The following is a 72089-nucleotide window of genomic DNA, read 5'->3' as shown; positions in this document are numbered from 1 at the left end:
GTTGTAACTCTGTTAAGAACAACAATTGTGCCCTGCTGGCAATAATAATTGAATCTATCTTGACAAGTCCTATCCAGGGAGTGTACTACTAAACCCTCGTCCACCAATGATACTCTTCCTAGTATTTACAATTAACTGAATATTACATATACTTATTATTACATAAAAGCTTCATAAGGTTGTAACTCTGTTAAGAACAATTCTGCCCTGCTGGCAGCAATAATTGAATCTATCTTGACAAGTCCTATCCAGTGAGTGTACTACTAAACCCTCGTCCACAAGTGATACTCTTCCTAGTATTTACAATTAACTGAATATTACATATACTTATTATTACATAAAAGCTTCATAAGGTTGTAACTCTGTTAAGAACAACAATTTGCCCTGCTGGCAGTAATAATTGAATCTATCTTGACAAGTCCTATCCAATGAGATTACAACTAAACCCTCGTCCACCAATGATACTCTTCCTAGTATTTACAATTAACTGAATATTACATATACTTATTATTACATAAAAGCTTCATAAGGTTGTAACTCTGTTAAGAAAACAATTCTGCCCTGCTGGCAGCAATAATTAAATCTATCTTGACAAGTCCTATCCAGGGAGTGTACTACTAAACCCTCGTCCACCAGTGATACTCTTCCTAGTATTTACAATTAACTGAATATTACATATACTTATTATTACATAAAAGCTTCATAAGGTTGTAACTCTGTTAAGAACAACAATTCTGCCCTGCTGGCAGCAATAATTGAATCTATCTTGACAAGTCCTATCCAGTGAGTGTACTACTAAACCCTCGTCCACCAGTGATACTCTTCCTAGTATTTACAATTAACTGAATATTACATATACTTATTATTACATAAAAGCTTCATAAGGTTGTAACTCTGTTAAGAACAACACTTTTGCCCTGCTGGCAGCAATAATTGAATCTATCTTGACAAGTCCTATCCAGTGAGTGTACTACTAAACCCTCGTCCACCAGTGATACTCTTCCTAGTATTTACAATTAACTGAATATTACATATACTTATTATTACATAAAAGCTTCATAAGGTTGTAACTCTGTTAAGAACAAATTCTGCCCTGCTGGCAGCAATAATTGAATCTATCTTGACAAGTCCTATCCAGGGAGTGTACTACTAAACCCTCGTCCACCAGTGATACTCTTCCTAGTATTTACAATTAACTGAATATTACATATACTTATTATTACATAAAAGCTTCATAAGGTTGTAACTCTGTTAAGAACAACAATTCTGCCCTGCTGGCAGCAATAATTGAATCTATCTTGACAAGTCCTATCCAGTGAGTGTACTACTAAACCCTCGTCCACAAGTGATACTCTTCCTAGTATTTACAATTAACTGAATATTACATATACTTATTATTACATAAAAGCTTCATAAGGTTGTAACTCTGTTAAGAACAACAATTTGCCCTGCTGGCAGTAATAATTGAATCTATCTTGACAAGTCCTATCCAGTGAGTGTACTACTAAACCCTCGTCCACCAATGATACTCTTCCTAGTATTTACAATTAACTGAATATTACATATACTTATTATTACATAAAAGCTTCATAAGGTTGTAACTCTGTTAAGAAAAATTCTGCCCTGCTGGCAGCAATAATTAAATCTATCTTGACAAGTCCTATCCAGGGAGTGTACTACTAAACCCTCGTCCACCAATGATACTCTTCCTAGTATTTACAATTAACTGAATATTACATATACTTATTATTACATAAAAGCTTCATAAGGTTGTAACTTCTGTTAAGAACAACAAATTGTGCCCTGCTGGCAGCAATAATTGAATCTATCTTGACAAGTCCTATCCAATGAGAGTACAACTAAACCCTCGTCCACCAATGATACTCTTCCTAGTATTTACAATTAACTGAATATTACATATACTTATTATTACATAAAAGCTTCATAAGGTTGTAACTCTGTTAAGAACAACAATTCTGCCCTGCTGGCAATAATAATTGAATCTATCTTGACAAGTCCTATCCAGGGAGTGTACTACTAAACCCTCGTCCACCAATGATACTCTTCCTAGTATTTACAATTAACTGAATATTACATATACTTATTATTACATAAAAGCTTCATAAGGTTGTAACTCTGTTAAGAACAACAATTGTGCCCTGCTGGCAGCAATAATTGAATCTATCTTGACAAGTCCTATCCAATGAGTGTACAACTAAACCCTCGTCCACCAATGATACTCTTCCTAGTATTTACAATTAACTGAATATTACATATACTTATTATTACATAAAAGCTTCATAAGGTTGTAACTCTGTTAAGAACAACAATTGTGCCCTGCTGGCAATAATAATTGAATCTATCTTGACAAGTCCTATCCAGGGAGTGTACTACTAAACCCTCGTCCACCAATGATACTCTTCCTAGTATTTACAATTAACTGAATATTACATATACTTATTATTACATAAAAGCTTCATAAGGTTGTAACTCTGTTAAGAACAATTCTGCCCTGCTGGCAGCAATAATTGAATCTATCTTGACAAGTCCTATCCAGTGAGTGTACTACTAAACCCTCGTCCACAAGTGATACTCTTCCTAGTATTTACAATTAACTGAATATTACATATACTTATTATTACATAAAAGCTTCATAAGGTTGTAACTCTGTTAAGAACAACAATTTGCCCTGCTGGCAGCAATAATTGAATCTATCTTGACAAGTCCTATCCAATGAGATTACAACTAAACCCTCGTCCACCAATGATACTCTTCCTAGTATTTACAATTAACTGAATATTACATATACTTATTATTACATAAAAGCTTCATAAGGTTGTAACTCTGTTAAGAAAAATTCTGCCCTGCTGGCAGCAATAATTAAATCTATCTTGACAAGTCCTATCCAGGGAGTGTACTACTAAACCCTCGTCCACCAGTGATACTCTTCCTAGTATTTACAATTAACTGAATATTACATATACTTATTATTACATAAAAGCTTCATAAGGTTGTAACTCTGTTAAGAACAACAATTCTGCCCTGCTGGCAGCAATAATTGAATCTATCTTGACAAGTCCTATCCAGTGAGTGTACTACTAAACCCTCGTCCACCAGTGATACTCTTCCTAGTATTTACAATTAACTGAATATTACATATACTTATTATTACATAAAAGCTTCATAAGGTTGTAACTCTGTTAAGAACAACAATTTTGCCCTGCTGGCAGCAATAATTGAATCTATCTTGACAAGTCCTATCCAGTGAGTGTACTACTAAACCCTCGTCCACCAATGATACTCTTCCTAGTATTTACAATTAACTGAATATTACATATACTTATTATTACATAAAAGCTTCATAAGGTTGTAACTCTGTTAAGAAAAATTCTGCCCTGCTGGCAGCAATAATTGAAATCTATCTTGACAAGTCCTATCCAGGGAGTGTACTACTAAACCCTCGTCCACCAGTGATACTCTTCCTAGTATTTACAATTAACTGAATATTACATATACTTATTATTACATAAAAGCTTCATAAGGTTGTAACTCTGTTAAGAACAACAATTCTGCCCTGCTGGCAGCAATAATTGAATCTATCTTGACAAGTCCTATCCAGTGAGTGTACTACTAAACCCTCGTCCACAAGTGATACTCTTCCTAGTATTTACAATTAACTGAATATTACATATACTTATTATTACATAAAAGCTTCATAAGGTTGTAACTCTGTTAAGAACAACAATTTGCCCTGCTGGCAGTAATAATTGAATCTATCTTGACAAGTCCTATCCAATGAGTGTACTACTAAACCCTCGTCCACCAATGATACTCTTCCTAGTATTTACAATTAACTGAATATTACATATACTTATTATTACATAAAAGCTTCATAAGGTTGTAACTCTGTTAAGAACAACAATTCTGCCCTGCTGGCAGCAATAATTGAATCTATCTTGACAAGTCCTATCCAGTGAGTGTACTACTAAACCCTCGTCCACCAATGATACTCTTCCTAGTATTTACAATTAACTGAATATTACATATACTTATTATTACATAAAAGCTTCATAAGGTTGTAACTTCTGTTAAGAACAACAAATTGTGCCCTGCTGGCAGCAATAATTGAATCTATCTTGACAAGTCCTATCCAATGAGAGTACAACTAAACCCTCGTCCACCAATGATACTCTTCCTAGTATTTACAATTAACTGAATATTACATATACTTATTATTACATAAAAGCTTCATAAGGTTGTAACTCTGTTAAGAACAACAATTGTGCCCTGCTGGCAATAATAATTGAATCTATCTTGACAAGTCCTATCCAGGGAGTGTACTACTAAACCCTCGTCCACCAATGATACTCTTCCTAGTATTTACAATTAACTGAATATTACATATACTTATTATTACATAAAAGCTTCATAAGGTTGTAACTCTGTTAAGAACAATTCTGCCCTGCTGGCAGCAATAATTGAATCTATCTTGACAAGTCCTATCCAGTGAGTGTACTACTAAACCCTCGTCCACAAGTGATACTCTTCCTAGTATTTACAATTAACTGAATATTACATATACTTATTATTACATAAAAGCTTCATAAGGTTGTAACTCTGTTAAGAACAACAATTTGCCCTGCTGGCAGTAATAATTGAATCTATCTTGACAAGTCCTATCCAATGAGATTACAACTAAACCCTCGTCCACCAATGATACTCTTCCTAGTATTTACAATTAACTGAATATTACATATACTTATTATTACATAAAAGCTTCATAAGGTTGTAACTCTGTTAAGAAAAATTCTGCCCTGCTGGCAGCAATAATTGAAATCTATCTTGACAAGTCCTATCCAGGGAGTGTACTACTAAACCCTCGTCCACCAATGATACTCTTCCTAGTATTTACAATTAACTGAATATTACATATACTTATTATTACATAAAAGCTTCATAAGGTTGTAACTCTGTTAAGAACAACAATTCTGCCCTGCTGGCAGCAATAATTGAATCTATCTTGACAAGTCCTATCCAGTGAGTGTACTACTAAACCCTCGTCCACCAGTGATACTCTTCCTAGTATTTACAATTAACTGAATATTACATATACTTATTATTACATAAAAGCTTCATAAGGTTGTAACTCTGTTAAGAACAACAATTCTGCCCTGCTGGCAGCAATAATTGAATCTATCTTGACAAGTCCTATCCAATGAGTGTACTACTAAACCCTCGTCCACCAATGATACTCTTCCTAGTATTTACAATTAACTGAATATTACATATACTTATTATTACATAAAAGCTTCATAAGGTTGTAACTCTGTTAAGAACAAATTCTGCCCTGCTGGCAGCAATAATTGAATCTATCTTGACAAGTCCTATCCAGTGAGTGTACTACTAAACCCTCGTCCACCAGTGATACTCTTCCTAGTATTTACAATTAACTGAATATTACATATACTTATTATTACATAAAAGCTTCATAAGGTTGTAACTCTGTTAAGAAAAATTCTGCCCTGCTGGCAGCAATAATTAAATCTATCTTGACAAGTCCTATCCAGGGAGTGTACTACTAAACCCTCGTCCACCAATGATACTCTTCCTAGTATTTACAATTAACTGAATATTACATATACTTATTATTACATAAAAGCTTCATAAGGTTGTACTTCTGTTAAGAACAACAAATTGTGCCCTGCTGGCAGCAATAATTGAATCTATCTTGACAAGTCCTATCCAATGAGAGTACAACTAAACCCTCGTCCACCAATGATACTCTTCCTAGTATTTACAATTAACTGAATATTACATATACTTATTATTACATAAAAGCTTCATAAGGTTGTAACTCTGTTAAGAACAACAATTGTGCCCTGCTGGCAATAATAATTGAATCTATCTTGACAAGTCCTATCCAGGGAGTGTACTACTAAACCCTCGTCCACCAATGATACTCTTCCTAGTATTTACAATTAACTGAATATTACATATACTTATTATTACATAAAAGCTTCATAAGGTTGTAACTCTGTTAAGAACAACAATTCTGCCCTGCTGGCAGCAATAATTGAATCTATCTTGACAAGTCCTATCCAGTGAGTGTACTACTAAACCCTCGTCCACAAGTGATACTCTTCCTAGTATTTACAATTAACTGAATATTACATATACTTATTATTACATAAAAGCTTCATAAGGTTGTAACTCTGTTAAGAACAACAATTTGCCCTGCTGGCAGTAATAATTGAATCTATCTTGACAAGTCCTATCCAATGAGAGTACAACTAAACCCTCGTCCACCAATGATACTCTTCCTAGTATTTACAATTAACTGAATATTACATATACTTATTATTACATAAAAGCTTCATAAGGTTGTAACTCTGTTAAGAACAACAATTCTGCCCTGCTGGCAGCAATAATTGAATCTATCTTGACAAGTCCTATCCAGGGAGTGTACTACTAAACCCTCGTCCACCAATGATACTCTTCCTAGTATTTACAATTAACTGAATATTACATATATATTATTACATAAAAGCTTCATAAGGTTGTAACTCTGTTAAGAACAACAATTCTGCCCTGCTGGCAGCAATAATTGAATCTATCTTGACAAGTCCTATCCAGTGAGTGTACTACTAAACCCTCGTCCACCAGTGATACTCTTCCTAGTATTTACAATTAACTGAATATTACATATACTTATTATTACATAAAAGCTTCATAAGGTTGTAACTCTGTTAAGAACAACAATTTTGCCCTGCTGGCAGCAATAATTGAATCTATCTTGACAAGTCCTATCCAGGGAGTGTACTACTAAACCCTCGTCCACCAATGATACTCTTCCTAGTATTTACAATTAACTGAATATTACATATACTTATTATTACATAAAAGCTTCATAAGGTTGTAACTCTGTTAAGAACAATTCTGCCCTGCTGGCAGCAATAATTGAATCTATCTTGACAAGTCCTATCCAGTGAGTGTACTACTAAACCCTCGTCCACCAGTGATACTCTTCCTAGTATTTACAATTAACTGAATATTACATATACTTATTATTACATAAAAGCTTCATAAGGTTGTAACTCTGTTAAGAACAACAATTCTGCCCTGCTGGCAGCAATAATTGAATCTATCTTGACAAGTCCTATCCAGTGAGTGTACTACTAAACCCTCGTCCACCAGTGATACTCTTCCTAGTATTTACAATTAACTGAATATTACATATACTTATTATTACATAAAAGCTTCATAAGGTTGTAACTCTGTTAAGAACACATTCTGCCCTGCTGGCAGCAATAATTGAATCTATCTTGACAAGTCCTATCCAGTGAGTGTACTACTAAACCCTCGTCCACCAATGATACTCTTCCTAGTATTTACAATTAACTGAATATTACATATACTTATTATTACATAAAAGCTTCATAAGGTTGTAACTCTGTTAAGAACAACAATTCTGCCCTGCTGGCAGCAATAATTGAATCTATCTTGACAAGTCCTATCCAGTGAGTGTACTACTAAACCCTCGTCCACCAATGATACTCTTCCTAGTATTTACAATTAACTGAATATTACATATACTTATTATTACATAAAAGCTTCATAAGGTTGTAACTCTGTTAAGAACAACAATTCTGCCCTGCTGGCAGCAATAATTGAATCTATCTTGACAAGTCCTATCCAGTGAGTGTACTACTAAACCCTCGTCCACCAGTGATACTCTTCCTAGTATTTACAATTAACTGAATATTACATATACTTATTATTACATAAAAGCTTCATAAGGTTGTAACTCTGTTAAGAACAACAATTCTGCCCTGCTGGCAGCAATAATTGAATCTATCTTGACAAGTCCTATCCAGTGAGTGTACTACTAAACCCTCGTCCACCAAGTGATACTCTTCCTAGTATTTACAATTAACTGAATATTACATATACTTATTATTACATAAAAGCTTCATAAGGTTGTAACTCTGTTAAGAACAACAATTGTGCCCTGCTGGCAGCAATAATTGAATCTATCTTGACAAGTCCTATCCAATGAGTGTACTACTAAACCCTCGTCCACCAATGATACTCTTCCTAGTATTTACAATTAACTGAATATTACATATACTTATTATTACATAAAAGCTTCATAAGGTTGTAACTCTGTTAAGAACAACAATTGTGCCCTGCTGGCAGCAATAATTGAATCTATCTTGACAAGTCCTATCCAGGGAGTGTACTACTAAACCCTCGTCCACCAATGATACTCTTCCTAGTATTTACAATTAACTGAATATTACATATACTTATTATTACATAAAAGCTTCATAAGGTTGTAACTCTGTTAAGAACAACAATTCTGCCCTGCTGGCAGCAATAATTGAATCTATCTTGACAAGTCCTATCCAGTGAGTGTACTACTAAACCCTCGTCCACCAGTGATACTCTTCCTAGTATTTACAATTAACTGAATATTACATATACTTATTATTACATAAAAGCTTCATAAGGTTGTAACTCTGTTAAGAACAACAATTGTGCCCTGCTGGCAGCAATAATTGAATCTATCTTGACAAGTCCTATCCAATGAGTGTACTACTAAACCCTCGTCCACCAATGATACTCTTCCTAGTATTTACAATTAACTGAATATTACATATACTTATTATTACATAAAAGCTTCATAAGGTTGTAACTCTGTTAAGAACAAATTCTGCCCTGCTGGCAGCAATAATTGAATCTATCTTGACAAGTCCTATCCAATGAGTGTACTACTAAACCCTCGTCCACCAATGATACTCTTCCTAGTATTTACAATTAACTGAATATTACATATACTTATTATTACATAAAAGCTTCATAAGGTTGTAACTCTGTTAAGAACAACAATTCTGCCCTGCTGGCAGCAATAATTGAATCTATCTTGACAAGTCCTATCCAGTGAGTGTACTACTAAACCCTCGTCCACCAGTGATACTCTTCCTAGTATTTACAATTAACTGAATATTACATATACTTATTATTACATAAAAGCTTCATAAGGTTGTAACTCTGTTAAGAACAACAATTGTGCCCTGCTGGCAGCAATAATTGAATCTATCTTGACAAGTCCTATCCAGTGAGTGTACTACTAAACCCTCGTCCACCAATGATACTCTTCCTAGTATTTACAATTAACTGAATATTACATATACTTATTATTACATAAAAGCTTCATAAGGTTGTAACTCTGTTAAGAACAACAATTCTGCCCTGCTGGCAGCAATAATTGAATCTATCTTGACAAGTCCTATCCAGTGAGTGTACTACTAAACCCTCGTCCACCAGTGATACTCTTCCTAGTATTTACAATTAACTGAATATTACATATACTTATTATTACATAAAAGCTTCATAAGGTTGTAACTCTGTTAAGAACAACAATTCTGCCCTGCTGGCAGCAATAATTGAATCTATCTTGACAAGTCCTATCCAGTGAGTGTACTACTAAACCCTCGTCCACCAATGATACTCTTCCTAGTATTTACAATTAACTGAATATTACATATACTTATTATTACATAAAAGCTTCATAAGGTTGTAACTCTGTTAAGAACAACAATTCTGCCCTGCTGGCAGCAATAATTGAATCTATCTTGACAAGTCCTATCCAGTGAGTGTACTACTAAACCCTCGTCCACCAGTGATACTCTTCCTAGTATTTACAATTAACTGAATATTACATATACTTATTATTACATAAAAGCTTCATAAGGTTGTAACTCTGTTAAGAACAACAATTGTGCCCTGCTGGCAGCAATAATTGAATCTATCTTGACAAGTCCTATCCAGTGAGTGTACTACTAAACCCTCGTCCACCAGTGATACTCTTCCTAGTATTTACAATTAACTGAATATTACATATACTTATTATTACATAAAAGCTTCATAAGGTTGTAACTCTGTTAAGAACAACAATTGTGCCCTGCTGGCAGCAATAATTGAATCTATCTTGACAAGTCCTATCCAGTGAGTGTACTACTAAACCCTCGTCCACCAATGATACTCTTCCTAGTATTTACAATTAACTGAATATTACATATACTTATTATTACATAAAAGCTTCATAAGGTTGTAACTCTGTTAAGAACAACAAATTGTGCCCTGCTGGCAGCAATAATTGAATCTATCTTGACAAGTCCTATCCAGTGAGTGTACTACTAAACCCTCGTCCACCAGTGATACTCTTCCTAGTATTTACAATTAACTGAATATTACATATACTTATTATTACATAAAAGCTTCATAAGGTTGTAACTCTGTTAAGAACAACAATTCTGCCCTGCTGGCAGCAATAATTGAATCTATCTTGACAAGTCCTATCCAGTGAGTGTACTACTAAACCCTCGTCCACCAGTGATACTCTTCCTAGTATTTACAATTAACTGAATATTACATATACTTATTATTACATAAAAGCTTCATAAGGTTGTAACTCTGTTAAGAACAACAATTGTGCCCTGCTGGCAGCAATAATTGAATCTATCTTGACAAGTCCTATCCAGGGAGTGTACTACTAAACCCTCGTCCACCAATGATACTCTTCCTAGTATTTACAATTAACTGAATATTACATATACTTATTATTACATAAAAGCTTCATAAGGTTGTAACTCTGTTAAGAACAATTCTGCCCTGCTGGCAGCAATAATTGAATCTATCTTGACAAGTCCTATCCAGTGAGTGTACTACTAAACCCTCGTCCACCAGTGATACTCTTCCTAGTATTTACAATTAACTGAATATTACATATACTTATTATTACATAAAAGCTTCATAAGGTTGTAACTCTGTTAAGAACAACAATTGTGCCCTGCTGGCAGCAATAATTGAATCTATCTTGACAAGTCCTATCCAGTGAGTGTACTACTAAACCCTCGTCCACCAATGATACTCTTCCTAGTATTTACAATTAACTGAATATTACATATACTTATTATTACATAAAAGCTTCATAAGGTTGTAACTCTGTTAAGAACAACAAATTCTGCCCTGCTGGCAGCAATAATTGAATCTATCTTGACAAGTCCTATCCAGTGAGTGTACTACTAAACCCTCGTCCACCAGTGATACTCTTCCTAGTATTTACAATTAACTGAATATTACATATACGTATTATTACATAAAAGCTTCATAAGGTTGTACTTCTGTTAAGAACAACAAATTGTGCCCTGCTGGCAACAATAATTGAATCTATCTTGACAAGTCCTATCCAATGAGTGTACTACTAAACCCTCGTCCACCAATGATACTCTTCCTAGTATTTACAATTAACTGAATATTACATATACGTATTATTACATAAAAGCTTCATAAGGTTGTAACTCTGTTAAGAACAACAAATTCTGCCCTGCTGGCAGCAATAATTGAATCTATCTTGACAAGTCCTATCCAGTGAGTGTACTACTAAACCCTCGTCCACCAATGATACTCTTCCTAGTATTTACAATTAACTGAATATTACATATACTTATTATTACATAAAAGCTTCATAAGGTTGTAACTCTGTTAAGAACAACAATTGTGCCCTGCTGGCAGCAATAATTGAATCTATCTTGACAAGTCCTATCCAATGAGAGTGTACTACTAAACCCTCGTCCACCAATGATACTCTTCCTAGTATTTACAATTAACTGAATATTACATATACTTATTATTACATAAAAGCTTCATAAGGTTGTAACTCTGTTAAGAACAACAATTCTGCCCTGCTGGCAGCAATAATTGAATCTATCTTGACAAGTCCTATCCAGTGAGTGTACTACTAAACCCTCGTCCACAAGTGATACTCTTCCTAGTATTTACAATTAACTGAATATTACATATACTTATTATTACATAAAAGCTTCATAAGGTTGTAACTCTGTTAAGAACAACAATTTGCCCTGCTGGCAGCAATAATTGAATCTATCTTGACAAGTCCTATCCAATGAGTGTACAACTAAACCCTCGTCCACCAATGATACTCTTCCTAGTATTTACAATTAACTGAATATTACATATACTTATTATTACATAAAAGCTTCATAAGGTTGTAACTCTGTTAAGAACAACAATTCTGCCCTGCTGGCAGCAATAATTGAATCTATCTTGACAAGTCCTATCCAGTGAGTGTACTACTAAACCCTCGTCCACCAGTGATACTCTTCCTAGTATTTACAATTAACTGAATATTACATATACTTATTATTACATAAAAGCTTCATAAGGTTGTAACTCTGTTAAGAAAAATTCTGCCCTGCTGGCAGCAATAATTAAATCTATCTTGACAAGTCCTATCCAGGGAGTGTACTACTAAACCCTCGTCCACCAGTGATACTCTTCCTAGTATTTACAATTAACTGAATATTACATATACGTATTATTACATAAAAGCTTCATAAGGTTGTAACTCTGTTAAGAACAACACTTTTGCCCTGCTGGCAGCAACAATTGAATCTATATTGACAAGTCCTATCCAGTGAGTGTACTACTAAACCCTCGTCCACCAGTGATACTCTTCCTAGTATTTACAATTAACTGAATATTACATATACTTATTATTACATAAAAGCTTCATAAGGTTGTAACTCTGTTAAGAAAAATTCTGCCCTGCTGGCAGCAATAATTAAATCTATCTTGACAAGTCCTATCCAGGGAGTGTACTACTAAACCCTCGTCCACCAGTGATACTCTTCCTAGTATTTACAATTAACTGAATATTACATATACTTATTATTACATAAAAGCTTCATAAGGTTGTAACTCTGTTAAGAACAACAATTGTGCCCTGCTGGCAGCAATAATTGAATCTATCTTGACAAGTCCTATCCAGGGAGTGTACTACTAAACCCTCGTCCACCAATGATTCTCTTCCTAGTATTTACAATTAACTGAATATTACATATACGTATTATTACATAAAAGCTTCATAAGGTTGTAACTCGGTTAAGAACAATTTTGCCCTGCTGGCAGCAATAATTGAATCTATCTTGACAAGTTCTATCCAATGAGAGTACAACTAAACCCTCGCCCACCAGTGATAGTATTCCTAGTATTTACAATTACCTGAATATTACATATAGTTATTATTACATAAAAGCTTCATAAGGTTGTAACTCTGTTAAGAACAACAATTGTGCCCTGCTGGCAGCAATAATTGAATCTATCTTGACAAAGTGTAATTTGAATTTGGTTTTTTAGACCCTATACTGAAATGTAGTATTTTAGTTGGTGAATACCTTGTAATATTGTTTTTGTAAATGCCTGAATATGTCAAAAAATCTAAAAGTAAATATTAGAGTTATTCTATTTGATAATTAATGAGAATGTTTACTGAATTGAATTTTTAAAATATGATAAAACAAAATATTGAATATAGAATGATTTTCCTGTTCACCAAATTACCTTAAGAATTTATAGTACATTACAATTATATACTATTTTTAGACACGTCTTATCGCCTTCCCTTCTCTTGTTTTTTTCTTTATATAAAATCTCTGAACCACTTAATATCTAAAACAGGTGTTATTATACTTTTCTGGAGAACAATATTTCCTTTATAGTAGTGAAAGTGTGACTGGGAATATTTTAGCAAGCCTTGATCACTGAAGATGCACAAGAAATGACTCTTTGTATATGTTAACCGTTCCGTACCCTTCATTAGGGTAATTATAATATTTTACATTTTAGGGTCAATCATAAATATAAGCCGTACACTCTTATTTACTACATACATTTTTTCATTACGATCTTTTCCTATTTTGACTTTAATTGTGTTTCATGTCAAGGTGTGACATTTCTCTGCTGAAAATATCAGTACTTAAACGTTACACTAATTCAAGAACTAATATTCAGTTATGTAGAAGTCTAGTAAAATGGATAAAAATCGTGTATTCAAAGTCGACTCTCATTATAAGTAATAACCATTCCAAGGATTGTAATACACAGGGATTGGGTAATTCTGGTGAACACAAGTCGCTTATCTTGAATCTCGGTCACGTGATGGAGTCATGCAACGATATTTGACCTTTGTTCTTTCGTGAACAGATCTCAGGTACTCATCGATATTTCAATTTTGTTCATAATTAAATGCATTGTTCTTTTGTTTACCCAGTAGATTAAAAATAGTTATTTTTTGTTATAGAGATTTTAAACCAACATGTCCCGATCATTAACACAATTTATTTCATTAATGGAAGGAGAAGAAATTTCATTTCGTTTAAATGAAAACATAAAAAGTATTATACAAGAACACAAAATTTCTACAAAAAATAATATTTTATATTTTTTACTTATCAATTTGTATATCATTCTTACCTCTCCCCGTTTACAGCCAAGAACACACAAAGATGCATTTATATATGTTTACTAGCGGGCCCGGCGCGCTTTGCTGCGCATTTCAATAATTTTTTGCAAAAGTTGCCCGCGGCTTCGCACGCAATTTCCCGTTGAAAACAGTACACTATATTCACTTATTCTTTTTCTATCACATTCTAAACATTGCTGAGATAATTGATAGTCGTTCCATCGTGAGCCTCTTGGGCGTATTATGAAGGTATGTACCATATTCCTGCCTCTACCTAGCTGTTACCCACGGCTTCGCACGCAAATCTTAAGAACCGAAGTCCTTATATTACTTAGTAAATTTTTTTTTTACTATAATAAATTTTAGATTAAATTAGTTATATCTCCGATGCCACGATTGAGCTTGCTTTGTTGTCTCGATCGAGAGAATATGTACACACGGAGTTTTGAGAACCATACTTCTGTCAAAAAAAACAACTAAGGTTGATTTTATAACATTCTTTATATTTGTAGCCAACGTAAGATAGTAATTATGATATCTGCATTACTCTTCTGATCAAGCATGAGCATGGTTTATATTAAATAAATATTGCAGTTAAAGGTGAATTTTTACGTCAAATTTGAATTGTATTATCTGGATAGTAAAGTCTATGTTTAACAGTGATTGCAAAAACAGTTTAAACAAAATTTGTCGTTTCTCTTAAGCTTACTCTATGCTTTAAAACTATAAGTGTAATATATGTTTACAAAGAACAGCTGATTAAAAATTTGAAAAGACGTTAACATATGTTTGCTGCAATGCATTTCTTATGGGTATTTCTGTAACCAGTGGGGCGGAATCCTGAATCGGGAAAGGGATGGGCATAGCTTATAAACCTTCTCCGTGGAAAAATACATATACGTACAAATTTTCATCATGATCGGTCCAATAGTTCACGATTCCATAAAGGACAAACATACAAACATTCATTTATATATATATATATATATATATATATATATATATATATATATATATATATATATATATATATAGATATCTATGCGTTTATATAAACAAACCAAAGATTGTATCATTAACTATATACTACTCTTGTTTTAAGTATTCCTAAAGGAGCACATGCTTGTAGCTGTAATTTTTGTAGTAATACCGGAGTCCGGGAGGTCAAATGTGGATCGATCCTAATCTATAGAACACTTTACTGCGGGTTTCAACAATTTATGTGCATATAAAGAGGAAGTATTGTGAACATGAAAAACACCTTAAATACTTAATCAGGAATATATAAATTGGTACCTTCTGTTACATTTTATATAGTTTTCTGTTTGCTCTCACTACGAATACATTCTTATATATAAAAGTTATTTGTTAACAATAATTTCATAAAAAATATTCTGTCCTATTGTTTTAAACAAATTAAATTAGACTATAAGATTAATTACTACGTTAAAATAGTTCAACTATATTAATATCTATGTAGAAAACAAGTATAGTAAATACAATATTAACTAGAATTAATTAATCGTAAGATTATGTTATAAAATGGTTAAATATGCTATCACAATTAACTTTTCTAAAAAAATGCAAATGATAAAAAACAAACCTCATTCATATAAATCCTACACGTATCCATAATAGTACACGTGTAGCTACTAGCTACATACATGCTTGGAGCTATGCAACCATAGTTACCATTACCCTCGTTAATTGAAACGCCATTCCAGCGGTATGTGTGAGTCACACTTGTGCTGTACATCATGTTGAGTAACACAAGTGCTCCACTATGAACAACATTAACTACATTCTGCTGTATTCAAATCTTTACCATTACCCTCGTTAATTGGAACACCATTCCTGCGGTATGTGTGAGTCACACTTGTGCTGTACATCATGTTGAGTAACACAAGTGCTCCACTATGAACAACATTAACTACATTCTGCTGTATTCAAATCTTTACCATTACCCTCGTTAATTGGAACACCATTCCTGCGGTATGTGTGAGTCACACTTGTGCTGTACATCATGTTGAGTAACACAAGTGCTCCACTATGAACAACATTAACTAAATTCTGTTATATTCATATCTTTACCATTACCCTCGTTAATTGGAATACCATTTCTGGTCTTATGTATGAGTCACACTTGTGCTGTACATCATGTTGAGTAACACAAGTGCTCCACTATGAACAACATTAACTAAATTCTGTTATATTCATATCTTTACCATTACCCTCGTTAATTGGAATACCATTTCTGGTCTTATGTATGAGTCACACTTATGCTGTACATCATTTTGAGTAACATAAATGCTCCACTAAGAATAACATTAAGTTCTTTCTGCCTCAAAAAATGTATGTTATTATCTGATGATTTTAAAGGGACTACGCTTATAGTAATGTTTCATGGTGGAAATACAGATCAGTTTGTCACTCTACTGATGTAATGGAGATCGTTTTGTCACACGGTATACCCATGATGGTACTTGGAACTGTGTTTTGTGTGACAAAGAGATATAAACCTGTCAGCGTATGTCATTGTGTCTGCGTAATATCCGCTTGTTGTAAGGTAAACTGATGTCATCTGATGATGATGATACCTTTCTGGTGTGTAGTTCCATGTACTGAGAATCCGGCAAGTGAATACTCGTAATATTTCAAACAAAAAACGGGTTCGTTTATCTTGCTAAACGTTCACAGCAATAACAGTTTCTAGCTATTGTAAATTATGTTAACATCAGTAATAAGCCTGTTACCTTGTTGTTAGTTTTTATTTTCAGCCTTTGAAATGATCTATGAATCCTTTAACCCACTATCACTTGAAATTAAACGAATCAATAGAAGTTATAATTCTCAAAATCTTTTATATAATCATGTTGATATTCATATTTGCAACGATAAATGTAGATATCGCTTTTCAAATTCCTAATGAAATATTACGTTAATTTATTTATAACGTAAATCAGTTATATTTTATAAATTTATTAAGTGATTGATATACATATTTATGGAATAATTTAAAACTTAGCATTTGTTTCTTTTATCTTAACACCTCTCTATTAAACACTATACGTACATATGTTATAATTAATCACCCACTACATGTTTTAATTACTATTCATAGTTATTTAAAATGAAATATTAATGGTGAAATATAAAAATATGTTAAATTTATTTATAGTACTGAGCAGTTCCTTTTTTGTTTTATAAAATGATTAATTGCTCGTTGTAATTTAAAACTGAATAATTAATTCCGTTCTTTATACTTAGTATAGGCATTTAGTTTGATGAAAATAATGTGTATATTTCATAGAGAATAGTGTATTAAATGTTTTGTGTTTTATTTTATTTTGATTTATATTTGTTTTATATGGTATGCAAATTTGTGTGAGACTTGGCAGGCTGATTGAGGCCAAAGTTAATATCGGTGAGTTTCAACACAATGTCTTGAACTGGTTACATTAACCAACCCTTTTACTCATTACTGGTTAATATAAGTTACATCAAATGTTCTTGAAACTAAATTTTTGGTGGGTTAATAACTTAATGGCACGCGTATTAATTTGTAGCTGCGGTTCCTGCTGCCTAGCAACACCTCATGCGTCTTGTCCGTAAGTAAAATTTATATTTTGTATTATAAATTAGTCCTTACATGTGAGACATCTAATTTTGAATGTAATATGAAATAAAAAAAATAATATAAAAATAAATGGTAAAATAACTTACCTCGGTTTATGTTTTATTTGGAAAATTAATATGAGTAATAATGTGGTAATATTCTTCTGACGAGACCACGTTGTCATGAATCCTAAGTTGTCTCTATTTGATAAATGGCTAATACCATTGATTTTGTTTTAGGTGAGTTTAACTTCAAGTCTCTGAGTTTTATTTTAACTATGTGTATAACTTCGAGTGCTTCCAGTGATGTTTTAGACTTCTAGTCTACTAATGTTTACTTTTTCAGACTACAGCTTCAATGTCTGACGCCCGCGCTTGTGAGTCTCGACATAAACGTGAAGGAAAGTCAGTTTTAAGTTTTAATAATTATTAAGTTCGTATGTAAAATTCCAATAGAACATTGGAACCATTAGGCCTACTCCCATGATATCATTTAGTTCATTAACACTCTATTTGGCAGCAAGTGGCAATACATTATTTTATGTTTAATACCTAGACACCTTTAACACACACACGCACGCACGCACGCACGCACGCACGCACGCACGCACGCACGCACGCACGCACACACGCACGCGCGCGCACACGCACGCACACACGCACACACACACACACACACACACACACACACACACACACACACACACACACACACACACACAGAGTCGTTATCTGGCAGTCGTTGCGAGTGGACGTGTATTGCTTGAGCTCTGTTATCGTGGTATCGCTTGTTATCATGAGTGACTGTGGCGTTTGTGCTGATCCTGTGCCTGATGTCGATGGTTTTGCGGTTTGTTCGTCTTGTGCTGTCAGTTACCATTTTGAATGTGCGGACATACTGGAAACCACATGGAACAGGATGGGACAGAAAAGACGAGATGCATGGAAGTGTAAAAACTGCTCAAGTAAGTCGGCTATACCGAAAGATGTAATCACTAAGCTACATGATGAGTTCTTAAAAAAAATGGAGGATACAGTTAAAATCAGTTTAAACAATATGATAGCAAGTTTTCTGCTCAAATGTCTGATCTAAAAACATCTGTTGAATTCTGCTCAGCTAAAATTGATGAGTATGAGAGCAAAATGTTAGAATTTACTGCGAAAGTTGCGGCTTTAGAAAAATCGCAAAATGATTTAAAACATGAGAACTCTGCTCTATCTAAAGAAAGAATTATTTGGCTATCAAGTTCAGTTGGAAAGCTTAGAGCAGTACAACCGTAACAGAAATCTCCAGATTGAAGGTATACCGGAGCAAGGCAATGAAAATATATTAGAAATAGTTAAAAGTTTATCTGGCTTTGTCAATGAGCATATTGAATATCAGAGCGATATTCAAGCTGCTCACAGAATCCCGGTCAAGAGAAGCAGGGGTCCACGGCCCATTATTGTCCAATTCTCTGATAGGAAAAAACGTGATTCTTTTTTAGAGAAAAGTAAGAAAACCAAACTCTCTTCTAAAAATTTCTGTGATGGTGTTCCCGAAACCAACATTTATGTTAATGAGCACTTGACCCCATATACTAAAAATCTACTTTTCCATACTAAAAAGCTTAAACAACGAGGGTACAAGTACGTGTGGACAAGGGAGGGAAAGATATTTGTCAGGAGGGAGGACGATGGGGAGAGGAAGAGGATATCATCACCGCAGGACCTAAAAAGTTTGGGAATCGACATTGACATTTTGGCTGAGGGGGAAACACGTTGAGAGTAAAGTGACACAATATAAAGAAAACTATCCTTATTAATGACCAGTGTAATTGAATTGGAAGCCTTACAAATCTTCTGTTTAAACATAAGGAGCATAAGGAAACACTTTGACGAATTGGTCCTGTATTTGTCAAGCCTATCAGTTAAATTTAATGTTATTGCTTTGACTGAAGTTTGGATAAAACACGGAGAGGAAATCAACTACCAAATAGATGGCTACGACATGCTTCTGCAGGACAGACCAGATAGTCAGGCCGGTGGAGTTATCATCTACATCGACTCGACCTTGAACTATACACACCGCCTTATCTTGCTTTCCACTGCTGAGATTATCAACGTCATATTGACTGTCAGCATTAACAACATACCTTCAAATTTGTCATTATATTGTATCTATAGACAATGTAAGTTAACCTATAAATTATTTGTAAATGATTTTGAAAATATCTTAAAAGAAACATATGATCCATCAATGATTATAGGTGATTTAAATGTTTGTATTTTGAAAGGTAAAAATAAGGGTTCTGCTATTGAATATTTAAATTTAATTTCAGCGTTTGGATATCAGAGCTGCATTGATACTCCCACAAGAGTAATGAATAACTGTGAATACTGTATTGATCATGTTTTGATAAGAAACTCAAAAAACTTGCAGTTTAATTGCAGCGTTGTAAAGCTGGGAATAACAGACCATTACGCATTAAATGTTATTATTGTAGGCTCTGACTTTATTAAAACTAATTCTAGCTTTGTTAAAACTGTAGATTATAGTAAGTTAAGTAGGCAGCTGGCTTCTGCAGACTGGAGTACTGTTAAGAATAGCCTAGGTGTAAATACAGCAGTACAAGAATTTTATAAAATATACAATATTTGTTACGAAGCTTCTTGTTTTCTTAAAAGGGTAAGTAGCAACAATAAAAGGCGAAAAGAGTGGATATCGGACTATTTGGTCAATCTCATTAATTGGAAGAATGTCATATAAAGATTTGTGTAGAAAGGGGAACAATGCCCGTTTAAGAGAGGAATACAATGATTTGTCTACATATGTACGTAAGTGTATAAAGCATGAAAAGCTAAATTATTATTCTAGATTAATAGCAAATTGTGAGGGTGATAGTAGGAAGTACTGGGATGTTATTAAGAAAGTACTAAACAAAATAAAAAGACATATAGGTAGCATAAGGGTAAATGACTGTCTAGTTAAAGTTGCAGGAAATGAGGCTTTTATTACCAACGCTTTCAATAATTACTACACTAGCATTGTTCCAGATCTTAAAAGGAATGAATTTGGGTGTGATATGTTTTTTCAGGAAGACACTATGAATGATATTCTGTTTAATAAATTCGATTTAGATGTAATGGATATTTACAGTATAATTCGGAAAATGAAAAATAAGAGCAGCTCTGGGTTAGATGGCTTAAGTGGTGTAGTTATAAAAAACAACATTGATATATTTGTACCTCTCTTACATTGTATCTATGAAAAGTCTCTTGTACAGGGCATATTTCCTGATCAGTTTAAGGTTGCTGTGGTTGTACCTGTGTACAAGGCAGGGGATGATGTGGAGGTCTCGTCGTATCGTCCGATATCTCTTTTAAACACAGTTGCTAAGATATTTGAAACTTTTATTAAGGGAAAACTGTTAAAGTACTTTCAAGATTATAATTTATTTTCTGGAAATCAGTATGGGTCTTTACCTGGTAAAGGAACAGATTTGGCTTTAGAGGAACATTTAAAGTGTATCACTAGTGCTGTTGGTGCCCATAGATTTACTTTAGCTATTTATTTAGATTTAAAAAAAGCATTTGACCTTTTAGATATAGATATTTTGATTCAAAAATTTAAGAAATGTGGCATTGGTGGCTCAGCTTTGGATTGGTTGGTATCTTTTTGCAAACAACGAAAACAGGTTGTAAAAATAAATAATGTATTAAGCGAGTGCTTGGAACTACAATACGGGACAGCTCAAGGAGGGGTGTTAGGCCCATATATTTTTTTGATATACATAAACGACCTACTTGATACAGGCCTACACTCATCTTTGTTTGCGTATGCTGATGATACAGCCTTAGTGTGTTCAGCTGGCAGCAGAGCTGCTCTCAAGATTAAAATAGATAGGGATTTAGCTAAGGTGTCAGAATGGTTAATTCAAAACAGATTGTTATTAAATGTATCCAAGACTAAGTGTATTTTGTTTTTTGATAGTGATAAGCCCAAGTCGGATCTACATGATATGTTTAACTTATTTTGTCATAGTCACCAATGCCTGTATGAATGTAAATGTTCCAATATAGAAATAGTTGACAGTGTTAAATACCTAGGCATGTATGTTGACTGTAAGTTAAAGTGGGAAACTCATATACAGTATTTAGCAAAGAAATTGAGAAAAATAAATTATTCCCTATACCACATGAAACAATTTTTAAAAAGTGAATATTTGAAACAGTTATACATGTCATGGTTTGAAAGCACATTGAGATACGGCATTATACATTATGGTGGTACTTACATTACCCTACTTCAACCTTTAATAATGTGTCAACGGCATGCTGTGCGAACAATCTATGGTCTAAAGCGTATGGATAGAGTAAGTTATCTGTTCAATGACAATAATATTCTATCATTTACTCAATTATATAAGTTGGCCGCAATCATGTACATTCATAAACATTTGCAAAAATATCCTGTGAAAACACTACATAGAGAAACAAGAGCTACCCAATTCTATCGTTTGCAAGTACCTAATTATTTTAAAGAAACTGCTAGACATCAATTTTCCTATCTTGGTCCAACATTATTTAACAAACTGGTTGAAACATATGGTAACAACATACTGTTTGAGGGAAAACCTAAGTTTAAGATGAAGTGTTTACAATTTGTTCTAGACACCGTATAGTGTGAACAGAGTTTCTCCCATACCTACCAATGTTTTCTCACATCATTTTTTTTCATTTGTATTTTTTTTAATTAATTACTTATAATGTTTTGCTTATTTATTACTGTTAATACCATATGCATGTATGTGTGTATGTGTGTGTATGTGTATATATTTATATGTATGTATGTAGATGTGTGTGTATATATATATATATATCGTTATCATTTTGTTATTGTTAGTTAATTCTTTTTTACCATCTAGATGTTATTATTACTGTTATTTTATTATGTTATATTTATGATTGTTATCTATTCAGATATTTATTCTTGCTATTGATTGTTTAAGGTATATATTGCTGCATTGAGGTGCACTGTTATTGTATGATTGATGGTTGCTGTTTCTCATAAAATGATCATAATAATGTGTTAAGGTTTTTAATCTTGGTTAACTGCCTCTTGTGACTGCCAAATTAAAAATTAAAAATTAATGCCAACTTGCCTCCCGCACGCGCCTTCTCGGGTGCATTGGGAGTGTTTTTGTGAAAGCTGCATAATGTATTAATTGATTTAAAGTAATGTACTAATTTGCTTACAGTATCTGCATGGAATTGTATAATAATGCATGTATTACTATAATATTTTTTTCTGAATAAAGATGTTTGAACTTGAACTTGAACTTGAACTTGAACACACACACACACACACACACACACACACACACACACACACACACACACACACACACACACACACACACACACACACACACACACACACACACACACACACACACACACACACACACACACACACACACACACACACACACACACGCGCGCACGCACGCACGCACGCACGCACACACACACACACACACGCGCGCGCGCGCACACACGCACGCACGCACGCACGCACGCACGCACGCACGCACACACACACACAGTTGGCGCGCGACTGCCGTGAAGTGCACACCTGTTGTCTGCTTGCTCCTGAGTTAACCTCAAAATGAATATCTGTTCTGCATGTGAAGATCCCGTTCCTAGTTTGGAAGAGTGTTGTGTTTGCTCTGTGAATAACTGTATACTTCATTTTGAATGTGCTAACATCACTGAGTATAACTGGAAACGCTGGGGGCAGAAAATAAGGAGTGAGTGGAAATGTAAAGACTGCCAGGTAAAGTCAGGATCAACTGGGTCAGGTAACTCCGTTGATTCTAATCTTATCACTAAGCTCCATGAGGAATATCTGACAAAGATGGAAAGTACTATTAAGCAACAATTGGCCATTCATGCTAAGGATGTATCAAATGAAATAAACACTTTTAAACAATCTTTGGAGTTTTTTTCTAGCAAAATTGATACATATGAAGAAAATGTTAAAACCTTTCTGAATAAATTAAAGACTGTAGATGATTCTCATGCTGAAATTGTTAAACAAAATGTAGCCCTTTCTAAAGAAGTCCGTTTTTTGAAGCAGAGACTTGAAAATTTGGATCAATACAATAGAAATTGTAATATTCAGATAGATGGTGTGCCCGAATTGGAGAAGGAAACAATGCCTGAGGTTCTTTCTAAGGTTGCGGAAATTATTCAGGAGCCTATAGATTACATTAAGGATATTCAAGCATGCCACAGAGTTCCTACGAAGAACAAAACAGGTGTAAAACCAATTGTGGTTCAGTTTGTAAACAGGAAAAAAAGAAATTTAGTGTTGGCCAAAGCTAAGGAAAATAGGGATCGCCTAAAGTCCACTGCTTTTGTGAATAATGTACCACAGGCTAAGGTGTTTGTTGGAGAACATCTTACCGCCTACAATAAAGACTTGTTATATAAAACTAAAAAACTTAGAGACTTGGGGTATCAGTATGTCTGGTTCAGAGAGGGAAAGGTATTTGTTAGATGGGATCATACTAGCAGGACTGTGGTTGTGACCTGTGAAGAGGATGTAGAAAGGATGATGAAGGGAGGGAGAGCAACCTAAATATTTTTAAAACTGTACCTGGTGGATAAACTGTATATTTAATTTCTATTTAATTATGATTTCTTGCAACCAAAACTCGGACATAAATATATTTCATTTAAATGTAAGAAGTGTACGTAAGCATTTTGACGAAACATTAATTTTTTTGCAGACATTTAACATTAAATTCAAAATTATAATACTAAGTGAAGTATGGATTGGAACCGGTGAAGAGTGTAAATTCCAGATCCCAGGATTCGACTTGCTCTTACAACCTAGAGCTGATAATCAGTCAGGAGGCGTTATCATCTATGTGGACTCTGACCTTCACTACAAACACCAGCTTATCTCCCTTCGAACGGCTGAAGTTGTTAATGTCCTACTGACTGTTTCATTATGCAATGGTACTGGGATTGACATATCAATATATGGCATTTATAGATCTTGCAAATTTACATTTTCTGAATTTAAAGAGGAATTTGAAAATATATTGAAAATCACACATAACCCAACTTTAATAATTGGAGATATGAATATATGTACTCTTAAAGAAAAAGGCTCTGGACCTAAATATATTGATTTGTTTTCCTCTTATGGTTTTATAAATTATGTAAAGTTACCTACCAGAATAGTTGACAATTATGTATCTTGTTTGGATCATGTACTAATTCGCAGCACAAAGGCAATACATTTTGATTGTGAAGTGGTAGAGTCAAGTATTACTGATCATCATGCCAATTTAATAAGTATTAAAAATAATATTCCCAGTATAAATAACTATTCTAAGTATATGTTTTGTAAAGTTGTGGATTACAATAAACTTCGCGATAGCCTTTCTGCTGCGAGTTGGTCTAGCGTTTATGAGTCTGTTGATGTAAATCAAAGTGTTGAATGTTTCTATAATATTTACAATACATGTTATGATCAATCTTGTAGACTGAAGAAGATTAATAGTAGTAATAGAAGGCGAAATCCATGGATTACAGATGATTTGGTACAGTTAGTAAATAGAAAAAATTATTTATATAAATTATATGCCAAAGATAGAAATAATTTGTTTATTAAGACACGGTACATTACTTTATCTAGATTGGTGTGCAGACAGGTTAAGCAGGCTAAATTGAGCACTATTCATCTTTGGTGGATAGGAGTAATGGAAACACAAAAAAAATATTGGAAAATCGTTAAGAGCATCACGCATAAAGAAAAAAGTAAAATACATAAAGTTATATGCAACGGGGCTGTAACAGAGGTGAAGGGTAATGAAGTAATGGTTGCTGAGCAGTTTAATCAATATTTTGTAAATGTAACGACCCAATTGAGAGAAGAGTCATTTGGCAATGACTTATTTAATAATCTAAATTTTAGTGAATTAGATTCATATTTTGAGGATTTTCATATTACAGGAAATTGTATTTATGACATAATAAGTAAAATGAAGAACAAGAAAAGTTGTGGATTGGATTGCATTAATATAATAACTATAAAGAAAAATATAACTGTTTTTGTTCCTATTTTGAATCATATATTCTCAAAATCGTTATTGCAGGGTGTGTTTCCCAATGCCTTTAAGGTCGCAGCTGTTGTGCCAATTTATAAATCTGGAAATCCGCAAGAATTCTCGTCATATACCGACCTATATCCGTGATTAGCACTCTAGCAAAGATTTTTGAGTCTATTATAAAACAACAATTGTTAATGTATTTTTTAAACAATTCTATAATAGCTAATAATCAGTTTGGGTTTTTGCATAATAAAGGTACAGATGTTGCTATAGAGAAACATATAAAATATATTGCTGAGTCGCTGGATGTAAGTAAATTTACAGTTGCAATTTACCTCGATTTCCGTAAAGCTTTTGACCTTGTGGACATAGAGATACTGTTGAGGCAGCTGACGGGGTACGGAGTTAAGGGTAATGCATTGGTCTGGTTGGAATCATTTTGTAAACATAGGAAGCAAGTAATAAAAATCGAAAATCATACTAGTGCAGCTATGGAATTGAAGTATGGAGTGGCACAGGGAGGTGTTCTTGGACCCCTTTTGTTTATTATATATATAAATGAACTATTAAAATTAAAACTAAATTCTCAGATTTTTGCATATGCAGATGATACAGCTTTAGTATGTTCATCGTATAGTAAGACTAGTTTAAGGTTCTCGATCTCTAATGATTTGGAAGCTGTGTCAAACTGGCTAATAGATTATAAACTCCTAATAAATACATCTAAGACAAAGTGTTTGGTATATTCAGAAAGAGAGAAAACCTGTGAAGATCTACAACACGACTTTACTTTTTATTGTCACAAGCACCTTTGTAAATATAATTGTGTATGTGAACCAATTGAAATCGTTAGTAATATTAAATACCTAGGTTTGATTATTGATAGGTGGTTAAAATGGGACGTTTATGGTAATTATTTAGTGAAAAAATTGAGAAAAGTAAACTATGCCCTATTTCATATGAGAGAATTCCTTGCCTCGAACTATTTATTAAAGCTTTATTTCTCTTGGTTTGAGGGTCTGTTAAGGTATGGAATAATCTATTATGGGGGGAGTAATGAAAATGTTTTAAAACCAATTCGTATGACACAACGATTTGCTATTAGAAATGTTTTTAGTTTTAAAAAATGTAATAGAGTTTCTCATGTATTTTTTGAAAACAACATATTATAGTGCAGTCATTGAAGCATTGTTGGTCCGAATTTTTTTACTGTGAACCGAATTGCATAAAATTTTGGAATTAGGTTCATCTTACCCTTAACTTCAAAAGTGAAAATGATTTCAACTCCGCAACCACCCTGGGGGTGGTTGCCACCCCTTCTCGGGAGTGAATTTATTTTTTTCAAAATAACCTCGGATATCGATAGAAGGCCTAATTTTAAGCAAAAAATCATCTATAACGTTTTTCGAAAAATCCAATACTTTTCAAGTTATTGGCAATTGAAAATTCGCAGTTGTTTCACGTTTTTCATCGGTTTTTTGCAAATATCTCCAAAAATATACGTTTTATCGAAAATTTTTTAAAGAACACAATTGTAGCAGGTAAAACAATGAACAATTTTGTTTTTTTATAAAGTATTCTAAGTGCAATATTAAGCTAGATATTAAAAATCAAAGCCGTTTTTTTATTTTGTCTGAAATTTAATCGATGTGGTCAATGCCATCTAGCGGCGAGCAGATGCATTTTAGGCATTCTAATAAAAAAGATTTTTATAGTGCTTGAAATAAGCTTTAAAATGAGCATTATTAAAAGTCTTTTGCACGTAAAATAAGTGAGCTGTATTGCAAATAAGAGGAGCATCTAATGTTTTTTCTTTTAAATCAATGGGTTTCATAAGTGCCATTTCCACCAAAACTAAAATTAATCGTATCCCGCCTAGAATCAACTTTATTATGAAGAGTTTAATAGATTGTATCAGTTTGGCTGCTTCAGGACACATATTTTTCAAAAACGTCACCATTAAAAAAAATTTCAAATTTTTAAAAAACCACCTTTTTCATAATATCTCAAAAATGACGACATATACGAATAAAATTCATTGTGATAGCATGAAAATTGAAGGAGTTATGGTCAAAAAACTTATCATATTTTTGTCTACTTAGTAACTGACAATTTCGGACTGTGAATATTTGGAGCAATGTGAAAGTACGCAGTATAATAGAGACCCAAAACTATTGTAATGTGTATATATATACATAATATGGATCATATATTTTGGAAACGTAGGCATGAATACATACCAACTTTCTTATATGTATATATAATACATTTGAGTGAATTTTGTATAATTTGTAAATATTTCATCCAATAAATGGCAATTTTTTACTCTAAATTAAATTATTTTTAAATAATATGTAATCATATATATTTACTGTTTTAATTTAGGGGTATTTTTAAGGGTAGAAAAGCTTAAGAATATGATAATCATTTTCGAGAGTGTGGAATAATATTTAAATCCTTTTCATTTTATAAAAAAAATTTTAACAATTTTTTTATCAAGGGGTAGTTTTCAAGGGTTGAAAGGGGGTTAAAAATGTGATAATTATTATAGAAAATAGAAAATATTACTAACTCTATACTTACATCTTTTTATATCATACCAAAGTATTTTTTTGTGATTTTTTCAATTTAGGGGTTGTTTGCAAGGGTTGTAAGATGTTCAAGGGGTTTAAAATGATTTTAATATGAGGTAATTGTGTTAGAAAACACTTTAAAATTTCACCACTTACTATTAAACATGTTTTCTAGCGATAAAATGGCTCAATGTCGATTTTTCCATTAAGAGGTTGTTTACACCCTTAAAAATAATAGGCGGAGTTCAGATCATTTTCACTTTTGAAGTTAAGGGTAAGATGAGCCTAATTCCAAAATTTCATGCAAATCGGTTCACAGTAAAACAATTCGGAGGTAAGACCGTATTTTTCGCTTCAATGACTGCACTATTAACTTTAAATAAACTATATGTATTGTGTTCAGCAATTCATATGCACAAACACATAGATAAGTATTATATTAGGGAAAACAGGGTCAATACAAGATCATCGGATATATTGTCAGTTCTTGTCCCATGTTTTAGAAAGGAAATCGCTCGAAAACAATTTTGTTATATTGGACCAAAAATAATAAATAAATGTATTTTAAAATTAGGAAATGACATAATATTTGATTCGAGACCCAGATTTAAAATGAAGATTAAAATGTATGTCGCGGAAAGTAATGAAAATTATATATTCTATTAATACTTACATACTATTTTATGTTGTTGTCATCTGTTTGTGTTATATTTGTCATTGGTATTTTATATTTGTTATTTACTGTTTGATAATTATTTGTTTGTTAAATCAATTTATATATTTATGCTTGTTGATATTTTTTGAAATTTATAATACTCTGTTGCTGTTTTGATAATTATTTGTTTGTTAAATCTCTTTATATATTTATGCTTGTTAATATTTTTGAAATTTATAATACTCTACTGCTGTTTTGATAATTATTTATTTTTAAATCTATTTATATATTTACGCTTGTTGATATTTTTTGAAATTTATAATACTCTGTTGCTGTTTTGATAATTATTTGTTTGTTAAATCTATTTATATATTTATGCTTGTTAATATTTTTGAAATTTATAATACTCTACTGCTGTTTTGATAATTATTTATTTTTAAATCTATTTATATATTTATGCTTGTTGATATTTTGAATATTGTTTGTTGATCTTACTGTTTTGGGTTGTTCATGGGGATAGAAAGTGTTCTGGCCAAAAATGTGATATTTGATATTTAATATTTTATTATTTATATATTTATTTGTTAAAACTTAATATATTTATGCTTGTTAATTTTTTTTACCTCGTTTTTGTGAGATGGTTCTTGTTAAAATCTGGATTGTATAAGTAGTAAATTAAGTATATATTATGGACTGATAGTAAGAGTTTATTTATTTATCTAACTATTTATTTATTAATTTATTTATTTAATCTAATATGACATTTACCGTTGAAAAACCAAGTCTGGAAAACCCTGCATCGTTTTCAACAACGTAAAATATAGACAGCAAAGGATTCTGAGAAATGGTGAAGTGTCTTGGCGCTGCTTGGGGAGGAATTGCGGGGCATCGATAAAAACTGATGCCGATATGACAAGAATAAATGTGTGTAACCAGAAACATAGTGGCGAACACTCAGTCACCATGCGTTCGATCTTGTCGCCACTGACCAAGCCTCGTCCTGCGACCACCTTATCACCCTCCACCCCAACTGCATCAGCTGCAACATCTGTACCCTCCACACCTCCGGCACCCGTCTCACCGCCTGCGCCTGTCTGCTCTACGCCCGACCCTGGCCACACACTGACCGCCACTACACCTGACCCCAGGGAACCAGTAAGCATCGTGTCAGAATTAATGACACCTGAAGATCCGGTGGCGGAGGTTTCTCGCCTTAAAAAGGAGGTTGAGCGCCTTGAAAGCGAGTTTAAAAAACTTCTGGATCACACAATCGAATCAGACTCTCGCTTACTCCAGTTCACAGACCAAATATTTCCAGTGAACACAGCCCGCACCGAACAGATCGCCCGCGTCTCCGCGGTAGACCGCGGCATACAGTGTGAATCGCTCCTCAATCCACCAGAGGACCCTGCGCCTGATTCCGTGGATTTCAGTGCGCAGTGCAGTCTGTGGACTGCTACGTGTACGCGATGCTCGGAGAGTACTGATATTATCAATAGTCTCAGAACAACTACAGAAGTCCTTCAGGCAGAAAATCGGTACTTGAAGCAACAACTGTCAGCAAGAGAGGACGTGGAAGCCAATTGTAATCAGCCATGGACAGATGTAAGGCCCAAACAAAAACAAAAAAAGTACCTCCATATAAAAAGAAAAATTTTCAAGTACTGCCTGTAAAAGAAATATAATCTCCTTTCCGCAAACAAAAATTAAAAACTACCTCTAAAATCCCTATCCCACCCCCTCATAGAGAAAATCCGAATACCTCAAACAATTCACAAGCATTCCGTACACCTATCCCCCACTTCCGCTACATAAATATTAGAGGTGATAGTCACAGCCGACACATCGCGGGACTTGTGAGGAACATGACCGCCCCTCCGTTCTCTGTTGGTGGCGTGTGTATGCCCGGCGCTGGCCTGCTAGACATCCTGAGCTCGGACCACACACCATCTCGGCCCGGAATCCACTGCGAGGTGTTACTAGCCGGCTCAAACGATCTGGCGGTGGGCAGACAGCACAACATCTACCGTCATTTGGAGGCTCACATCACTGACCGACCGGCCAACATGGAGTTCGTTCTTGTCACCCTGCCGCTTCGACACGACCTGGGACCTGATCATCCCATACACGATGAGACCGTGCTCGTAAATGCTTACATTGAGGAGCTGGCTGCTCGACATAACATCCGAGTAGTAGATTTCAATAAAATTGGGCGGAGGCATTTTACGAAGCACGGTCAACATCTCTCAATGCGGGGCAAGCGGATACTCGCGGGGATGATAGTGTCGAGCCTCGCACTCCTGAGACCCGCTCCTTCGAGACTCCGGGAGTCTGTGTCACCGCCGCGTATCCTCGCTGCTACAGCGCCTCCCGCTCTTCTTACCACCGTCCCGAAGCTGGCGCCTGCTGCTGCTGACGGGGGGTCGACTGTTACCACTCAGCAGTCACCAAGACATCAAAATGTCACTTACGCCGAAGCACTCAGGGGATCACCTACGCCAGGCAGTGCTGATAAAAATGGACGCTCTCCTGAATCAAAAACATGGACAATCTTGTCGGTGGGAAGCCGGACTAGGGGTGACTTCGGATCCAGTTGCGAAGCATACAAAAACTCTAAATCATCTTCAAAAACCCAAAAAAATTCAAAATTCAAAATTCTCAACAGAAATAATTAAATTGGTTCACCAGAATGCCCAAATCGCAACAAACAAAATTGATGAATTGGCAGTCATGTGCGAAGAACTTAAACCTGATGTTTTTATAGTATCTGAGCACGGTTTCATAGTCGACACGATTCATCTTTTCAAAATTCCAAATTTTATATTGGCAAAATACTTCTGTCGAAACTATTTCAAAGGGGGCGGTGTGGCAATTTTTGTAAAAAATTTGTCAAAATTCGAACCTTTCAAAATCAACAACATGTCTGAGATGAATTTTGAGGCTGAAGGCATCGAAATCGTGTCAGATTGTTTGGGGAAAATAGCCGTCATTGGGTTATACAGATCACCCAATGGATGCAGCAATTCTTTTTTTGAAAAATTTGAACAACTTCTCAATAACCTTTTTTCAAACTCAGTGAAGTTCCTAATAATGGGAGACTTCAACATTAATGTAATGGATCCCACTGACCCCCTCACCCAGCGGCTTCGTGATGTTCTAGTTTCTTTCAATCTAAATTGGTCCGTGAATTCACCGACACGAGTGACCGCTACAACGAGTACTGCCATCGACAATGTTGTCACCAACATTCCTGACCTGACAGTCTCTGTTTTGAACACTGCAATCTCTGACCACTTTGCGCAGGAGGCCGTGGTTCATGGGTGCAAACTGGAAAGTCAAAATTCTAAATTTAAAGTTGCCAGGACAATTCGGCCCCAAAATATTCACCACTTGAATGAGATTTTGGAAGTCGAGCCTTGGCAGTTTTTAGACAAGTTTGGTAATGTCGATGACATGTATGCAGCATTCAGTGGTGGTTTCAACTATTACCTGGATGTTGCTTGTCCGTTCAGGAGGACCAAAGTCAATCGCAAACCACAAAAAGGTACGTGGGTGACTAAGGGAATTCTTGTGTCTCGAGAGAAGCTAAAATTTTTTCACAAAATTTTCATTGGAACCCAAAACGAAAATTTCAAAACTTTTTTCAGAAATTACCGAAGGATCTATAAAAAAGTTATACGAGCAGCTAAAGCGTATGATGTAAATAGAGCCTTGGGTAACTGCGAAAACTTCTCAAAAACTGCTTGGAAAATCATAAACGACTTATCTCGAGATACAAATTTGAGCAAAAACACCAAAGAAATTGCAATCAGAATTGAAGACAAAATTGTTGAAAATCAAGCTCAAGTAGCAGACGAATTCAATAAGTACTTCTCTTCCGTTGCTACAGTGAACTCGGCGTTCACTGAACCTCGGTTCGGCGGGGGAGATGCTGTTGAACCAGTTGCATCCATGGCTTTGGCTCCTGTGTGTGAGGGGGAGGTAGCACGTGTGATACAAGGACTGAACTCAAAAAAAAACGTGTGATGCCAGCGGGATGTCAGTGTGGCTTCTCAAACGTTGCTTCAGGCACATAGTGAGACCACTCACAAAACTGATAAACTTTTCTTTGGAAAAGGGAACTTTTCCGTCTCTCCTGAAGACGGCCAAAGTCATCCCGATCTTCAAAAAGGACGATCCTTGCCTTGCAAGCAACTATCGCCCAATCTCAATTCTGCCTGTGTTTAGCAAAATTTTCGAAAAGATTTTTTATGAAAGACTTGCAAGCTTTTTAGAAAATAACAAAATTCTGAATCCAGAACAATTTGGATTTAGGAAAAACAGATCTACAGTGGATGCTGTGAACAACCTCCTGGACAATGTTGTCGATGGAATGGAAGGACGAGAACATGTGCTTAGCATATTCCTCGACCTATCCAAAGCTTTTGACTGTGTGCATCATGAGACACTGTTGCACCAGTTGGAGAAATGCGGCGTGCGGGGGCTCTCGCACTTGTGGCTCGCTTCTTACCTCAAGGATCGAGACCAGTGCGTGGAGATCTCGAACGTTGTTTCAAACAAAATTAAAATGACCCACGGTGTCCCTCAGGGCTCCATCCTTGGGCCTCTATTGTTTCTAGTTTACGTCTGTAGATTGAAATCAGTGATCCAGCATGGAACGCTGGTTCAGTATGCTCACGACACTACTCTCTGTCTCAAAAACAAATCAACCCAAGATCTGGAAATCAATTCTTTCATAGAATTGAATGCATGCATTCAGTATTTTGCTGAAATAAACCTGAAAACAAATCAGTCTAAAACAAATGTCATACATTTTAGCCTTCGACAAAATGATCACACAGCGCACCCTGCTGTGTTTGTGGATGATGTTCGTTTAGAGGAAACTGATTCCACAAAGTTTTTGGGAATGTTCCTAGATAGAGGACTGACCTGGGCTGATCATGTGGACAATGTATGTGCTAGAGTAGCCTCAGGCATATATGCCTTGCGGCATTTAGCAAAGTTTTGTTCCCTCAGAGTTTTAAAAATGGCCTATTTCGGCTTAATCCACCCACACTTTGCGTATGGAGTGAGACTCTGGGGAGGTTGTGCCAGAAACAAAATGGAAAGAGTTTTCAAGCTCCAAAAAAAAGCAATCAGAATCATTGCAAAGCTGAATTATAGAGAGTCGTGTAGGGAATCTTTCAGGGAGCTGGGGTTGCTGACTTTGCCCTGCCTCTACATTCTTGAGGTGATCACGTACTGCAAATCAAAGTGTGATTTGGTTCGTGGCGGTGACGTTCACCAATATGGGACAAGAGGCAGGGACAATTTTCGAACTAGTCAATACAGATTGACGTTATCACAACACCTCCCGCAACAAGTTGGTGTCAGACTCATCAACAAGCTCCCTGAGAGTATAAAAAATTCCATCAATCAAAATCAATTAAAAACTCGTCTCAAATGCCTTTTGGTGTCAAAAGCGTTTTATTCTGTCGATGAATTCATGATGAGCCGCTGGGAGGTCTAAATTTGCACAGTATTTAAATAATCAGTTTGTATGTGTTTGCTCTGGATCTGGAGTCGGTATGTATATGTTTGCTTTGGATCTGGAGTCAGTTTGAATGTGCCTGAGCGAATGTATGAATTGTAAGTGTGAATGTGTATGAAGGTATAGCTGGGACTATTTATTTTTGTTTATGACGATTGCGATACAATGTTAAATTGTTTTAAAATGCAATAAAGAGATTATTATTATTATTATTATTATTATTAAGAGTATAGTATTTGTGCACCATGGTGGAAGAAAACATAAAAATAAGAAAAAAACCTTGAATTGCCAACTGCATGTATATTTAGCCTAAGGTATTGCATTATATTGTAAATAAGTCACACGTGCTTCCAAGCACCTGACTCTGTAAATGTATGTACATTTTAGAAATAAAGGTTTTTGTAAACTCTGTAAACACACACACACACACACACACACACACACACACACACACACACACACACACACACACACACACACACACACACACACACACACACACACACACACACACACACACACACACACACACACACACACACACACACACACACACACACACACACACACACACACACACACACACACACACACACGCACGCACGCACGCACACACACACACACACACACACACACACACACACACACACACACACATATATATATATATATATATATATATATATATATAAACATATTATTATTAAACATATAAGTAAACTTTGAAAATCGAGTATTCATTACTACGACCCCAGCGGTATACAACCCCATGTGTTTCATCCATTCGGCACAAGCCATCTTGCAATATATTATACTTTTTGTTGTAACTTCGAAAACGTATTACTGGCATAGATAACTACTATGGAACGTTTAATCAAATATTATGTGCAATTTGTAGGATAAATGAATATAGAATTGCTGAAGAACTCTTAAATAACTGACGATTATTTAAACTTATTGGCAGGTACTTTCTAAAATAGTACATAAATAAAACGACTAGAATTACTGACAATGACAGTCAGATATGTAAAATTAATTTTATTAAGTTTTATAAAATGAACAGGGGTTTACTAGTAATATTTCATACAAGCATCACCGATAATCTCAGTACATAACTCTCATAATAACAGTTATAACTCTACAATTTTGTTTATGACGCCTGTGACTGAAATTTCTTCTCTCACATTCACTGACCGGACGTTACTGGTTGAATGACTTGCATGTTTTTATTGCGATCCGAATTTTCATTTAAGACAATTTTAATAGTACAACTAAATTGTTTCTCATGTATCTGTAAATATATTGTAACATTCCTAGAAACTCGTATTGAAAGTAACCTACTAGGTAAGCGCATAGAACCACAAATAACTACAGACTTCATTCATTGAATAGGAATCAAATTGAGTAAAAAAAACAACCTTTTAATAGTGAACATCAAAATTCCTTTCATACTTACAAGTTAAAATTGAGTGATGTATTGAAGCAAGCTAAACGAGTTACTCTAGAGATAACGTACGTTGTACGATATACTATCAGCTTACGTACATGGTTCAACTCCGGAATATGAGGGCTTCTCAACATCAATGCTCCAGGATAGTATTTATTATCTTTCAAAGCCTTTAACCCATATAGTACTTAAGTATATACCATAAGTTTTTTCAGACTATCTAAAAATTTCATAAGGTGTTCCATCATATAAAACCAACAATTTCTTAGATAAAAATAATCATGGACAGACTTTTTACAAAGTGTGTTGTCTAAGGTCTACCCCATGAACCCATGATACATTTAGTTATTCAACTACCTATAATATTGAAAATATTGTATCACTAACTAATATTGTATCACTAACTAATATTGTATCACTAACTAATATTGTATCACTAACTAATATTGTATCACAAGTAATCACAAACTCAAATCTCATAGGGCCGTTGATTATAATAGCCGGATTTACATAAATAGTACAGCTGTCATAGAAGAAGTCAATAAATTAATTATCATAATAAATTGTAAGTTGGGAATACTATTAAAAATTTAATTTAGGCCTTAATTATAGAAAAATGATGGACAGAAATAGACAACTACACTTTGTAACTTTACGGAAATACAACTAAATAGGAAAAATATATTTGTAAGGATGATAAGTAATTATCTTGGCCCAGGATATCTTCAGTTGATCCTTAAATAGAACTGCGAGTGATCACTTTGTAACTTTACGGAAATACAACTAAATAGGAAAAATATATTTGTAAGGATGATAAGTAATTATCTTGGCCCAGGATATCTTCAGTTGATCCTTAAATAGAACTGCGAGTGGTCCACTTTCTCCTCGACATCGTCCTTTGAGACAGAAGAGATCTGATTAGATTAGCTCTGCCTGAGTCTGCTAAATAAACCCACGTAGTTGAGCATGTCGTTGTTTCTTTCACGTAGAACAAAGAATATAATATTTTATGTGTTACCTTTCTTCGTGTTATTGTAAACATTTAAAAATTCAAAAGTTATTTATATCAGAACTTCCATGTTAACCATCGGTTTTTAAGTTAGCTCTTCAAAAACCACACCTTAAAAAATGAATAACGATAGTTAGTTGTATAACCAGACAAGAGGTAAATACAAAATGTGTGATTCGAGTTATTTTTCAAGTATAAGATACATTAAGCTGTGACACATCTATAGCCATCTTACCATCTTACCATATCCATAGGTAAAAGGTAAGAAAATACCTTTTACCTAAACTAATACCACATGCCTTACCGTCTTTGACTTTTGTCTTCCGACTTTTGTCTTTGACTTTGTAAAACACTTTGCAGTACCAGCTGTTCAAGGCTTTCCAAGTTCCATGGCTACTTCGCCATGCTGATGAGTTCCGAAAATAGAACTAAAACAGGATAACACGTAAACTGGGTCATAAAACTTTTCCCATTTTGCAAGACACTTTGTCCAGGCGACAAGGCTTTGTCACAAAGAGATCGGTTACCCTTTTGGGATCCGAAAGCTCGCAGAGCCCGGTCACCCTTTTGGGATCCGTTACTCCGTGACGGCCAAAACGCTTTTGGATTTTGTGTCAATGCAAACTTGTTCTTTGAGCTAACGCTCTTGACATATTTGCGGATATTCTGTTTCGACTTCGATTCGTCTCTTCAGCTAAGGAGTTCGTGCGTAGAATCAGCAGATTTTCGCTGAAACACACACACCTTAGGACAGGATGTGGATGGTAAGAAAATACCTTTTACCTAAACTAATACCACATGCCTTACCGTCTTTGACTTTTGTCCTCCGACTTTTGTCTTTGACTTTGTAAAACACTTTGCAGTAACAGCTGTTCAAGGCTTTTCAAGTTCCATGGCTACTTCGCCATGCTGATGAGTTCCGAAAATAGAACTAAAACAGGATAACACGTAAACTGGGTCATAAAACTTTTCCCATTTTGCAAGACACTTTGTCCAGGCGACAAGGCTTTGTCACAAAGAGATCGGTTACCCTTTTGGGATCCGAAAGCTCGCAGAGCCCGGTCACCCTTTTGGGATCCGTTACTCCGTGACGGCCAAAACGCTTTTGGATTTTGTGTCAATGCAAACTTGTTCTTTGAGCTAACGCTCTTGACATATTTGCGGATATTCTGTTTCGACTTCGATTCGTCTCTTCAGCTAAGGAGTTCGTGCGTAGAATCAGCAGATTTTCGCTGAAACACACACACCTTAGGACAGGATGTGGATGATAAGAAAATACCTTTTACCTATAAGCATAGGTATGTACAATGTAAAATGTTAAAGTAAAACCCTAAATTAGACACAGATAAGAAGTATAGCGTATTCTTTATGTAAATTGAATCCTTTATCTGGCAACTACTGAATGGTGAGGCAAAATCATTGTATTGAAAATTTGAGTGAAATTCCACCAGAGCTGAAACTAATAGTATTTAGCGCACAATTATATATATATATATATATATATATATATATATATATATATATATATATACAGTGAACCGAGCTCATGTTCAAGGAACAATTTAACATTCACAATTACACCTGGAACTACAGGGTTCGGAATTATATTTACTGTTATGTATTAATCTTTTTCTCACAAAAACTAACATAAACACAAACATAAATGTTGAAAATTAAAGAGAAGTAACATTAGTACTATTGGTCAAGAATTTGACTGAAACTATTTGAACCACGGTAATGTAGTCAAGCGGTGGTCACTGGTCAGTCACACATGCAGATGGCCCTGGTATAGGCCTTACTCATTCATCATTATCAGTCACCGAGATTTGTGACAATAGACTTCCCATATCCAGACTTTGCTAGGCCGAGGCCCTTGTTCCCACCACCCCCGGCACAGGTCAGAGCTAGGCCTCTTTCAATTTCCATTATTCCTTTCTTAAAATACATTGTGAAAGTGGAGATGCATTTTGACCTCCTTTTTTTTAGTTTATTTTTTTATATTAGTGATGAAGTATATTTTTGGAATTGGGAGAAAGAGGAAATAGGGGGAGAAAGACATAAGTGTAGAAAAAAATAAAAGAATATAAGAAATCTGTTCATAAATAAAAATCCATAAAAGAGTAGATTCAAGGCTCTTCATTAGAAACAGGAAGCATATTAAGCTGCAGGAAGTGTGAACCTCTCTTCTCTATAACTTATCAGTCCCCTAGAATTTTGAGAAGTGATCCACATCTTATAATTGATCAGTCTTTATAGCGTTAATGTATATTTTAAGTATTTAACTTCATTGAGCAAAGAAAAAAATCCTCGGGTCACTTAAGTTGCTCTATCTTTACTCTATAACATGTTTTTGGATATAAAACAAAAAGGTAATCCCCGTATAAAGTTTTAAAGTCCGTAAAGTAACATCAGGAATGCAAGTGAATTCAATAACTAAAGTTAGGACATATTTTTTATATAAATAGCATTAATAATTAATGTCTAGGAGAAATTTACAGCCAGCCTCATTAATGTTGGTGACTAATCACGTTTATGCTGTATTTGGATCTAGATAGGTCATAACGTAATATGATATTAGGTAAGATATAAAGAAATAAAACATTTACAAAATAAATTGCTAAAAAATCATTTTATAGTGAAAAGGTTTATTCCTTACACATTTTTAGGTGTCTCTTAGGATGTCAAGATCACCCAAAAGCCAAAACAAGAGCTATATATTAATAACCATTGTACTAACACAAAGGCTTGAGACACTTATGAACTAGTTGAGATAAAAGTGGCAAGAACGTGAAATGTGTAACCGTTCTAATTTTAGAATACATTTGGAAGGGTTTTCAAATTGTTATACATCATATATATATATATATATATATATATATATATATATATATATATATATATAATGTATAAAGTATAGAAACCCCTTCCAAAAGGTGTTCTATATATATGTGAGAGTTGCTTTAGGGAAGTGATTTATGACGTTTTCACCGTAGTTTTTCAAGATCAATTTTTATGCCTTTAAGCTTTTTCTTATTTTTTAATTCGATTTAAAACATATTAAATAATAAGAGTACACACAGTTAAATTAAAGAATGTCTGGAATATGTAAAAATATTGTAAGTAAGTAAAAAATATATATCTACTACATTTAAACTGGCTTAACTTCTTGGTGAAGTACATGGTTTGCCATACTATGTATTTGTGGAACACAGCTATTGCGGTTATAGAGTGTAATACTAATATTCCAAGAGAAAGTTTTATTATACTCAAAATGTTAGTGACTTGATAAAGATTGCCAATCAAAACCAACCATACAGCAGCCATAGTTTTACATTTAAAGTCTCGTTTTGAGGGCAAACACACGTGTATATGAGAGACCTGTATAGTGTAAAACAGGTACAGTTAAAGTATTAATACTACAGTACTTCTACTAGCCAGCAAATAGAATTTAATTGATGTGTTACAATTATTTTCACCATATATTTGAGTCAAAATGATCGTGCGGATCACGTTACATGAGTTATAACTGTTGATGACATCCAACTAGAGCTTGTCGGGACTTTATAGCTAAGGCAGTTGCAAACATTACACCGAAGAGTCAACATGTTAGTGTACTTAACATCACATATCGTGTTGTAACTGTTGATGACATCTAACAAGGGCTTGTCGGGACTTTATAGCTAATGCAGTTGCAAATATTACACCGGAGAGGCAACATGTTAGTGTAATTAACGTCACATGTCGTGTTGTAACTGTTGATGACATCTAACAACGGCTTGTCGGGACTTTATAGCTAAGGCAGTTGCAAATATTACACCGGAGAGGCAACATGTTAGTGTAATTAACGTCACATGTCGTGTTGTAACTGTTGATGACATCCAACTAGGGCTTGCCGGGAGTTTATACTTAAGGCAGTTGCAGAAATTATACAGGAGAGTCACAATGTTAGTGTAGTTACCGTCACATATCGTGTTGTAACTGTTGATGGCTCCAAATAGGGGTTGTCGGGAGTTTATACTTAAGGCAGTTGCAAACATTATACCGGATGTCAACATGTTAGTGTAGTTAACGTTACATATCGTGTTGTAACTGTTGATGGCTCCAAATAGGGGTTGTCGGGAGTTTATACTTAAGGCAGTTGCAAACATTACACCGGAGGTCAACATGTTAGTGTACTTAACGTTACATATCGTGTTGTAACTGTTGATGACTCCAAATAGGGGTTGTCGGGAGTTTATAGCTAAGGCAGTTGCAAACATTACACCGGAGAGTAAACATGTTAGCGTACTTAATGTTACATATCGTGTTGTAACTGTTGATGACTCCAAATAGGGGTTGTCGGGAGTTTATAGTTAAGGCAGTTGCAAACATTATACCGGAGGTCAACATGTTAGTATACTTAACGTTACATATCGTGTTGTAACTGTTGATGACTCCAAATAGGGGTTGTCGGGAGTTTATAGCTAAGGCAGTTGCAACCATTACACCGGAGAGTCAACATGTTAGCGTACTTAACGTTACATAACGTGTTTTAACGGTTGATGACATCCAACTAGGGGTTGTCGGGAGTTTATAGTTAAGGCAGTTGCAAACATTATACCGGAGGTCAACATGTTAGTGTACTTAACGTTACATATCGTGTTGTAACTGTTGATGACTCCAAATAGGGGTTGTCGGGAGTTTATAGCTAAGGCAGTTGCAAAAATCATACCGGAGAGTCAACATGTTAGTGTACTTAACGTTACATATCGTGTTGTAACTGTTGATGACTCCAAATAGGGGTTGTCGGGAGTTTATAGCTAAGGCAGTTGCAAACATTACACCGGAGGTCAACATGTTAGCGTACTTAACGTTACATATCGTGTTGTAACTGTTGATGACTCCAACGAGGGCTTACCGGGAGTTTATACTTAAGGCAGTTGCAAACATTATACCGGATGTCAACATGTTAGTGTACTTAACGTTACATATCGTGTTGTAACTGTTGATGACTCCAAATAGGGGTTGTCGGGAGTTTATAGCTAAGGCAGTTGCAAACATTACACCGGAGAGTCAACATGTTAGCGTACTTAACGTTACATATCGTGTTGTAACTGTTGATGACTCCAAATAGGGGTTGTCGGGAGACTATAGCTAAGGCAGTTGCAAACATTACACCGGAGAGTCAACATGTTAGCGTACTTAACGTTACATAACGTGTTGTAACTGTTGATGACTCTAAATAGGGGTTGTCGGGAGACTATAGCTAAGGCAGTTGCAAACATTACACCGGAGAGTCAACATGTTAGCGTACTTAACGTTACATAACGTGTTGTAACTGTTGATGATTCCAAATAGGGGTTGTCGGGAGACTATAGCTAAGGCAGTTGCAAACATTACACCGGAGGTCAACATTTTAGTGTACTTAACGTTACATATCGTGTTGTAACTGTTGATGACTCCAAATAGGGGTTGTCGGGAGACTATAGCTAAGGCAGTTGCAAACATTACACAGGAGAGTCAACATGTTAGCGTACTTAACGTTACATAACGTGTTGTAACTGTTGATGACTCCAAATAGGGGTTGTCGGGAGTTTATAGCTAAGGCAGTTGCAAACATTACACCGGAGAGTCAACATGTTAGCGTACTTAACGTTACATATCGAGTTGTAACCGTTGATGACTCCAAATAGGGGTTGTCGGGAGTTTATAGCTAAGGCATTTGCAAACATTATACCGGAGGTCAACATGTTAGTGTACTTAACGTTACATATCGTGTTGTAACTGTTGATGACTCCAAATAGGGGTTGTCGGGAGTTTATAGCTAAGGCAGTTGCAAAAATTATACCGGAGAGTCAACATGTTAGTGTACTTAACGTTACATATCGTGTTTTAACGGTTGATGACTCCAAATAGGGGTTGTCGGGAGACTATAGCTAAGGCTGTTGCAAACATTACACCGGAGAGTCAACTTGTTAGCGTACTTAACGTTACATATCGTGTTTTAACGGTTGATGACTCCAAATAGGGGTTGTCGGGAGTCTATAGCTAAGGCAGTGGCAAACATTATACCGGAGAGTCAACATGTTAGTGTACTTAATGTTACATAACGTGTTGTAACTGTTGATGACTCCAAATAGGGGTTGTCGGGAGTTTATAGCTAAGGCAGTTGCAAACATTACACCGGAGGTCAACATTTTAGCGTATTTAACGTTACATATCGTGTTGTAACTGTTGATGACTCCAAATAGGGGTTGACGGGAGTCTATAGCTAAGGCTGTTGCAAACATTACACCGGAGAGTCAACATGTTAGCGTACTTAACGTTACATATCGTGTTTTAACGGTTGATGACTCCAAATAGGGGTTGTCGGGAGTCTATAGCTAAGGCAGTTGCAAACATTACACCGGAGAGTCAACATGTTAGCGTACTTAACGTTACATATCGTGTTGTAACTGTTGATGACTCCAAATAGGGGTTGTCGGGAGTCTATAGCTAAGGCAGTTGCAAACATTACACCGGAGAGTCAACATTTTAGCGTATTTAACGTTACATATCGTGTTGTAACTGTTGATGACTCCAAATAGGGGTTGTCGGGAGTCTATAGCTAAGGCAGTTGCAAACATTACACCGGAGAGTCAACATGTTAGCGTACTTAACGTTACATATCGTGTTGGAACTGTTGATGACTCCAAATAGGGGTTGTCGGGAGTTTATAGCTAAGGCAGTTGCAAACATTACACCGGAGAGTCAACATGTTAGCGTACTTATAGTCGAATAGATATAACTTCCGAATCGGCGGGGCGGGGCGTTCTGACGTTGGAGTGAGAGGGAGAACTGCCTGGTTGGCTACCTGACCAATAGGAGCGAGGAGCGTCTGACGCGGTTGCCATAGCAACGGTCACTGTTGCTACATCGGCAAAGGCATATTGGAAAAAGTGGTAGGCTTATTTTACTGCACGCTGGTACATCTGGAGGGTTTGTTGCTAATTATTGCTTGTTATTTGCTTCAAAGCAAACCACAGACTACCATGAAGAAATGAACCATGACAATTTTTCAAAATGGTTCAGAGAATCCCTTCTACCTAACCTTTCTGCTCCATCGGTTATTGTTATGGACAACGCCCCATACCACTCCAAGATTTTAGATAAGGCCCCAACGCAAGGTAACAAAAAAGCGGAAATTCAGGCATGGCTTCGCGAGCATAACATACAATATGCAGAAGATTTTACAAAAGCCGAGTTGTTAGAAATATGTGAAATGAATAAACCACCGGTCCCCAAGTATATTATAGAGGAGATGGCTAAAGCCCAAGGACATAAAATTGTCAGACTGCCACCTTACCATCGCCATTTCAATGCAATAGAAATGGTTTGGGCACAAGTTAAGGGACACGTTGCTCGGAACAATAAAACATTTAACATGACTGAAGTTAGGAGGTTAACCGAAGAAGGACTTCAACAAGTTACAACCGTAGAATGGACGGATATCGTAAAGCACACAAAACAATCTATTTTAGAAGCTTGGGCACAAGAAGTTCATTGAAACAGCAGTAGAGGAAATGATAATTCACGTGAATGGAGATGACAGTGACAGTGAAACTAGTGACTTTGAAGATTTTTGCTGACGAATATAGAGTGCAAACTGACCAAGGAACACAGGAAATATATGTCAACAGAATGTATGCTGACGGTGTTTGAAGTATTTTGACAGCCCCCGCAATAAATATATTCGTGCTGTGAATGCAATATTAGGTTTTCAGAGTACCCAAATTATTTGTTCTTCATGATATCCGAATTATTTAGTAGTTGTAGATTATTATATAGTATAATGGTAACATATTAATATCGCACATATTTGAGTTAAATTAGAGAAATTTCGTTTCTGATTACTAGTATAAACAATCAAAAGACAACACACACTGACGCATTGTTTGTTGGTAAGTACGCTGGCGCGCACCGTCTCATGTTCTCTTCTCAGTGTTCGGTGAGAAAATGACCGCTCACGGCAGTGCCCGCACCAACGTGGCAACACCGCGGCATCAGTCTCCCCACTGCTCGCTGCCCCTCCACACCCTTACAATTCGGAAGTTATATCTATTCGACTATAACGTTACATATCGTGTTGTAACTGTTGATGAATCAAAATCAAAATCAAAATCAAAAATCAAAAATCAAATCGTTTAATTGCAGTTGACAATATACATTGCATAGCAAACGTCAATTTTCATGTCTAAATTTTTTCCATTCATCCCACATCAAGGCCACATTTAAACTTACAACATTCAAACATTCACTCCCCATTCATTCCATGCCAATTACGCCCACTTTCGGCGCTGGAGTCAGTTTCCTCATCGCGTGGTCTCCCAGTTGAATGCCAGAAACTCATCAACACTGTAGAAAGCGTTTGACGCCAGGCAGAGTTTGATACGAGTTTTTAACACCTTGGGCGTTGAGGCATTTTTAATTTTGTTTGGCAATCTGTTTATAAAATGAACACCTGCCTGCGAAGGCAAATGTTCATAAACCACCGTTCTGTGCATTCCCGAACGGTAGTTATCTCTGCCTCTTGTCTCATATTCATGTATGTCTCGTCCTCTGGTTAAGGCACATTTAGACAAACAATATAAGGTTGTTTCTAAGATGTAGAGACATGGCAAAGTTAACAGTTGCAAATTTTTAAACGCTGTCCTGCACGACTCTCTGAAGTTTAAATTAGCGATAATGCGAATTGCTTTTTTTTGTAATTTGAAAACTCTCATAAAATGGTTGTTTGCACAGGCTCCCCACAAAACGATTCCATACGAAAGGTGGGGATAAATTAACCCGTAGTACGCCGTAATCAGTACCTGACTTGGGCAGTATTTTGCCAAAGATCTTAAGACATAAACTCCTGAGGATAATTTGGCACAAACATAATCAATGTGATTTTTCCATGTCAACCCTCGATCAAGGTGTATTCCAAGGAACTTTGAGGAATAGACTTCTTCCAATAATGTATCTGCAACCATAACAGCAGGACCTCTTTCAATATCTATAGAGCGCATTGAAAAGTTTAGGAAATTTGATGAGTTTATTTGAAGATTGAGGCTATTGAAATGTTGGACACAATTGTTAAGGTCAACAAAGGTCTGTATTTCTAAATTTTGTTTTGTACCTCCTCTAAAACAGAGAGTCGTGTCATCTGCGTACTGCACAAGCTTTCCATGCAGTAGTGATGATTCAATGTCATTAACATATATCAGGAAAAGAATTGGACTGAGTATTGATCCCTGGGGAACTCCATATCTCAGTGCAGTAGGTTTTGAAATTTGATTCGAAATTTGGACGACCTGTGTTCTATGGTTTAGGAATGAACTAATCCATAAAAGTGGCACGCCTCGAATGCCGTGGGATTCTAATTTGTCAAGCAGTGTTTTGTGGTCAACACAGTCAAATGCTTTTGAAAGGTCAATAAATACACTTAATGTGTGATTATGACCTTCAATTCCCTCTACAACCATATCGACAAGATTCACTATAGCGTCAATTGTCGACTTTCCCTTTCTGAAACCAAATTGGTCGTCTGAAAGTTGGTTGTGTTTGTTTAAAAAATTTAGCATTCTTGACAAAAAAAGTTTTTCGAATATTTTGCTCAATACAGGCAAAATAGAGACAGGCCGATAGTTATTTACTGAATTGGGGTTATCTTTCTTATGAATTGGATGCACTTTTGCCAATTTTAGGAGAGAGGGAAAGACTCCTGTTAGAAACGATAGATTAACTAATTTGGTCAGTGGCTTTACTATATGCTTTGAGCATTTTTTTATGAGCCACATTGACATAAAATTAATGTCATATGACTCCAAATAGGGGTTGTCGGGAGTTTATAGCTAAGGCAGTTGCAAACATTACACCGGAGGTCAACATGTTAGTGTAGTTAACGTCACATGTCGTGTTGTAACTGTTGATGACATCCAAATAGGGGTTGTCGGGAGTTTATAGCTAAGGCAGTTGCAAACATTACACCGGAGGTCAACATGTTAGTGTAGTTAACGTCACATGTCGTGTTGTAACTGTTGATGACATCCAAATAGGGGTTGTCGGGAGTTTATAGCTAAGGCAGTTGCAAACATTACACCGGAGGTCAACATGTTAGTGTAGTTAACGTCACATGTCGTGTTGTAACTGTTGATGACATCCAAATAGGGGTTGTCGGGAGTTTATAGCTAAGGCAGTTGCAAACATTACACCGGAGGTCAACATGTTAGTGTAGTTAACGTCACATGTCGTGTTGTAACTGTTGATGACATCCAAATAGGGGTTGTCGGGAGTTTATAGCTAAGGCAGTTGCAAACATTACACCGGAGGTCAACATGTTAGTGTAGTTAACGTCACATGTCGTGTTGTAACTGTTGATGACATCCAAATAGGGGTTGTCGGGAGTTTATAGCTAAGGCAGTTGCAAACATTACACCGGAGGTCAACATGTTAGTGTAGTTAACGTCACATGTCGTGTTGTAACTGTTGATGACATCCAAATAGGGGTTGTCGGGAGTTTATAGCTAAGGCAGTTGCAAACATTACACCGGAGGTCAACATGTTAGTGTAGTTAACGTCACATGTCGTGTTGTAACTGTTGATGACATCCAAATAGGGGTTGTCGGGAGTTTATAGCTAAGGCAGTTGCAAACATTACACCGGAGGTCAACATGTTAGTGTAGTTAACGTCACATGTCGTGTTGTAACTGTTGATGACATCCAAATAGGGGTTGTCGGGAGTTTATAGCTAAGGCAGTTGCAAACATTACACCGGAGGTCAACATGTTAGTGTAGTTAACGTCACATGTCGTGTTGTAACTGTTGATGACATCCAAATAGGGGTTGTCGGGAGTTTATAGCTAAGGCAGTTGCAAACATTACACCGGAGGTCAACATGTTAGTGTAGTTAACGTCACATGTCGTGTTGTAACTGTTGATGACATCCAAATAGGGGTTGTCGGGAGTTTATAGCTAAGGCAGTTGCAAACATTACACCGGAGGTCAACATTTTAGTGTAGTTAACGTCACATGTCGTGTTGTAACTGTTGATGACATCCAAATAGGGGTTGTCGGGAGTTTATAGCTAAGGCAGTTGCAAACATTATACAGGATAGTCAACATGTTAGTGTACTTGACGTCACATGTCGTGTTGTAACTGTTGATGACAACCCGCTTTTACTTTAAATAAATCATACTTAGTTAAACCGCACAGACCTTACATGAAAATGTTTTAAAATTTAATACATTCAGAACAGAGACAATAATGCTCTGTTAACGTCAATAACTTTATTAACACAACCATGATGTTGGAGAGAGGTTGACAGGTCATAATTTTCAAGTAAAGGGCAGTCAAGTCCATAAAAGGTGATAAACAAATTATAAAAATCGGAATGAGACATGCAGATTGGATGAAAAGCGAGTTACAGAGACAATAATTTCCCAGCGGACGTGTCTGAGCTTGTCGCGTCCTGTTCAGAACAGCTGTCACACCGACACTGTCCAGTTGTAGAAGTGCGGGGGGAGGGGGTATTTTCAATAGTTATGTTCTCATTGCTCATGCCGGTTACTGTTACAAAGCGTCAAGTTTGTTCATTTGTCAGTACACCATCTCACAGTCCCACATCGTAGCTGTGAAGAACGTACAATAACCATAATATTCCAAACTCAGAGTCTCAACACGACTAGAGCGAATATACAGCCAGATTAAGCTATTAAACTATGTTGTCTGCAATTTTTGTTGGGCTGTAAAAATGACGCAGGCGATTGAAATTTAGTGCAATCAATTATTCAACTCTAAAACAGTTGGTTTGGTTTAAACTGCAGTTGCTCCAATTTTCACAGCTTGCAACACACAGTTGTTATACTTCTTAATTGGCAGCCGTCTTGATGTCTGTCCCATGAGAACATTCTTTGCTTAAAGTTTGTTATTGACGGTGTATAATTTGAAATGATAGTGGGATAATATACGCCATTATGTACTAGAACATCATATTTGGTTACCGCTGTCTTGATGTCTGTCCCATGAGAACATTCTTTGCTTAAAGTTTGTTATTGACTATGTATAATTTGAAATGATAGTGGGATAATATACGCCATTTTATACTAGAACATCATATTTGGTTACCGCTGTCTTGATGTCTGTCCCATGAGAACATTCTTTGCTTAAAGTTTGTTATTGACTATGTATAATTTGAAATGATAGTGGGATAATATACGCCATTTTATACTAGAACATCATATTTGGTTACCGCTGTCTTGATGTCTGTCCCATGAGAACATTCTTTGCTTAAAGTTTGTTATTGACTATGTATAATTTGAAATGATAGTGGGATAATATACGCCATTTTATACTAGAACATCATATTTGGTTACCGCTGTCTTGATTTTGTTCCAGTTATAGAATTTCATTATGTTCGTTACTTTGGCAAACTTGTCAATCTTCACTTTCATTGGAAATTTCACATTGAACAGAAGCGTTAAAGAATTGTTAAATTTGTAAGCATTCATCTGTAGGTTTATCATAACCAGAATACAATGGGTAAGTAATTATGAATATATAAAATTTACTCATATATATTAAGGTTATTTATTTCCACTAGTTTGATACAATATGTTCTTCTACGGTATGGCATAGGCGTCCTCATCTAGCCGTGTTTTTAAACCGTAGAAAGTGGCTGTAGGGTGATTTGTGGTCTCAGGAGCCGAGGAATTCCTCGTGAATTCTTCTTTAACCTCCCATTACTTTCCAATAATCGTATACATTTTTACTCTACGGTTCAAAACGTACCCTGTAAACTGAGTTGTAGTGGACCGCTTGTCTCGGACAGCAGCCGCATACCGAGTGCCAACACCCATTTGCTTATTACTTGCCAAAATATACTAACAGTAGTAAAACTCTTTCAACACATACAACGGACAACCTATGGATAACCAATGTTTTCAATGTTACGGATTTGATTTGATATTACAGTACCATCACGATTAAAACAGCCTCTACGTATGATTACTATTCCTGTGTAACGAGATTTGGATTGTAAAATTACTTCAAGCGCTGGCCATGCGCTAGTGTCGAAACATTCAAAGAAAACATTTCTTAATCTCAGGTTGTAAAATGTAGCATAGTATTCGTTCAGTCACTGATAATACTTTCTGACAAACTTTCGTAATCTGTGAGAATATAACAAAGCAATGAGTTCACACTCGATTTTGAATTAGTGTAGGAAAAACAGGGTTCTTACGTTCACAGACAATTCTGCACTCCTCACACTCGTCTTGTCTGCGCACAATTTCCTGTTCCAGATTGACCTAGCTTGACAAGGAAGACTGTCAAAGCGATGATCCTTGGTTTTGACAGTTCTATCTGCAGTTTGCCGTTGGGCATTAGTCGCGGTTGGGCTGGTACGTTACACCTCCCGTACGGAATGTAGACAAAAGTAGACCCGTTTATTGCTCGTTAAATAAAACTTCGAATCCTTTGTTGCGAAACGGAAAAATGAAAATGATAATAAGTTGTATTGAAGGCAAAGTTAAGACTACGAAGTCCAAAAATGTACGTCCTTTTTAAACAAATTGTATTATGAATATTAATTTTTACCTAAACTATATATGTACGCGCTCTACGGTACAATGGCTCAGATTCCTAAAGCTTTTCCAAATGTGTTTTCCCTATCTGTATTCATTTTAAAAAGAGAGCTTTGATACTTCATAACGATGCACTGTAAACACGTTGTGAATAACATGTTTCAAAATTTCCGATATAATGCATTCTAACTAAACCGTAATAAAATAAAAAAAATTGTGTTCAAATCTGATAGCAAACACAATTAATGTTTCATATATTACACAGTTAAGTAACCGTAAAAATCGTCTGCAACTATGAGTCACATGCTGTTCCAAACCAAGTATATATGAGCATATTTTATTTCAATTACCACCATCAAAATAAATAATAATGATGTGTGAGATATTGAACAGCACAAAAATAGTAGATTTAAGCAGACTAAGTCTAAATTAATAATTTGGCTAATCATCACAAAAAAATCGACAGTCTTAACCATTTGTATAAATAATAAAATGTATAATTATCATTTAGTGATGACTGTTTACATAGTCACGAGAGTTATTTTGTTAAGATATTTGTAAAATCTTATTTTACCTCTGATAAAACAACTTGGTCTAATACGGTTCTTAATCTATTGCGTCGATTAGTTCACTACGATCATCATTCGCTGAAATGTATTTTTTTGTGGAATAAAAATACATGATATTCTATATTTTAATAAATTAATAGAAATGGAATATTAAATATAAAAATCTACACTTGATATTTCATGATATACAGAAATATAAAAATAGTGTTAACAATCTTTCCTTTATAGATATATATTCAATTATATATATATATATATATCCCTCTCTCTCCCCCTCACCTATCTCCCCCCTCTCACCCCCTTCTATCTCCCACCTCTCTCATATATATTTTAGTTTTACAGTGTTACTCCCTAAATGCTACTCATGCATACGTACTACACATAGTACTTTATATACGGCGAAAAAAGAGTTTTCCGTACGGTTTACGTACTTTATGTCCAGGCAATAGGTATTTATAGGACTGATTTTGTAAATATCCAAAATGATTATTTAGAAACGAGGAAAATATAAATTGTAAACAAATAGTGAATTCGTAACCTTAGTTTTTGCTTAATAACTAAGGTTATTTACGTAACCTGTAAATAGGCTTAATTTGTATAGAGAGCAGTTTAATTCAATATAGTAATGTATGACGTCATCTATATTTAATATTTGGGTATGCAATACCGATAATTATTTATAAACTTCAGTACCATAAGTTTAGTTGAAAATAAAATACTATACATTATATACTTCAAGTGGAAAAATATGTGGACCCTTTTCACTTTTAAAGGAAAATATATCCTGAAATGTATAAATTACACTCTTTACACTAAGTCTTTCTTGAAAGTCCATTACAAACATTTCGTCGGTTTAATTAAATTGGCTAACACACGCATATATACCAAACCCCAAAATTTATAGGCTATTACTCGTATTATCGCTATAAATACATAAATGTAGTAGGAAGGGTTGATAAATTTAAATGTTGAGTTTAGTTCCAGTTCACCATCCTCTTAGTGGACCGTCTGGTATCTGACACTGTCTCAGACTTGACTCCTGGAATCTGGAGTCATGTTCGTCTGAAGAGGTCCAGAAAAGTCGGTGACTTGAATATCACGTGAGAGAGTATAACCATTAAACTGTGCCAGAAGTAAGATGAAACACTAACAATTTGCTGACTACAGTTAGCAGGGCTGGGACGTGACTCAGCGGCGGATTAATGATACAGGCCGTGTGGGCGGACTTGAATATCACGTGAGAGAGAGTATAACCATTAAACTGTGCCAGAAGTAAGATGAAACACTAACAATTTGCTGACTACAGTTAGCAGGGCTGGGACGTGACTCAGCGGCGGATTAATGATACAGGCCGTGTGGGCGGACTTGAATATCACGTGAGAGAGTATAACCATTAAACTGTGCCAGAAGTAAGATGAAACACTAACAATTTGCTGACTACAGTTAGCAGGGCTGGGACGTGACTCAGCGGCGGATTAATGATACAGGCCGTGTGGGCGGACTTGAATATCACGTGAGAGAGTGTAACGCCGCTGGGGTCAGTACACTTTACAGCGGTAGTTTCCTTTACTTTCAAATTAAAACGTATACAGTTTCATTGAGGATTAAAATTTAAAATATGTGCGTTTGATTTGCTCGTTCTTAGAAGTTAACAGCACTTAGTCAAAGCAGTATCATAATACGGTAATTACTTGTGTTAACTTATCTTCAATCAAACTTCTCCCGATAAAAATTAAATAAAATTTAAATAATGATTCATTTCCTAATGATGTTGAAATTTAACACTTTACAGATGACTCAGAGTTGAGCTACAGTTGAGGCTACAATTACTTCATCTAATCACGTTGCAAATAATTTAATGATCATATAAAAAATTTTAGATGATTAAAATTACAGTGAGTGTAATATACGTATTTAAATTATAAAAATATACAACTTCAACCCACCCTCCTTGAGCTTTACGAGTGTAGAGTATAATTTACAATATATTAATGTATGCGTACGTAATACATTTTACCAGTTACAATTTACTTCTTTACGCCTGAAACCAGCCTCTTTCCATTCCTCCAAAAATTACGTTTAACAAAACTTGCAGACAGTGGCAGATATAGACAATTATTTTTGGGGTGGAGGGGCGTGACTCGCTGGGAGGTTTAAGAGGTATAAATACCCTCCAACATAGGGTCTCTAATCCTGAACAGAATAAACTAATTAATATTGATTAGAACATAAAAAACTACAACTTTATCTATGAATATAGCATGTGATACAAGGAAAGTACAAAAATAAATAAACTATATAATACAGTCCAACAAAATTACTTCCTATATGTTCCTATATGTATATGTCTACACAGATACACATACAAATACATACATGCATGCATACACATTTAATTCGTGTATACAACATATTTGATGTATAATGGAAAGTATTCATTTATGTTTCATTTAACAACAATAAATAATAATACGTAACAATAAAATTAATACAAATACATTTTCATAAATGTAAAGAAATTTAACAGCAGTAATGGTAAAATATTTCAAAGTATTAAAATAAAACAGGGACAGATCTACGTATAGGTAGATCGAACACACGTGCATAAAGAGTAGGGTGGTAATGAAACAATAAATTGACAGTTGGTTTTTATAGAAAAATAGAATATTTTATTTGACGGGACCGAGGGGGCACAAAATGTTGTAGCAAGAGCAGAAATCGTTGGCTCAGAACCTCTGACGAGTATAGAAGGTATCTTCACACCTGTCCACTGTCATTGCTCAACACTCCATACACTATTTCTGCGCCTACAGTGCTGAACTTATATAGCAATTAAAGTAGTCGATGGCACTGAATCTCTAACGGGTATAGAAGGTATCTTCACACCTGTCCACTGTCATTACTCACCACTCCATACACTATTTCTGTGCCTACAGTGCTGAACTTATATAGCAGTAAAAGTAGTCGATGGCACTGAATCTCTAACGGGTATAGAAGGTATCTTCACACCTGTCCACTGTCGTTACTCACCACCACTCCATACACTATTTCTGTACCTACAGTGCTGAACTTATATAGCAGTAAAAGTAGTCGATGGCACTGAATATCTAACGAGTATAGAAGGTATCTTCACACCTGTCCACTGTCGTTACTCACCACTCCATACACTACTTCTGTGCCTACAGTGCTGAACTTATATAGCAGTAAAAGTAGTCGATGGCATTGAATATCTAACGAGTATAGAAGGTATCTTCACACCTGTCCACTGTCATTGCTCAACACTCCATACACTATTTCTGCGCCTACAGTGCTAAACTTATATAGCAATAAAAGTAGTCGATGGCACTGAATCTCTAACGGGTATAGAAGGTATCTTCACACCTGTCCACTGTCATTACTCATCATTCCAAAGACAATTTCTTTTCCTACAATGCTGAACTTCTATAGCAGTTAGAGTAATCGTTGGTGCAGATTCTCTAACGAGTATAGAAGGTATCTTCACAGCTGTCCACTGTCATTACTCACCATTCCAAAGACAATTTCTTTTTCTACAATACTGAACTTCTATAGCAGTTAGAGTAATCGTTGGTGCAGATTCTCTAACGAGTATAGAAGGTATCTTCACAGATGTCTACTGTCGTTACTCACCATTCCAAATACTATTTCTTTGCCTACAATGCTGAACTTCTATAGCAGTAGGAGTAATCGTTGGCACTGAATATCTAACGAGTATAGAGAAGGTATTTTCCCACCCGTCCACTGTCGTTACTCACTATTCCAAAAACAATTTCTTTGCCTACAATGCTGAACTTATATAGCAGTATGAGTAATCGTTAGCTTAGAATGTGTAACTAGTGTAGGTTTCGTTACACCTATCGACTGTATAGCGGTAGTAGTGGGGTAGCTAAGTACTTGGTTTTGGGGGAAGTAATCTGCTTAAAGTGTATACCACACTCACTAGGGGTTGTGGTATAAACCTGGATAAATCTTGATTAAAAAGAATTATGAATTGGATAGTGCTATTTCTACGTTAAATATTACATTAAGTATTTTAAAAAGTTACTTTGATTTTATACGTTTATATTTTAAATCTAACGGGGGGGGGGAGGTAGAGGACTCTATCTCTCTAACTTTCCTTTAGTTAAGCTTCTAAACAGGAAAATTTACTTTATCTCGAACCTTTGTATATACTGTCTACATTTTTACCATTTATGTTATCTTCAATGAAAACAAATGTCTGTAACCGTCGTTTCTATATCCGAAAACAGTGAACAAATATTCCCATCTATACAGAGATCGTTGAGCAAACTATGATACTGTCAAGCAGTCAGCACAGAGGGACCTCATGAATTTACTGTATAGGGACAACCGCTAACTACTAATAAACTCTTTGATAGTGAGTTCGATCAAACTATGATACTGTCAAGCAGTCAGCACAGAGGGACCTCATGAATTTACTGTATAGGGACAACCGCTAACTACTAATAAACTCTTTGATAGTGTGTTCGATCAAACTGGTACTAATGAGGGTAAAGGATTGTTGCCATGTTCATAATTTAAATTTGTTTATGAAATTTAAAAAGAATTATTCAAATTTAAAATATGAAATACTGATATATAAAGCTAAAGTAAGAAGCTACCACATACAGAACGCGGAACGGATTATAGCACGCCCGTAATACTGGGGTATTATAGTAATACTATTATGTATTGCCTATACTGCAGTAGTATGCAAAGTTATATTTTAATTTTAATTGTAAGAAATTTTTAGAAACTATAAGGCATTTCCAGACTGAATTGTTTAAATTATTAAATATAATTATTAATACCCTTAATGATACTCTAAAACATTTGATATCTTTCAACAATCTTGGAAAAGCTTTAACAATAATCTTGTAAAATTGTATTGGTTGATATCAGGTTTGGTCAGAGTTGACTAAATTATAATTTAATTTGATCAATTTCCCATCAGACCTTGTCGGGGATTTTTGTGAAGGATACACTCCGCCGTCTCAGACTCCTGGAATACGGAGTCATGTTAGTCTGAAGAGATCCAAATAAAGCTCAAAACGAACTCTTTACATCGTTTCGACATCACATACACCTATAAATAGGAGTCATGTTAGTCTGAAGAGATCCAAATAAAGCTCAAAACGAACTCTTTACATCGTTTCGACATCACATACACCTATAAATAGGAGTCATGTTAGTCTGAAGAGATCCAAATAAAGCTCAAAAACGAACTCTTTACATCGTTTCGACATCACATACACCTATAAATAGGAGTCATGTTAGTCTGAAGAGATCCAAATAAAGCTCAAAACGAACTCTTTACATCGTTTCGACATCACATACACCTATAAATAGGAGTCATGTTAGTCTGAAGAGATCCAAATAAAGCTCAAAACGAACTCTTTACATCGTTTCGACATCACATACACCTATAAATAGGAGTCATGTTAGTCTGAAGAGATCCAAATAAAGCTCAAAACGAACTCTTTACATCGTTTCGACATCACATACACCTATAAATAGGAGTCATGTTAGTCTGAAGAGATCCAAATAAAGCTCAAAACGAACTCTTTACATCGTTTCGACATCACATACACCTATAAATAGGAGTCATGTTAGTCTGAAGAGATCCAAATAAAGCTCAAAACGAACTCTTTACATCGTTTCGACATCACATACACCTATAAATAGGAGTCATGTTAGTCTGAAGAGATCCAAATAAAGCTCAAAACGAACTCTTTACATCGTTTCGACATCACATACACCTATAAATAGGAGTCATGTTAGTCTGAAGAGATCCAAATAAAGCTCAAAACGAACTCTTTACATCGTTTCGACATCACATACACCTATAAATAGGAGAAATGGCAGTCTCATTGTCTCGGCAGGTGCACACTCAACATTCAAATTGAATCTACCCTACCTGCCATAGCTACGTTATGTGTAGAAAACTAGGTTGCTCCGCCGTGCTTGGAGATCATCAAGTGGACAATTTAGTGCTCTTGATGAGACAATGAGACAATCTTATTTCAAACGCTGCAATAAAAAGAAGGCAAACTGGAGATAAACTCAACATTCAAATACTAGGAATGTTTTAAATATTTTATTGATATTAACTATTGTAAAGCGTACTACTAGATTTGCTATGACCACACCTCAAATTACAAACATAAAATTACAAATAAATATGACTTTTCAGCTAAATGTAGTATGAAGACAAGCGATCAAACCTTACAGAGTTTTCTTTATTGATTTGTTATTTATTTATTTATGTTTTTAGAGTAATAATTCCACGAATGATTTGTTCTACACTAAAATATCCTCCAAAACATGTTTTGATATTAAAAGTATCAATAGTCTGAAATATACTTTTAATTGTTATAATAAAGATATTACACATGATTAGTCGCTCAAATTGGAGCTCTTATGTCGCTGCTTATCTGACAATAGTGTGGCAGACTTAATAAGAAATATCATACTAATGAATGTAATAAACTGTTTTACAAAATAAGTTATTTGCGTTGACGATGGATTGATGTAGTTAAAAATGAAAACGGCTGCTTGGCTGTTGGCCTGATAATATGATTTAACGAAGTGAATCTAGAGTGGTCGTTAGCTGAGTTCCAGCCGTTATATTGAAGTAGCTCGATCATTATCAGTTAATAATCCCGGAGTCGTGATCACCTGAGTGAAAAATTTGTCACTGCTAGGAGTTTAATAAAGCGCCCTTATATTGAGAAATGGTAAATATTCCATTTCCTAGAGACGAATTTTGTTTTAGAATTCGCTAAATTAGGCTGCGTAAAAGTATAGGGCCATGTTCACTCAAGATCTCAATATCAACCATGGAGATAACACTTCCTCATATAATCTTAAAATACATCAACAGATTATTGAGATTATTTAATTCGTTACAACATAAATGGAAAAGTGATTCAATACATTAATGTAAATATATAATAAACGTAAACGGTACTTATATTGAAAGTCTTTAAGTACTAAAAGTGGATTTAGAACTTGTATAGGAAATTAAACAACGATCGCAAAAGTTAGTTTTAATTAGGGTTCTGCTGTCACTTATGTAAATTCATAGTTGTTTGACATCTGTATGGCCTTCTGATTACATTGCTAGATTTTATGTTTAATAAAATTCGTAAATATTGAGTCCTAATAAATTAGAATTTCTGTCTTTTACAAACAAGTAGATTACACCACGTCTCGCGTAACAGGCTTCACTTAGGTTCATGCAATCTCGAGATGTCCTACGGATAGACAGACAGACATACAGGCAACCATACGAAGAATAACAATTTACGTTTCCTCAGCAGCAAACGGCATATTGTTTCAGCCTTGTGAGTGACAGGCTTCACGTAGGTTCATGCAATCTCGAGATGTCCTACGGATAGACAGACAGACATACAGGCAACCATACGAAGAATAACAATTTACGTTTCCTCAGCAGCAAACGGCAAATTGTTTCAGCCTTGTGAGTGACAGGCTTCACTTAGGTTCATGCAATCTCGAGATGTCCTACGGATAGACAGACAGACATACAGGCAACCATACGAAGAATAACAATTTACGTTTCCTCAGCAGCAAACGGCAAATTGCTTCAGCCTTGTGAGTGACAGGCTTCACTTAGGTTCATGCAATCTCGAGATGTCCTACGGATAGACAGACAGACATACAGGCAACCATACGAAGAATAACAATTTACGTTTCCTCAGCAGCAAACGGCAAATTGTTTCAGCCTTGTGAGTGCCAGGCTTCGATGACGATCAGCAACGTTGCATGGTTGGATATGCAGTATCATAGAACTCATTTTAGAAATTAAAAGTTCATATAGAAGATCTTTCACGAGATATTTTACTACACGATACATTCTTATATTTGTTTACTAAGGTAGGTTTCGTAGCATTGTTGAAATAATAAAATCTCTTTTGAGCTACAAATCAAATGTAGATTACTACAACACAGAGTGCGCTGAATTCAAACCTTCTAACTGACTTTTAGCATTGACTTTCCACTCAATTACTTCTCTTATCGACTCTTTGAATAAAAATGTTACGATCTGAAATCTCACATGTTACAAATGTATTTAACATAACGCTCAGCAAAATCCCACGAAGCAGCATGCACCATCACTGACCTCAATGTTGCCTTTATAGAAATGAAGCTTTGTGCAATCTTTCAAATCTATAGGTCAGTTTGTTTTAAATATATCTAAAACGCTAACGCTCAGCAAAATCCCACGAAGCAGCATGCACCATCACTGACCTCAGTGTTGCCTTTATAGAAATGAAGCTTTGTGCAATCTTTCAAATCTATAGGTCAGTTTGTTTTAAATATATCTAAAACGCTAACGCTCAGCAAAATCCCACGAAGCAGCATGCACCATCACTGAACTCAGTGTTGCCTTTATAGAAATGAAGCTTTGTGCAATCTTTCAAATCTATAGGTCAGTTTGTTTTAAATATATCTAAAACGCTAACGCTCAGCAAAATCCCACGAAGCAGCATGCACCATCACTGAACTCAGTGTTGCCTTTATAGAAATGAAACTTTGTGCAATCTTTCAAATCTATAGGTCAGTTTGTTTTAAATATATCTAAAACGCTAACGCTCAGCAAAATCCCACGAAGCAGCATGCACCATCACCGAACTCAGTGTTGCCTTTATAGAAATGAAGCTTTGTGCAATCTTTCAAATCTATTATATAGGTCAGTTTGTTTTAAATATATCTAAAACACTAACGCTCAGCAAAATCCCACGAAGCAGCATGCACCATCACTAAACTCAGTGTTGCCTTTATAGAAATGAAGCTTTGTGCAATCTTTCAAATCTATTATATAGGTCAGTTTGTTTTAAATATATCTAAAACGCTAACGCTCAGCAAAATCCCACGAAGCAGCATGCACCATCACCGAACTCAGTGTTGCCTTTATAGAAATGAAGCTTTGTGCAATCTTTCAAATCTATAGGTCAGTTTGTTTTAAATATATCTAAAACGCTAACGCTCAGCAAAATCCCACGAAGCAGCATGCACCATCACCGAACTCAGTGTTGCCTTTATAGAAATGAAGCTTTGTGCAATCTTTCAAATCTATTATATAGGTCAGTTTGTTTTAAATATATCTAAAACACTAACGCTCAGCAAAATCCCACGAAGCAGCATGCACCATCACTAAACTCAGTGTTGCCTTTATAGAAATGAAGCTTTGTGCAATCTTTCAAATCTATTATATAGGTCAGTTTGTTTTAAATATATCTAAAACGCTAACGCTCAGCAAAATCCCACGAAGCAGCATGCACCATCACCGAACTCAGTGTTGCCTTTATAGAAATGAAGCTTTGTGCAATCTTTCAAATCTATAGGTCAGTTTGTTTTAAATATATCTAAAACGCTAACGCTCAGCAAAATCCCACGAAGCAGCATGCACCAACACCGAACTCAGTGTTGCCTTTATAGAAATGAAGCTTTGTGCAATCTTTCAAATCTATTATATAGGTCAGTTTGTTTTAAATATATCTAAAACACTAACGCTCAGCAAAATCCCACGAAGCAGCATGCACCATCACTAAACTCAGTGTTGCCTTTATAGAAATGAAGCTTTGTGCAATCTTTCAAATCTATTATATAGGTCAGTTTGTTTTAAATATATCTAAAACGCTAACGCTCAGACAATAAGTATTGCCTAAGTATTTTGTTCTTAAAACATTTTTGGAATTTAATATGGTTATTGTCAATATAATAATGCAACACAATCACCTCGTATATCTGTGTGTTTAATGGTTATCCTGTCATAAGTGGTCCGAAAACAATAAACCTAAAGAACTAATAATAAGGTTAAAATGTTTTTACAAAATGTATTTTCAAATTAGCGGCTTCTTAAAATTTTATAAGTAAAAGTTATATTTCTATTTCTTTTATCATCCCAGTCTTTTAAACTTGGTAACGTTCAATTTGTAATAAAATTGTCTAAATACTCGTAAAATACAGTAACTGTAATTTTTTAATCAAATGTTAGTTTTAAGATATTTTTGTTTCAAGATCTTAAGAATCCACTATTTCGAAAATGAAGCTTGTAAGAACTTATTAGTTCCTATGAAATTATTTATTTGTGTTATAGAGTTATATACAGAATTTAAACTTTATGCAGTAAGCCGTTCTTAAATAAAAAGTTAACTTACACAAAGCCTAAATATTCCAAATTATTTAGTATTGAAAAGTTATAATTTCACATTTTGGATTGTTTTAGGTCCAGGAATAATACATGAAGAGGTTAGTAGAAAGTTCTGGTAAACTCTGGTAAGAGTTACATAAACAAATGAAAGAATGAATTATTACTCTTTTAATAGTCAAAATTTAAAGAAATAAACCGTTCAGATCAATGTTATCAACATACAGGGTGTTTGAAAAGTATGGGTACGGCTTAATATTTTAAAAACCATAGGAGATAACATCTATAAACTTTGCACAGTGTCATATGGCTATGTAAACTATTTTTCCTTGTTATTACCATGACATGCCAACCTTGGGGGACGGCCCACAGAGGAAAACATGGAAATCTTAAATTGAAGCATGGGTCGAGTGATGCCTCATTTGAAAGAGCTCACTTAGTAGAGTTGAATTCCGCAAACCGCATCTCAAAAGGTTTATCCAATCAGAAATGGCGGCTTGTTTTAGGTACACACTGTGAAGTACCACAATAAATACCAATGTTTCTTAGTTTTATTTATTGTGTTATAAATTTATGACATAATTTGCTAATTAAAAAAAGTCAGTGAAAACACATTGGTTTAGTTGAGTAAACGCCGCCTACCGCATCAGATTACGACGATCCAGTCAGAAATGGCAGCGCATAATGTACTTCACAATGTGTACCTAAAACAAGCCGCCATTTCTGATTGGATAAACCTTTTGAGATGCCGTTTGCGGAATTCAACTCTACTAAGTGAGCTCTTTCAAATGAGGTATCACTCGACCCATGCTTCAATTTAAGATTTCCATGTTTTCCTCTGTGGGCCGTCCCCCCATGGTTGGCATGTCATGGTAATAGCAAGGAAAAATAGTTTACATAGCCATATGACACTGTGAAAAGTTTATAGATGTTATCTCCTATGGTTTTTAAAATATTAAGCCGTACCCATACTTTTCAAACACCCTGTATATCATAGATGACTACTTATTCAAACCATCATCGTCTTTCCGTCTCCTGAATGAAGTGGAGTAGTAGAGAAATGTGTCGTTTAGTCCCTAACCGCCACAGCAACAAACAACTGTGACATATTTGGCACATGTTCCTAGCTTGTGCAAGCGTATCTTTAAAGTGGTCGTGCTCTCTTATGCGTTGAAGAATTGTATTACTTACAGTTTGAATCGTTATAAAAATTAAAAAATAGTTGGTGTCTTGTAAAATTTCTGAACCTATGTAAAACAGCTAATGCGTATGAAAAAACAAAATGATTGTTGCTCTCAGCTTGTGCAAGCGTACCTTTAAAATCTTCGTGTTCGCTTATGTACTGACAGATTTTGCTTAAACAAGTACCGTTGGAATTTTAATGAGATTTTTCAAATAGTTGGTGCCTAGTACAGGTTTTACAATTATACGGCTTTTTAATGTTATTTGGCTTTAAATATTATCAACAGTTGTCATTTTGTTAATACTACAGAAAATAACACAATTATTTCTTTTTAGTTTTACCCTCATCTACTCAAACCTATGTGCAAAATTTGGATTCCTTAGTTTAAATAGTTATCTTTTGTCACAAAAATTAAAAAATGGCAGTTAGAAGCTAAACGACACATTTCTCAACCTATGTTTAAAGGGCATTTCTTGCTTGAAATAATGAATACTATCTGACACAGACGTTTGTGACACCCTTTCGTGAACAACCTGTATATTCATTGGAATATCAGAGAGTGAATGGAAAACGTAAATATAAAATACAACGGTAGTGCTACTCATGTTTCCAAATTCTTGTAAGGACAAAAACAGCAACATATATATTAAGTTGTGATTTCGTTCCTTAAACTGATTAGTAATGAAGGATTCTTGGAACATATGGAACATAAAGTTAAATTTAACTGTTTATATATAAATATTAGCAATATGTTTTCAGTATAAATGATTAAATTCGTACACGTCATTCAATAAAAATGTATTCAAATTGTAAAATTGGATTTAGAATAAACATTAGTAAGTAATTTATATATTTATAAATGACTGAAATATGTTTTAATGTAGTCACTGCGTGACAAGGAATATACAAACCATTTAAAACAAGCTGCAACAGCATGCATGACATATATATATATATATATATATATATATATATATATATATATATATATATATATATATGTCATATAATGCATATATATAAATGCATTATTTAAGTATTGAATGGAATATAATTTTCGTTAGGATAATCCGATCGTTACTTGCTATTAATTGGATCCAATACCTATAACCTACACAGTGTACAATCATCCCCCGGCTTAGAACGCTTCACAGAATGGAGGGCATGAGTAATCTCTGTTGTGGGTGCGTGTAGTACTCTACTGCGTACACAGTGTACAATCATCTCCCGGCTTAGATACGCTTCACAGAATGGAGGGCATGAGCAATCTCTGTTGTGGGTGCGTGTAGTACTCTACTGCGTACATAGTGTACAATCATCTCCCGGCTTAGAACGCTTCACAGAATGGAGGGCATGAGTAATCTCTGTTGTGGGTGCGTGTAGTACTCTACTGCGTACACAGTGTACAATCATCTCCCGGCTTAGATACGCTTCACAGAATGGAGGGCATGAGTAATCTCTGTTGTGGGTGCGTGTAGTACTCTACTGCGTACACAGTGTACAATCATCTCCCGGCTTAGATACGCTTCACAGAATGGAGGGCATGAGTAATCTCTGTTGTGGGTGCGTGTAGTACTCTATTGCGTACACAGTGTACAATCATTTCCCGGCTTAGATACGCTTCACAGAATGGAGGGCATGAGTAATCTCTGTTGTGGGTGCGTGTAGTACTCTACTGCGTACACAGTGTACAATCATCTCCCGGCTTAGAACGCTTCACAGAATGGAGGGCATGAGTAATCTCTGTTGTGGGTGCGTGTAGTACTCTACTGCGTACACAGTGTACAATCATCTCCCGGCTTAGAACGCTTCACAGAATGGAGGGCATGAGTAATCTCTGTTGTGGGTGCGTGTAGTACTCTACTGCGTACACAGAGTACAATCATCTCCCGGCTTAGATACGCTTCACAGAATGGAGGGCATGAGCAATCTCTGTTGTGGGTGCGTGTAGTACTCTATTGCGTACACAGTGTACAATCATTTCCCGGCTTAGATACGCTTCACAGAATGGAGGGCATGAGTAATCTCTGTTGTGGGTGCGTGTAGTACTCTATTGCGTACACAGTGTACAATCATTTCCCGGCTTAGATACGATCCACAGAATGGAGGGCATGAGTAATCTCTGTTGTGGGTGCGTGTAGTACTCTACTGCGTACACAGTGTACAATCATCTCCCGGCTTAGATACGCTTCACAGAATGGAGGGCATGAGTAATCTCTGTTGTGGGTGCGTGTAGTACTCTACTGCGTACACAGTGTACAATCATTTCCCGGCTTAGATACGCTCCACAGAATGGAGGGCATGAGTAATCTCTGTTGTGGGTGCGTGTAGTACTCTACTGCGTACACAGTGTACAATCATCTCCCGGCTTAGATACGCTTCACAGAATGGAGGGCATGAGTAATCTCTGTTGTGGGTGCGTGTAGTACTCTACTGCGTACACAGTGTACAATCATCTCCCGGCTTAGAACGCTTAACAGAATGGAGGGCATGAGTAATCTCTGTTGTGGGTGCGTGTAGTACTCTATTGCGTACACAGTGTACAATCATTTCTCGGCTTAGATACGCTTCACAGAATGGAGGGCATGAGTAATCTTTTCTGTGGGTCTTTGTTGTACTCTACTGCGTACACAGTGTACGATCTTCTCCTGGCTTAAATACGCTACACAGAGTAGGAGGAATTTTACGCTTACACGGGCAGCGTAACTCTTATTTTATAAATGTATATTATTCTTAAATTTTATTTTCTCTAAAGGAAATAAATTAAGTATGAATTAGTTTATTTTATTAACTATTATCCAGGATTCTGTTCTGTAATATATTAACTAATTTTAGTTGTAATTATCTACTGATATTTTTATAGAACATTACAATGATACCTATATTACAATGTCGATTATTAAATAATAAAATTCCAATTTAATAATAATAATAATAATAATAATAATTCTTTATTGCAGTAAAACAATTAACAAAATTGCATTGCAAGCGTCATTTCAACATTTGGATTTAAAAATCTATAAACTAAAACCTATCTTAACATAGGCACAGTTAATTCCACATACTAATGTGTGAACCTAACAATGTATTGTATTTTGCACGTTTTACATGTTTTGGATATCAGAAAAGGATAAATAGAATAATAATAATAAAATATTAATTTTCATCCCAGCGGCCCATCGTAAACTCATCAACGGAGTAAAATGCCTTTGACAACAAAAAGTGTCTTAACCTCTTCATGCATGAATTATTAAATAATAAAAATAAAAATGTGTTTACTTGTTTTTCTTGTTAAATAGGCTTGTTTAATAACAAAAATAGTTTTTTCAAATTTTTTTGCGTCTTAGTTAAAAAATGGTGGACCTGACGTCATATGACACCACCATGCAAAAAGGAAACAAAAAATGAATGTTACCTTTTTTATAATTTGTTTTATTTTCTGGTATATGTGCATTAAATAAGTACTATGTTTAAGATATAAATGTATAAAAACGTATTTAATCTCTTAACATTAAATATTCTCACATTTTGTAAAATAAAAAAAATGTTTATTAAAAAAAAATTAAATTTCAAAACTACAATCAATTTATTTATTGAAATATCCATATAAGAACATCCTATTTATTATGGAAAGCTTCCATAAAGTGTGGACATACATGTAAACCACAAATGTTTTACACTGGAATCTGGTTTTTTTTCTTGCAGTGTTCAAAACGGCATCGCTGCTCCCTGGCGTTTTAGACTTTCGATGGCCAGTGGTCAACTTTGTCGTATCTCAGTTCCGGAATTATGCTTACTGGTTACTTTTTTTTAAGAGTTGGAGTGTTGTTAGGAGACATTGATGAGGGCCTTCCTGTCTTCTTCGTGTCACATAACCCTTTCGCAATGAGGGTAAGGGGCTACAGATGATTTGAAAGACAACAAGTCCATTTTTCCATCAACCGATTTCGTGTAGCACAACCAGGCATTCACTAGGGACACATTTAAGAGGTGAACAAATACTCTAAGGTACCACTTCTTAGACTTGATGCCATGAGGGTAATGTGCTATCATTCTGTTCGCCATGTCAACTCCTCCCATGAAGGTGTACTCAGATATAGCATGAGGCCGAGTGATCGTTATAACTTCTTGGATTTTCCTGTATTGACTGAAAAGTTTGAAAATCTGTGCAAATTTCAGGAAGATCTTCTGGTATTTCAATACCTTCTGAAATATTCTGTTGGGCAACATCAACTTCAAATAGTTCATCACCTGAGAAACTACACTCCTCATCCTCTGAACCAGATGGAATAATATTCTCACTATGTAATTCCAAGTATTTAGCAATATCACTATCATCCAAGACAGAAGTATCCATGTTTTCTTACACCTACGAAGAAGAAAAAATAAAATAAGTGAAACTATACCAATCAGTAATGGGCATCGGCATAGTTTCACTTATTGCATGGTGGCGTCATTTGCCACTCATCAATAATGTGTGGCTAATTTTTATTATATTAGCAATTTCAAAAATATATTTATTAAATATGTTAGTATATAATTCCTAAAAAACAGAACATAATTATTCTTAACTGATAAAAATTCCTCAATAATCAGAAAAAAATTATGAAACTGCCAAAATAACCTCTCACTAATAGCAACAATGCTGGACTGAATAAAAATGGATGGAAAATGAACTATTGCTTCCAATGTGCTGTAGGGTGGCTTTTGCTAGTACCTATGAACCCTTGAGTGAACTATATGAGATAGAGACAGTTTGGAGTACATCTTACATTTTATATATATTTATTTATTTAGTGGTGTCAAATGACATCGTCATGCATGAAGAGGTTTCGAGATTTGAATTGTTTGGGTTCATTAATTCGTTTGAGATCTCCAGGGAGCTTATTGATTAACCTGACACCCATTTGAGATGGTAAGTGTTCGAACATAGCCGTTCTATGCTGTTCTGTCCTGAAATTGTTCCTGCCTCTGGTCTCGTACTGATGGACGTCCCTGCCCTGAACCAGTTCACATTTGAATCGGCAGTACAGGGTAACGTCGAGAATATAGAGGCTGGGTAAGGTTAGAAATCCAAGCTCCCTGAAGGCAATTTTACACAACTCTCTGGGTTTTAATTTCGAAATTATTCGAACAGCTTTCTTTTGTGTTCTAAATACTCTGTCAAATTTGTATTTAGAACAGCTGCCCCATAGTCTCAAACCGTAGGTCAAATGTGGATGTACTATGCCAAAGTAGGCAGTTTTCAGTACATCAAACGAGCAGAATTTTGCTAGATTGCGTAAGACATAAGTGCCTGAGGCAACCTTTGAGCAAACTCTGTCAATGTGATCGCTCCAGGTCAGTCCCCTGTCCAGGTACATCCCCAGAAACTTGGTGGATTCGGCTTCATCTAAGATAGCTTCATCCGCCATCACAATTGGTCTGTATTCGTCTTCTTGTTGACGGAGATAAAATTTTATTACGTTAGTTTTGGCATAGTTAGTTTTTTAGATTTACCTTTGAAAAGTGCTCGATGCATGCGTTTAGTTCAATAAAGGCTTTGATCTCAAGATCTTGTTTCGTACTTGATCTGATGCAGAGAGTCGTATCGTCCGCATATTGAATCACCTCTCCATTTTGAATTGATGAATTCAATCTGTTGACATAAATGAGAAAAAGTATGGGCCCCAAAATTGAACCCTGGGGAACACCGTACTGCATTTTTACTTTGCCTGACAGGGTGTTCGCGATCTGCACACACTGCTCTCTGCCACTGAGGTATGACGAAAGCCATTTATGCGGCTGACCTCGAACACCACATGTCCATAACTGATGCAACAATGTCCCATGATGCACACAGTCAAAGGCCTTTGAAAGGTCGAGAAATATGCTGAGCACTTGTTCTCGCCTCTCCAAGCCATCAACAACACAGTCAATGAGTTTTGTTACAGCATCAATCGTCGATTTATTTTTCCTGAATCCGTACTGCTCAGGGTTAAGAATTTCAAACTGTTCAAGAAAACCTTCAAGCCTTCTAATGAAAACCTTTTCGAAAATTTTGCTCATGACAGGAAGAATGGATACAGGACGGTAATTACTTGCGATGCAAGGATCATCCTTTTTAAAGATCGGAACCACTCTTGCTGTCTTCAAAGCTGAAGGGAAAACGCCTTGGGCGAAGGACAGATTTATCAATTTAGTAAGTGGTGTCAAAATGTGCTTGAAGCAACGCTTGATCAGCCACACGGACATTCCGTTGATGTCGCTGGACTTCTTCGGCTTGAGGTCTCTCAAGACGACTGCCATCTCCACCTCCCCCACAGGAAACAGAACCATGGAAGAGACCGGTCTCACTACTACATTTTCTACAAGATTGTCACAATTGAAAGATGTGCTTGGTACAGCCACAGTCGAAAAAAAATTATTAAATTCGCTAGCCACTAGAAGTGGGTCGTCTGTTAATTTACCGTCAATTTTTAGTTTCGGATTTGATTGTTTTGAGTTATTTGTTTGTGATGTAACGCTTTTTATTACTTCCCACGCACTTTTTGAAAAATTTTCTGCGTTCTCCAATTTTTGTTCAATATGTCGTGCTTTAGCGGCTTTTATTTCCTTGCGATAATTTTGTTTAAATGTTCTATAAAAATTTTTGAAGTTTTCGTTATTTGATTTTAAATAAATTGAATGGTAAAATTTGAGCCTTTCTCCCAAGTAGAGAATATCCTGAGTAATCCAGGCATTATTCTTCCTATGAGATCGCTCCTTTATCATTCTATATGGGCAAGTAATATTTAAGTAATAATTAAGGCAGTCATTGAACGCAGTGAATGCTTCCTCTACGTGTTCAAAAGCATCCACAAATGACCAAGATTCTCTTTGGAGGAATCTGTTGAGAATTTTAATGTTTTAATTTTTTAAATCTCTTTTAAATTTTGCTGAAGAGGGTTCGTATTTAGGATTGAATTGTTTGATTACAGTCTCCTGTGCGAAATGGTCAGAGATGGCCGCGTCGAGAACAGTAACAGAGACGCCCGGAAAGTTTGTGATGACGTTGTCGATGGCCGTACTCGACCTGGCAGTCACTCGAGTTGGTGTGTTCACGGACCAGACTAAGTCAAAAGAAGTGAGAACATCGCGAAACCGCTGGGTTTGAGGGTTGGTGTGGTCTAATACATCAATGTTGAAATCACCAGTAATTATGAATTTTATTGCCTTGGAACGTAACAAATTTAGAAGGGACTCGAATTGTTCAAAAAATGTTGAACAGTTCGATTATAATTATTATCAGTCAGTTTATAATTATTATATTATATTTAATTAACATTGTCATTACTCTTAGACATGAATACTCAATAATGTGAAAACAAAAAATCCAACTTATTTCTTGGAATAAAAGAGATATTCCTTTTGATTTTCATTGACTGTAAATCGCCTGTACTCGTATTTGTTCTTTTGCCATTACTACAAAGAAATAACTGAGGATTTCAATCAAATTCACTTTACCCTAAATTCCTAGAACTGAGCGATAACTACTGACGCATTTGGTCTGCTCAGTGAAGGAAACTAGGAAAGCGTCTACAATGTCAAGTATTTCTCCACCCTCTTCTTTTTAAAACATCTTCTCCGCCATAAAGGTAATTTCGTATATTATTATTTTTGTTATTTATAGTTTTCGTTTTTTTCATTTACTACTTTTGTACCATAATCTGTCAATATAGTAATGGAAGAAAAGTATTTTGTATCTAGGTCAATTAATTTAATTAGATTGAAATCTTATGTGGCAATAACAATCTGAGTCTAGACTGCATTCATCTATACTACAAGTAGTTTTGTTTATAAACTTACATAAATTCTTTGCATCTGTAAAAAGTGACGTTACACAACAAATTGCATTATAATTGGAGTCGTGTTGAGGAAGACGCTTGGATAAGACATTTCATTTCCCTCCTATAATAAGAAACACACTGTGAGCGGGACGTGATGTTTAGCATTGTATCAGCCAGAACGCCTGGAGACATTTGCATATGGCGCATTTCCCAGGATATACCTTTACTTGCTTGTGTCTTTCCTTGTGGCACACCGAGCATTTCATAACATTTCTTTATGTCGTGTAATAACACGTAGTTTTAACTTTGTTTTAAACAGTTAATTTTAAACTATTTATAACAATTATTTGCGTTACCAAATCCATATGTTTAAGGTAAATGTTTTATTTAAAAACCCTTTTATGTATTTTCAGATATTTCATTTCAGGTTCAAAGGAAGTTTATAAGCAGATAATATTCATCTGAAAATATATATCTAATATTGAAATAATTCCAAAATTCATGTTACATACTTTAAACCCTATATGAAATTATCTTCTATAGTATCGTAAAAAAGCAGATTTCTGTTAGTCTATAATTGGTTTATAAACCTATATTAATATTTGGATTTCTCATGTCTGCGTAAATCTGCGTCTCTTTGAATATTACTGCAGTTTATGTATACTACTACAACCAATGTCCCCGTCAAAGTAGATGTAGCAATTGAAAGTTTTACAACCTTAATGTCTGGACGGTTTATTATTACTCATAGTATGACTATTTTGAATATGGGTAAACTGGAAAAAAATAATAGTGCAATCAAGAGTCTCGCGACTAATTTCAATAGTAATATTTTTGGGTTGTCCGAAATATGATGCTTCAGTACATTTGCAGACCACCATTTCTTGCAGGGCTGCACCCGTGCTGAGGGCTGGCTGTTTACCTCAAGAGTTGTCCATGCTTTGAGATTCGAGTTGACGGAGTTTGCCCTCGGCATGGTGTCAAGATGTATCCTGTCCATGTGAAGATGTCACTGTCTGTTTCTTACTAATTATTTCCTGTAAGCTGGATCATATGCAGAACTGTTCTGGATGGTCTCGATAGATGAGACCATCTGTTTTCCTTCGTTATGCGGTGAACTTACGCTTGTTGCAAGCTTGAGTGCTTATACAAATTGAGTCGCTGTACTCGGATAGAGAGGACCTACCATAGCTTATAACGTGTAATCGGTCAGGGATAGTTTATAATACTATATAAGACTAAGACACCGGATAAAACAGTCGTGAGGGGTAAAATCCAGGGTTCGTAAGGACGAGGTAGTTTCCAAGTAAGTTCAGCTCAGACCCGAATTAATGTAAAAAGCAAAAGCTCTAGCATATACAGTACAGCGTATATACAGTACGCTTGGTGGTGCTCTCTTCATCACCGAATCGGAAACGAAAGGAAATAAAAGGAAGGCGTCAGGATTTGCTTTAGGATGACTGTTCCCCTACCTAAACGTTTCCTAACACGAC

The sequence above is a fragment of the Homalodisca vitripennis genome, chromosome 4, assembly GCF_021130785.1.
Source record: "Homalodisca vitripennis isolate AUS2020 chromosome 4, UT_GWSS_2.1, whole genome shotgun sequence".
Taxonomy (NCBI): Eukaryota; Metazoa; Arthropoda; class Insecta; order Hemiptera; family Cicadellidae; genus Homalodisca; species Homalodisca vitripennis.
Note: the sequence above shows the minus strand (reverse complement) of the source record.